Source organism: Platichthys flesus, chromosome 15, assembly GCF_949316205.1.
Source record: "Platichthys flesus chromosome 15, fPlaFle2.1, whole genome shotgun sequence".
NCBI lineage: Eukaryota > Metazoa > Chordata > Actinopteri > Pleuronectiformes > Pleuronectidae > Platichthys > Platichthys flesus.
In genome coordinates this window covers 6,104,461-6,156,177 of record NC_084959.1, presented here as the reverse complement: position 1 = coordinate 6,156,177, position 51,717 = coordinate 6,104,461, and the positions used below count along the sequence as shown (strand labels likewise).

The 51,717-nt window shown below is 40.7% G+C and overlaps 10 protein-coding genes across 11 annotated transcripts; 7 read left to right on the top strand and 3 right to left on the bottom strand.

Annotated features, from left to right (window-relative positions):
- The first annotated feature begins 8,380 nt into the window (after positions 1–8,380).
- LOC133970085 (olfactory receptor 1500-like) lies at positions 8,381–9,361 on the top strand. Its single transcript, XM_062406907.1, has one exon. It carries the CDS (start codon positions 8,381–8,383, stop codon positions 9,359–9,361), a length of 981 nt encoding a protein of 326 aa, XP_062262891.1.
- Positions 9,362–11,549: 2,188 nt separating this feature from the next.
- Positions 11,550–12,533, top strand: LOC133969992 (olfactory receptor 1E16-like). The gene has a single exon (XM_062406765.1). The coding sequence runs from the start codon at positions 11,550–11,552 to the stop codon at positions 12,531–12,533; it is 984 nt and encodes a 327-aa protein (XP_062262749.1).
- Positions 12,534–14,686: 2,153 nt separating this feature from the next.
- Positions 14,687–15,670, top strand: LOC133970076 (olfactory receptor 1496-like). The gene has a single exon (XM_062406895.1). It carries the CDS (start codon positions 14,687–14,689, stop codon positions 15,668–15,670), a length of 984 nt encoding a protein of 327 aa, XP_062262879.1.
- Positions 15,671–17,694: 2,024 nt separating this feature from the next.
- On the top strand, positions 17,695–18,678 carry LOC133970056 (olfactory receptor 1496-like). The gene has a single exon (XM_062406867.1). The coding sequence runs from the start codon at positions 17,695–17,697 to the stop codon at positions 18,676–18,678; it is 984 nt and encodes a 327-aa protein (XP_062262851.1).
- A 4,576-nt stretch (positions 18,679–23,254) lies between these two features.
- LOC133969833 (olfactory receptor 6C4-like) lies at positions 23,255–24,238 on the top strand. Its single transcript, XM_062406537.1, has one exon. The coding sequence runs from the start codon at positions 23,255–23,257 to the stop codon at positions 24,236–24,238; it is 984 nt and encodes a 327-aa protein (XP_062262521.1).
- Positions 24,239–31,008: 6,770 nt separating this feature from the next.
- Positions 31,009–31,986, top strand: LOC133969996 (olfactory receptor 1F1-like). Its single transcript, XM_062406771.1, has one exon. It carries the CDS (start codon positions 31,009–31,011, stop codon positions 31,978–31,980), a length of 972 nt encoding a protein of 323 aa, XP_062262755.1. The 3' UTR covers positions 31,981–31,986.
- A 1,611-nt stretch (positions 31,987–33,597) lies between these two features.
- LOC133969634 (olfactory receptor 8G1-like) lies at positions 33,598–43,009 on the top strand. Of its 2 annotated transcripts, XM_062406240.1 has the most exons (2): positions 33,598–34,636; positions 42,989–43,009. In XM_062406240.1, exons 1-2 carry the CDS (start codon positions 33,635–33,637, stop codon positions 43,007–43,009), a joined length of 1,023 nt encoding a protein of 340 aa, XP_062262224.1. In that variant the 5' UTR covers positions 33,598–33,634. The 2 variants fall into 2 exon arrangements, with proteins under 2 accessions (XP_062262224.1, XP_062262223.1); XM_062406239.1 differs by lacking the exon at positions 42,989–43,009 and having other exon boundaries at positions 33,598–34,796.
- Positions 39,728–40,729, bottom strand: LOC133969793 (olfactory receptor 1M1-like). Its single transcript, XM_062406492.1, has one exon. It carries the CDS (start codon positions 40,727–40,729, stop codon positions 39,728–39,730), a length of 1,002 nt encoding a protein of 333 aa, XP_062262476.1.
- A 468-nt stretch (positions 43,010–43,477) lies between the features above and the next one.
- Positions 43,478–44,494, bottom strand: LOC133969832 (olfactory receptor 2AT4-like). Its single transcript, XM_062406536.1, has one exon. It carries the CDS (start codon positions 44,489–44,491, stop codon positions 43,478–43,480), a length of 1,014 nt encoding a protein of 337 aa, XP_062262520.1. The 5' UTR covers positions 44,492–44,494.
- Positions 44,495–49,687: 5,193 nt separating this feature from the next.
- Positions 49,688–50,665, bottom strand: LOC133970042 (olfactory receptor 2AT4-like). Its single transcript, XM_062406839.1, has one exon. The coding sequence runs from the start codon at positions 50,660–50,662 to the stop codon at positions 49,688–49,690; it is 975 nt and encodes a 324-aa protein (XP_062262823.1). The 5' UTR covers positions 50,663–50,665.
- Between the last annotated feature and the right edge of the window lie 1,052 nt (positions 50,666–51,717).

Sequence of the window (51,717 nt, the reverse complement as noted above, 5' to 3'; positions counted from 1 at the left end):
TAATTGAACTCCAAGATTTATAAGATGATTGAGAAAAGATTCTTTAAAAGCTGTTCATCATCTTTGTCGTGAAACAAAGTCAGTTTCTGGGATATTTTAGCCGACAGTGTCTTCTTTAGCTGCAGGAGGATTTGATGCACATCTTCATGTCTGTAATCAGATGTGAACAGATCATATCTTTCATTAAACCTTTGTGTTCCATACTATAAATAAAAGCAGAGACTTCAGTATATCACAGAACCTGATTCTAGGCACATGTGCTTTGAGCTGCAGGTCTCTGGTTTGAATCCCTTGACCATTTTCCTGAATCACGCCTCTTCTCTCTCTCTCACCCATCAGTCCATTCATTTTTTGACAAGAGAATATATGTTAATATTGTTCATTTGGGTGAAAAAGTACATAAATGCAAAGCCTTGTTGTATTTGCAGTATTAAGTGTTGGGCCACAGTCCAGAGGCTGAACACCAGACACTGGAGCCGACGGTGAGGACAAAGGGTCGTAAAACTTTTGGAGGGAAAACATTCTCCAGCAGGCCTGAGAATCTCCCCCTGGTGGTTGGGAAATGTCCTGAAGAGCCTTCAGGACCCCCGCTGAGTTCCAAGCCCCGCCCACTGAGGTCCAACTCTGACACTCAATTGGCTTAAAGCCAGCATCATCCTATGACCAGCACCTCAAGGAGGAAGAACCTCTCAGGTAGAATAAAACCACTGAGACATCAATGCTCGCTGCCATTTTTACCCTGCTCTGAAGACATCATGAGGCCCCTTCGGGGCCTCCCAGCTGTTTTAGTTGCTAAAGGGGGTAACCTTAACTTCTAGTTTATCAGCCATTTTTACCCTGCTCTGAAGACATCATGAGGCCCCTTCGGGGCCTCCCAGCTGTTTTAGTTGCAAAAGGGGGTAACCTTAACTTCTAGTTTATCAGCCATTTTCCCTGCTCTGAAGACGTCAACAGACCCCTCCGGGTCTTTCCAGATGATTTAGTTGCTAAAGGGGGCAACCAGAGTTATTTTCTTTCATTTCTTTCATTTTCTTTTATCTTAAGTCTGATCTTACTTTGATAGAGACTATTTTTGTTTTTAACTTGAAAAGGCCGTGCACAGGAACTCACTCGCTCGCTGGCCGAGCTCAGAGACTTTCTTTCCAAATCCACAGCTGCGTCAACCGCTGCTCATCCCTGCAGAAGAGACGAAGCTGAATTCGTTCCAAGAGCAAGAGACTTCGCTCTTTTCGGTCCAGCGCTGACCTCCGTTGCAACCACGAGACCCACCGGAGCACCGCTTAAGAGGCCAGGACACTGATTTGTTTTCCAGGAATCCGCCCGTTCGCACGCATCCTGAAGTTTAACGACAGATTCACTGGACTTCCGGGAAATCCGCGCCCCACGCGCAAGCAACACCGCGGAGGTCACAGTAAGAGGCTTTATTGTCTGGGCAGAGACTAGTTTAAATACTTAGCGTGTCATTTGTTTGATTGTATGTTTGTTTGTAGATCGCTCTGTTTTTAGCCGTGCTACACGGCGGGCCGAGACGACACATCCGGTTCCTTTGTTTATTGTGTTTTTGAGAAGAGCGCGGTACAGAGCCGGCGCTTTCTTTTTGCGTGTTACCGTCAGAGATATTGTGCGGAGATTTACATCTGTTAAAAGATAAATCTCACGTAACTGGACTGCCTGCTTTGCTAGTAGTTGTCTCTGACGATGTTTCCTGATCTCTCTCTCTCTCTCTCTCTCTCTCTCTCTCTCTCTCTCTCTCTCTCTCTCTCTCTCCTCCTAAACCTGTTTTTACACACGTCCCGACCTACATTTATACATTTCATGTTACATGGAGAAATCTAGATTTAACGAGCATTTATACATCTCGACGCCATTCGGCGCCAAAACCACGAGATAAGAAATCTCTTTGTCTTAAAGATCCCCTTTGTTAAGGTCAGTGACCAGCAGCCATTTTGCTTTTCGCAACGTGGCGTCACTAAGGTAACCTCCATCTTGGAAGTACGTGAATGTAACATCACCTTGAATTCGGCCAGAGGACGTCACCACGTCATTACGCCATAGCCACTCCCCTTTCTCTTTCTTACACACACACACAGACAGGCAGACACACACGACCACACACACACACACATAGATACTCCGTATTACATGTGTGACAATTGTGATAAGTGCTGCTGCTGTTGTTACCATCTTTGAAATATTGGAGTTTGTTAAATGAAGAATCATTGAAATAACATTAACTTTATTTCCCCTTTTTAATAAATACTTTTGTAATTAAAGTATTTGTATTTCTGTGATTATTTGTGCATATGTATGTGTATACAGCTGGATTACTATAGCCTGTGTTCGAACTTAAAACCCTTCATTGTTTATTATATAATCATTAATACTAAATATTGAGATTATTAATATAACCTATATCATTGAGACTGATATTTAAAGATTGAATTGTTGGTCCCTGTAACCAGGGTGGTGCCCCGCGACAATAAGCAATGATTACAGATTTGTATTATTCTTAATTGATAATTTTATTGTTTTCATTGATTATTTTAACTATTATTAATGGATAACCGTATCATTTCTAATTAAATGTGTTACTATTCTTAATTAATAGCTTTATCATTTTTTGATTATTTTTAAGAAATAATTGTTATTTTAATAATCATATTTCATGATTATTAATAATTAGCCAACGTCAATTCTACTCCTACTATTGCACAACATAAATGGATCCCCGTGTGAGGGCGGAACGCTGCACCTAATTAACATAAATGGTGCCCCTGCGTGAGGCTATATAACTCCAGCTGTATCATAATACTGTGTACAATAATCCAGATTCATTGTCAAAGAAAGAATTTTTTTTTTTAATTTCTAAATTCCCCTGCACCTTTGCAACACAGGTATACTCGTGCCTTGCGTATCTGTGATTGGCTGCAGAGTGTAATCGGTGGTTGTGTATTCGCGATGCACAATAATTATAATTAATTTCTTAAGGAGAAACATAATTCGGAAATTTATTTCTCTTTGAATTTTTTTTATTTGTAATCCCTTTGCACCTGTTCCAAGCAGGTATACTATTGCCTTGTGTATCCGTTGTTGGATGCTTATTGCATATTAGTGGTTGTGTCATCTCAATGCACGATAATTATAATTAATTTTCTTAAGAGGAAAACAATTATGGAAATGTATTTCTCTTTGAATTTTCGTTATTCTTAATCCCCTTTGCTAAGCAGACGTTGTGTATCACTATGGTTGGTTGCTGACTACGTTTCAGTAGTTTAGTAATTTTTTTTTTTTTATTGGAAAATTTCTGCATGCTTTGAATTTCAAAGAGACTAACTAGATTTGAGAGACTAGTTACGAGTAGACTAGTTGTTAACCAACTAGGTCTAAAGGATTGAGCCATCCAGCTATCCTACATAGCGCTACTATATAGACACAGAGTGAGGCTCACCTGTGCATCTTGGGTAGTGTTTATTAAGTTTTATTCGCTTTAACCTAAGCAAGCTTGAGCAGCCCACCAGGTGCGATTCGCAATCAGAAGATGAGTAGCATGGACCACCCTGGGGCGAGGGCTCCCTCAAGGCCAGACGACCTGTCGGGGACAGTCGCCAGTCTGAAGAATTTTATAGTGATGCTATAATTAAGTTTTTATCTGCTTTTACCTAAGCAAGCTTGAGCAGCCCACCAGGTGCTTTCGCACTCAGAAGATGAGTAGCATGGACCACCCTGGGGCGAGGGCTCCCTCAAGGCCAGACGACCTGTCAGAGACAGTCGCCAGTCTGATCAATTTTTCTATGTGATGAAGTGAGTTAGTTGAGGGATTATGATTTAAGTTAATGCGATCCAAGGATTGAAGAACTGACCATACACCTCAACAACACCACTAGTCCGAAATTGAGTTTATCCTACGTTCTGGGTCACCTGGCACTCCTCTGCAAACAGAGGGCCACGCGACAAGCCCAAGAACATGTTGATGCGCTCAGAGTCATGCTAGCAGCATGCCTGGCGGAGCAAGAACAAAACTCCCACAATCGGGTTAGATCTCATTATATGAATACCTCTCAACAGAGAAGTTGTCTTTGACCCACGGAAACCATATCAGTACCAGGAGTATAGATATGGTGACCGAAACCCAAAACATGGGATGCATTCTGGGACAGGAGTTAATACGGAGAAGTGTGGCTGAAACAATGAGAGACATTGTGCCACCTGTTCCTCCAAGCTCTCCTAAAAGACCAGACACTGATCCCCATGTGAAAAACTAAACAAAACCCCTCTCCCCCCCACATCTGAAAAGGGGGGGAGAAATCCCAACTCCAAACAGAGAGACCACTCCAACCACTCACTCCATCAGTAGCTGCATGCTTTAGACCCTCTGTCAGTAAATTGTATAACATAGTTCAGGTAGTGAACCTCCTTAGACCTCGTTGAGGATTTTGAAGTCGTTACCACTACGGTTGTGCAGCCCTCACGGGTACACTTGGCAATTTACTCTTGGCAGTGCAATTTCCTATATCGGTAGATCTGCAGAACCTAGGAGTAGGATTCATCCTTAATTTACCGATTAGCGAACAACCGAACGTGATTCGCCGTTCTAAATGTGGTGGTTTGACAAGATAACACATGTTTACCTCAGACACCAGCACATACTCAGAATTTCCTTCTGTTTCCTTTTCTTTCATTTCACTCTTCACCGAAATTCATTTGGTATTGTAACAATAACTGCTGATAAGCATTATGTGAAATTGAAAATGTGTGCCGTGTTTTAGAATATATGTTATTTAGCCTGTCTGCCCAGACAATTACCTCTCTCTGTTTAGACTCATGCCTCAAAGACAATTATGCCTCTCTGCCTCATAATGAACTAACTTTCACTGCTTCAACTCCACTCAAGGATTACCTCTCATGGATTATAACTGGACTCTTGACCTACTTTGCCCTGGAAACCGGGGTCACAACCCAATCTCCAGACCAAAAGGGGGAATGTTGGGCCACAGTCCAGAGGCTGAACACCAGACACTGGAGCCGACGGTGAGGACAAAGGGTCGTAAAACTTTTGGAGGGAAAACATTCTCCAGCAGGCCTGAGAATCTCCCCCTGGTGGTTGGGAAATGTCCTGAAGAGCCTTCAGGACCCCCGCTGAGTTCCAAGCCCCGCCCACTGAGGTCCAACTCTGACACTCAATTGGCTTAAAGCCAGCATCATCCTATGACCAGCACCTCAAGGAGGAAGAACCTCTCAGGTAGAATAAAACCACTGAGACATCAATGCTCGCTGCCATTTTTACCCTGCTCTGAAGACATCATGAGGCCCCTTCGGGGCCTCCCAGCTGTTTTAGTTGCTAAAGGGGGTAACCTTAACTTCTAGTTTATCAGCCATTTTTACCCTGCTCTGAAGACATCATGAGGCCCCTTCGGGGCCTCCCAGCTGTTTTAGTTGCAAAAGGGGGTAACCTTAACTTCTAGTTTATCAGCCATTTTCCCTGCTCTGAAGACGTCAACAGACCCCTCCGGGTCTTTCCAGATGATTTAGTTGCTAAAGGGGGCAACCAGAGTTATTTTCTTTCATTTCTTTCATTTTCTTTTATCTTAAGTCTGATCTTACTTTGATAGAGACTATTTTTGTTTTTAACTTGAAAAGGCCGTGCACAGGAACTCACTCGCTCGCTGGCCGAGCTCAGAGACTTTCTTTCCAAATCCACAGCTGCGTCAACCGCTGCTCATCCCTGCAGAAGAGACGAAGCTGAATTCGTTCCAAGAGCAAGAGACTTCGCTCTTTTCGGTCCAGCGCTGACCTCCGTTGCAACCACGAGACCCACCGGAGCACCGCTTAAGAGGCCAGGACACTGATTTGTTTTCCAGGAATCCGCCCGTTCGCACGCATCCTGAAGTTTAACGACAGATTCACTGGACTTCCGGGAAATCCGCGCCCCACGCGCAAGCAACACCGCGGAGGTCACAGTAAGAGGCTTTATTGTCTGGGCAGAGACTAGTTTAAATACTTAGCGTGTCATTTGTTTGATTGTATGTTTGTTTGTAGATCGCTCTGTTTTTAGCCGTGCTACACGGCGGGCCGAGACGACACATCCGGTTCCTTTGTTTATTGTGTTTTTGAGAAGAGCGCGGTACAGAGCCGGCGCTTTCTTTTTGCGTGTTACCGTCAGAGATATTGTGCGGAGATTTACATCTGTTAAAAGATAAATCTCACGTAACTGGACTGCCTGCTTTGCTAGTAGTTGTCTCTGACGATGTTTCCTGATCTCTCTCTCTCTCTCTCTCTCTCTCTCTCTCTCTCTCTCTCTCTCTCTCTCCTCCTAAACCTGTTTTTACACACGTCCCGACCTACATTTATACATTTCATGTTACATGGAGAAATCTAGATTTAACGAGCATTTATACATCTCGACGCCATTCGGCGCCAAAACCACGAGATAAGAAATCTCTTTGTCTTAAAGATCCCCTTTGTTAAGGTCAGTGACCAGCAGCCATTTTGCTTTTCGCAACGTGGCGTCACTAAGGTAACCTCCATCTTGGAAGTACGTGAATGTAACATCACCTTGAATTCGGCCAGAGGACGTCACCACGTCATTACGCCATAGCCACTCCCCTTTCTCTTTCTTACACACACACACAGACAGGCAGACACACACGACCACACACACACACATAGATACTCCGTATTACATGTGTGACAATTGTGATAAGTGCTGCTGCTGTTGTTACCATCTTTGAAATATTGGAGTTTGTTAAATGAAGAATCATTGAAATAACATTAACTTTATTTCCCCTTTTTAATAAATACTTTTGTAATTAAAGTATTTGTATTTCTGTGATTATTTGTGCATATGTATGTGTATACAGCTGGATTACTATAGCCTGTGTTCGAACTTAAAACCCTTCATTGTTTATTATATAATCATTAATACTAAATATTGAGATTATTAATATAACCTATATCATTGAGACTGATATTTAAAGATTGAATTGTTGGTCCCTGTAACCAGGGTGGTGCCCCGCGACAATAAGCAATGATTACAGATTTGTATTATTCTTAATTGATAATTTTATTGTTTTCATTGATTATTTTAACTATTATTAATGGATAACCGTATCATTTCTAATTAAATGTGTTACTATTCTTAATTAATAGCTTTATCATTTTTTGATTATTTTTAAGAAATAATTGTTATTTTAATAATCATATTTCATGATTATTAATAATTAGCCAACGTCAATTCTACTCCTACTATTGCACAACATAAGGTTGTGAGTGGATCTTATAACATTTCAGTCTCTCAATCATTTATACATGTTTCCTCTTGACTGTGTAAATTGTGCCTTTAGGGTTTATTGCAGGGCTCTTCAAAGTTTTTCAGGCCAAGGCCCCCCAACTGGTGGAGAGATGGAGCAGGGACCCCCTATGTATTGCATAAAGTTGTGTTTTATATTAAACTGGGCCTAGTGCCATATTTAAACATACCTACCCTGTTACTGTGCATTCAATACTAAGCTATTCAAATATAACACAGGTTCATATATTCATGTTTTTAATTTAAACATGCGCTGGAGGATGGCCATGCCACTGCCATTGGTAAACATACATCTTGCATACAACACTGAGCTATTAAAGTAATTCAAAGATTCATGTTTTTATCTTAAACATACATGTAGAAAAGACAGTGAATCCTCAAGCCATCTATGGATGGCACACATACTCCCACATTAGTGAAATGTCGGACCCTGATGGGTAGCACACAACTTATCTAACCTTGGACGGATGGAGGTTGTGAGGCAAAGTTTCAAATCAGCCTCTCAATAGGTTGGTTGCATGTTAATGTGTATTTAAAGAACTTTTTAATTCGTGGGGGGAAAAAATTTGGTTGGAAAACAAATCAAAAATTATAAAAAATCTAAAGAATTGTCTAATCAACCACACATTTTGCGACCCCGCCTGAAGTACCTCTGCGGACCCCCTAGTGATCCTGGACCCCCAGTTGAGGACCTCTGGTTTATTGTATATCTGTGATTATCTAAATAGAAAAAAAACTGAATTAAACACAGCAAACGAACCAAACAGTAACAAATTAAAATACTGTGAAAATACATATAAAAGATGCTCCAATTACATTAAAGTAATATAATATAAAATGAATAAATACTGTACTATACTAAATGCAGTATAAGCATTGTATTGGATAAGGTTCTTCCTGCTTGCATACAGCAGACTCCAGGGACCAGACGCTGACCATCTATGATATAAACAGAGGATCAGTGAATAAAGCTTGTCGGAGCTCCTTCATCAGAACAGAGTGAGACAAACTCACCTCCATCCTCCACACAACAGAACCTGCTGCACTCTGCTTCACCTCACTCCATCTTTCACTATGGAGTTTTTCAACTCAGCTCTCGGGAAGAACATCACCTTTGTGCGTCCTGCATATTTCATAATAAGCGGATTTACCGGAATACCTCATGTTAAGTATTATTACATCTTTCTGTGTTTTATGTATATCTTTTCCGTGCTGGCAAACACTGCAGTCATGGCCGTTATATGTTTGGATCAAAATCTGAGAACTCCAAAGTATATCATAGTCTTTAACCTGGCCTTTACAGACCTGTTCAGTAACTCTGCTCTGGTGCCGAAGGTCCTGGACATCTTCCTGTTCAACCATCACCTCATCCCCTACAACGACTGCCTGACCTTCCTGTTCTTCTGCTACACCTGTCTCTCCATGCAGTCTCTCAACCTGGTGGCTCTCTCCTACGACAGACTCATAGCGATCGGTTACCCGCTGCAATACCATGTGAAGATCACTCACAGGTCCATGTTTTGTGTTATCGCCTCTTTTTGGCTCTCTATCGTCACTGTGGTACTGATCGTAGCCGGCCTTCTCACCAGACTCTCCTTCTGTCAGTCTGTAGTGATCAGGAGTTATTTCTGTGACCACGGTCAGTTGTATCGTCTGGCCTGCAACGACACCATACCCAGTTTTATCATGGCCTATCTGTTACCAGCTCTAATCCTCTGGTTCCCTCTGGTATTCATCGTGGGCACGTACCTGTACATCAGCTATGCTTTGAGCAAAGTGACCACGGTTCAGGGGCGGCTGAAGGCCTTAAAAACCTGCACAGCTCATCTGTCACTCGTGGCCATCTACTTCATCCCGATATTAGTTACATTTATGTTTGGGAAGAATATTCATCCCAACGCCAGAATCATTAACTTGTCTCTGACCTCTATCTTTCCTCCCACGTTGAACCCGATTATCTATGTTCTGCAGACGCAAGAAATCAAAGAATCTGTGAGAAAATTATTAAAGGTCAGAAAGAAATCTGGGATTAAAGTAAAGAAAGTTATCATGTAAAAACTTCTGATCTGTTAAGGACATTACGTCTATTACAGTAGAATCAATGAGTGAGTGAATACATATGTTAGAATCCCACAAATGTTGTGAAATGAATTTATAATAATTATTACATTTAATCCTCAAATCATGTAACGTTTTTAAAAGAAGAAGTGTGAAATAAACTAACTGATTTAAAGACAGAAGTTCTTTGCTAATTGCATTTATTTATACTTGTGTACTGTGTGACAACTGCAAGTTTATTTTTCAAACATAAAGTTTAGTATGGTTATCATCAGTTTCCTGTAATTATATATTTCACAGTGTTTTTCATTTTTCATATATTTCATGCAACACTTAAGATGAAAAAAGAGGAGATTTTCACATTTGTATTTTTTTAGATAAATGATAAAAGAACCAAGATAATTTCTGATCAAACGTTTGGCTTCTTTGTGATCATTGATTCTTCATGAAGTAAAACAGAACGAGAGCTTTTCTGTCTTCATGTGTTTTTCATTTCTGCTTCACTTCACTTTCTCCTGAAACACAAGTTCATATTAAACCTCTGCTGCCGTTCAAGGACATCATGACTTCTCCTTTATCGTGAACATTTTATTGTGAGGCATCTTCAGGAAGTGCAGATTCTGTATATTTGAACTCCAAGATTTATAAGATGATTGAGAAAAGATTCTTTAAAAGCTGTTCATCATCTTCGTCGTGAAACAAAGTCAGTTTCTGGGATATTTTAGCCGACAGTGTCTTCTTTAGCTGCAGGAGGATTTGATGCACATCTTCATGTCTGTAATCAGATGTGAACAGATCATATCTTTCATTAAACCTTTGTGTTCCATACTATAAATAAAAGCAGAGACTTCAGTATATCACAGAACCTGATTCTAGGCACATGTGCTTTGAGCTGCAGGTCTCTGGTTTGAATCCCTTGACCATTTTCCTGAATCACGCCTCTTCTCTCTCTCTCACCCATCAGTCCATTCATTTTTTGACAAGAGAATATATGTTAATATTGTTCATTTGGGTGAAAAAGTACATAAATGCAAAGCCTTGTTGTATTTGCAGTATTAAGGTTGTGAGTGGATCTTATAACATTTGAGTCTCTCAATCATTTATACATGTTTCCTCTTGACTGTGTAAATTGTGCCTTTAGGGTTTATTGCAGGGCTCTTCAAAGTTTTTCAGGCCAAGGCCCCCCAACTGGTGGAGAGATGGAGCAGGGACCCCCTATGTATTGCATAAATTTGTGTTTTATATTAAACTGGGCCTAGTGCCATATTTAAACATACCTACCCTGTCACTGTGCATTCAATACTAAGCTATTCACATATAACACAGGTTCATATATTCATGTTTTTAATTTAAACATGTGCTAGGTAGAGGATGGCCATGCCACTGCCATTGGTAAACATACATCTTGCATACAACACTGAGCTATTAAAGTAATTCAAAGATTCATGTTTTTATTTTAAACATACATGTAGAAAAGACAGTGAATCCTCAAGCCATCTATGGATGGCACACATACTCCCACATTAGTGAAATGTCGGACCCTGATGGGTAGCACACAACTTATCTAACCTTGGACGGATGGAGGTTGTGAGGCAAAGTTTCAAATCAGACTCTCAATAGGTTGGTTGCATGTTAATGTGTATTTAAAGAACTTTTTAATTCGTGGGGGGAAAAAATTTGGTTGGAAAACAAATCAAAAATTATAAAAAATCTAAAGAATTGTCTAATCAACCACACATTTTGCGACCCCGCCTGAAGTACCTCCGCGGACCCCATAGTGGTCCTGGACCCCCAGTTGAGGACCTCTGGTTTATTGTATATCTGTGATTATCTAAATAGAAAAAAAATTGAATTAAACACAGCAAACGAACCAAACAGTAACAAATTAAAATACTGTGAAAATACATATAAAAGATGCTCCAATTACATTAAAGTAATATAATATAAAATGAATAAATACTGTACTATACTAAATGCAGTATAAGCATTGTATTGGATAAGGTTCTTCCTGCTTGCATACAGCAGACTCCAGGGACCAGCCGCTGACCATCTATGATATAAATAGAGGATCAGTGAATAAAGCTTGTCGGAGCTCCTTCATCAGAACAGAGTGAGACAAGCTCACCTCCATCCTCCACACAACAGAACCTGCTGCACTCTGCTTCACCTCACTCCATCTTTCACTATGGAGTTTTTCAACTCGGATCTCGGGAAGAACATCACCTTTGTGCGTCCTGCGTATTTCATAATAAGCGGATTTATCGGAATACCTCATGTTAAGTATTATTACATCTTTCTGTGTTTTATGTATATCTTTTCCGTGCTGGCAAACACTGCAGTCATGGCCGTAATATGTTTGGATCCCAATCTGAGAACTCCAAAGTATATCATAGTTTTTAACCTGGCCTTTACGGACCTGTTCGGTAACTCTGCTCTGGTGCCGAAGGTCCTGGACGTCTTCCTGTTCAACCATCACCTCATCCCCTACAACGACTGCCTGACCTTCCTGTTCTTCTGCTACACCTGCCTCTCCATGCAGTCTCTCAACCTGGTGGCTCTCTCCTACGACAGACTCATAGCGATCGGTTACCCGCTGCAATACCATGTGAAGATCACTCACAGGTCCATGTTTTGTGTTATCGCCTCTTTTTGGCTCTCTATCGTCACTGTGGTACTGATCGTAGCCGGCCTTCTCACCAGACTCTCCTTCTGTCAGTCTGTAGTGATCAGGAGTTATTTTTGTGATCACGGTCAGTTGTTTCGTCTGGCCTGCAACGACACCACACCCAGTTTTATCATGGCCTATCTGTTACCAGCTCTCATCCTCTGGTTCCCTCTGATATTCATCGTGTGCACGTACCTGTACATCAGCTATGCTTTGAGCAAAGTGACCACGGTTCAGGGGCGGCTGAAGGCCTTAAAAACCTGCACAGCTCATCTGTCACTCGTGGCCATCTACTTCATCCCGATATTAGTCACATTTATGTTGCAGAAGAACATTCATCCCAACGCCAGAATCATTAACTTGTCTCTGAGCTCTGTCTTTCCTCCCACGTTGAACCCGATTATCTATGTTCTGCAGACGCAAGAAATCAAAGAATCTGTGAGAAAACTATTAATGATCAGAAAGAAATCTGGGATTAAAGTAAAGAAAGTTATTATCAAGTAACAATTGCTGTTCTGTTCATGACATTATGTATATTACAGTCAAATCAATGAGTTAGAATCACACAAATGTTTTGATATTAATTTATTCCAGAAGAATTCAAATATAATTATTATATTTCATCTTCACATCAAGTGCCATTTTTAAAAGCACAATTGTGAAATCAAAAAACTCATTTAAAGACAGAAGTTATTTGCCATTTGCCTTTATTTAAACTTGTGTACTGTGTGATAACTATGTGTTTATTCTACAAACATGTGTTTCTCATTTTCATTTTATTGTTTCATTCTAGTTCCTTCATCTGTTTTGTTTTATTGTATTGCTGACCCTGATCTCTTTTAATTTTTTCAACTTTGCACTTATATTTGATTTTGTGATGCACCTTGTAACTTTCTTTAAAGGTGCTATAGAAATAAAGTTTATTATTCTTTTCATCAGTTTCCTGTATATATATATATATATATATATATATATATATATATATATATATATATAAATATATATATATATGTATATCAGAGTCTTTTTTATTTTTTTATATATTTCATGCAACACTTAAGATGAAAAAAAGAGATTATATTAACATTTGTATTTTTTAAATCAATGATAAAAGAAGAAAGATAATTTCTGATCAAACGTTTGGCTTCTTTGTGATTATTGATTCTTCATAAGGTAAAACAGAACGAGAGCTTTTCTGTCTTCATGTGTTTTTCTCTTCTGCTTCACTTCACTCTCTCCTGAAACACAAGTTCATATTAAACCACTGCTGCCGTTCAAGGACATCATGACTTCTCTTATATTGTGAATATTTTTTATTGTGAGGCATCTCCAGGGAGTGCAGATTCTGTGTGTGTGAACTTCAAGATTCATAAGATGATTGAGAAAAGAGTCTTTAAAAGCTGTTCATCATCTTCGTCGTGGAACAAAGTCAGTTTCTGTGATATTTTAGCCAGCAGTTTTTTTTTACCTGCAGGAGGATTTGATGCACATCAAGGTCACCTCCATCCTCCACACCAGGCACGTGCACAGACATTTTGGGGGACAGGTGCTAAGACCAAAAACAAGGGCATCCATCGCCAAAATTATTCATGAAATTAAAAATAATAATACTGAATGAATAAATGATGGCTCCCCTGGACCAGGTAGGGTTACTGATTCTCCCTCACCTGTTTTACAAGTTGATGGCTTGATCCAAGATAAAAGAGAGCTGCTACCCTGAGCTGCTTGCTGCAGTTCCCTGTCCTTCTGCTTTTGGAGTCTCTCTTTTCTTGGCATTGTGCTACAAATTTTAGAAATGAGATAAATCAATGTCGTGCATAATAATCAAGAGTGACTTACATAATCTCTATAAAGCTGAAAACACAGTACACACACACTTTTACTGTTTTCTGACAGATTTTAAGCATATGCAGCATTACACTAGTAATATACCACAATATACCTCACAAGACTGTCATGTAGCTCAACTTAAGACCTACCTTTCATATCAATCATTACAATTTTAAATGAAACAAAACTAGTGAACTTGTCTAATTTGTAGAACAATATAAGTGCCTTTAAATTGTCTGTCTGTCTGTCTGCCTGTCCGCCTGTATCTCTCTCCCTCTCTCTCTTCATTAAACATGACAAACGTCAGTAAACAGCTGGACAAGGCTTTGAAATCACGGATTTCGTGAGATTTTGTTTGTTTATCTTTTAGGAAACGTCGGACCAGTTGCGACGTAATGTTTCCAGCGGCGCTATTGTTGTGGTTCATTTATCACCAAACAACGACGGGGGATTGCACAAACACCATCATTACCTGTTTGTTTAATGCTGCAGGTCAGAGAGGAAGTGGCTGCGGCCGTCTGAGGAGGAGGAGGAGGAGGAGCTTGTGAGCGCCGCGGAGCATGTCGGGGCGAAATTCTCACAAAAACTCAAATAAATGCCCATCAGATATCAAATCACATTTGGGAGGAATTGATGACAGAGAGAGTAATTTTCATTCTTAAATATTGATGAATGAAGATACAACTTGGCTCCAGCAAAAGGGCACTTTTCTCATCCAGGGCAAAAGGGCTAGTGCTTGAGCACTGCTAGGGGTCTATCTGTGCACGTGCCTGCCTCCACACAACAGAACCTGCTGCACTCTGCTTCACCTCACTCCATCTTTCACTATGGAGTTTTTCAACTCGGCTCTCGGGAAGAACATCACCTTTGTGCGTCCTGCGTATTTCATAATAAGCGGATTTATCGGAATACCTCATGTTAAGTATTATTACATCTTTCTGTGTTTTATGTATATCTTTTCCGTGCTGGCAAACACTGCAGTCATGGCCGTAATATGTTTGGATCCTAATCTGAGAACTCCAAAGTATATCATAGTTTTTAACCTGGCCTTTACGGACCTGTTCGGTAACTCTGCTCTGGTGCCAAAGGTCCTGGACGTCTTCCTGTTCAACCATCACCTCATCCCCTACAACGACTGCCTGACCTTCCTGTTCTTCTGCTACACCTGTCTCTCCATGCAGTCTCTCAACCTGGTGGCTCTCTCCTACGACAGACTCATAGCGATCGGTTACCCGCTGCAATACCATGTGAAGATCACTCACAGGTCCATGTTTTGTGTTATCGCCTCTTTTTGGCTCTCTATCGTCACTGTGGTACTGATCGCAGCCGGCCTTCTCACCAGACTCTCCTTCTGTCAGTCTGTAGTGATCAGGAGTTATTTCTGTGACCACGGTCAGTTGTATCGTCTGGCCTGCAACGACACCACACCCACTACTATCATGTCTTTTCTGTTATTAACTCTCATCCTCTGGTTCCCTCTGGTATTCATCGTGGGCACGTACCTGTACATCAGCTATGCTTTGAGCAAAGTGACCACGGTTCAGGGGCGGCTGAAGGCCTTAAAAACCTGCACAGCTCATCTGTCACTCGTGGCCATCTACTTCATCCCGATATTAGTCACATTTATGTTTGGGAAGAATATTCATCCCAACGCCAGAATCATTAACTTGTCTCTGACCTCTGTCTTTCCTCCCACGTTGAACCCGATTATCTATGTTCTGCAGACGCAAGAAATCAAAGAATCTCTGAGAAAACTATTAAAGATCAGAAAGAAATCCGTGATAAAAGTAAACAAAGTTATTATCAAGTAAATACTTTCGTTCTGTTAAGGACAATAAGTTTATTACAGTAGAATCAATGAGTGAGTGATTACATGTTAGAATCCCACAAATGTTGTGATATGAAATTATAATAACTATTACATTTAATCCTCAAATCATGTAGCGTTTTTAAAAGAAGTGTGAAATAAGATAACTAATTGAAAGACTGAAGTTCTTTGCTAATTGTATTTATTTATACTCGTGAACTGTGTGATAACGGCAATTTATTCTACAAACATGTAACTATATTTCATAGTTTCATTTTATTCTTTTAATGTTGTTCCTTATTTGTTTCATTCTAGTTATTACATCTGTTTTGTTTTATTGTAATGCTGAGTATGATCTTTTTTTCTTTTCTCAACTCTGCACTTATCTTTGATTTTGTGAGACACCTTGTAACTTTGGTTTTGTTAAAAGTGCTGTAGAAATAAAGTTTATTATTGTTATCATCAGTTTCTTGTTTATATATATATATATATATATCAGAGTATTTGTAATTTTTCACATATTTCAAGTGTGATGAAAACTCATCTTGAGATTTGAAATTATGAAATTCTCAGACTGGAGTTGCTTTTAGTTTTTATAATAATAAGCTCTGCAGAGTTTATACAACAAGCACGGGGGCTCAAAATGGAAGAACTGGTCGCAAGTTAAAAAAAGCCAGAACTTATACAAAGAGGTGCTTCATAAACTGAATATGAAAAAAGAAATGAAATCCTCCTCTGTGTCCGTCCGCTGTAGCAAACTCCCTGTGTGCCAAGGTCACAGCAGTGAGACTCCTAGTCAGGGGATTTCCACAACCTTGGTCTGTGGAATTATCCTCCACACATGCAACACTTAAGATGGGAAAAGAAGACGATTTTCACATTTGTATTTTTTTAATTAATGATAAAAGAAGAAAAATAATATCTGATCAAATGTTTGGCTTCTTCCTGATTATTGATTCCTCATAGAGTAAAAAAAACGAGAGCTTTTCTGTCTTCATGTGTTTTTCTCTTCTGCTTCACTTCACTCTCTCCTGAAACACAAGTTCATATTAAACCTCTGCTGCCGTTCAAGGAAATCACAAGGTCTCTTTTATTGTGGGTTTGATTGTGAGGCATCTTCAGGAAGTGCAGATTCTGTGTATGTGAACTTCAAGCTTTATAAGATGATTGAGATTTTTTTTTTCAAAAGCTGTTCATCAAGCTGGAACAAAGTCAGTTTCTGTGATATTTTGGCCGACAGTGTCTTTTTGATCTGCAGGTGGATTAGATGCACATCTTCATGTCTGTAATCAGATGTGAAAAGAACATATATTTCATTAAACCTTTGTGTTCCATATTATTAATAAAAGCAGAGACTTTAGTATATCACAGAACCTGATTCTAGGCACATGAGCTTTGAGCTGCAGGTCTCTAGTTTGAATCCCGGCCCGACCATTTTCCTGAATCACGCCTCTTCTCTCTCTGTCTCATCCATCTATTCATTTTTTTTACTAGAGAATATATGTTAATATTGTTCATTTGGGTGTTAAAGTAAATAAATACAGAGCCTCGTTGTATTTGCAGTATTAAGGTTGTGAGTAAATCTTATAACCTTTAAGATCCTTAATCAGTTATACATGTTTCCTCTTCACTGTGTAAATTGTGCCTTTAGGGTTTATTGTATATCTGTGATAATCTATATAGAAAACAAATGAATTAAACATACCATCTAACCAAACAGTGACAAATTAAAAAACAGTTTAAAAACATAAAAATAGATGCTCCAATTACATTAATGTAATATAATATAAAATGAATAAATACTGTACTATACTAAATGCAGTATAAGCATTGTATTGGATAAGGTTCTTCCTGCTTGCATACAGCAGACTCCAGGGACCAGACGCTGACCATCTATGATATAAACAGAGGATCAGTGAATAAAGCTTGTCAGAGCTTCTTCATCAGAACAGAGTGAGACAAGCTCACCTCCATCCTCCACACAACAGAACCTGCTGCACTCTGCTTCACCTCACTCCATCTTTCACTATGGAGTTTTTCAACTCGGATCTCGGGAAGAACATCACCTTTGTGCGTCCTGCGTATTTCATGATAAGCGGATTTATTGGAATACCTCATGTCAAGTATTATTACATCTTTCTGTGTTTTATGTATATCTTTTCCTTGTTGGCAAACACTGCAGTCATGGCCGTAATATGTTTGGATCCCAATCTGAGAACTCCAAAGTATATCATAGTTTTTAACCTGGCCTTTACAGACCTGTTCGGTAACTCTGCTCTGGTGCCGAAGGTCCTGGACGTCTTCCTGTTCAACCATCACCTCATCCCCTACAACGACTGCCTGACCTTCCTGTTCTTCTGCTACACCTGTCTCTCCATGCAGTCTCTCAACCTGGTGGCTCTCTCCTACGACAGACTCATAGCGATCGGTTACCCGCTGCAATACCATGTGAAGATCACTCACAGGTCCATGTTTTGTGTTATCGCCTCTTTTTGGCTCTCTATCGTCACTGTGGTACTGATCGTAGCCGGCCTTCTCACCAGACTCTCCTTCTGTCAGTCTGTAGTGATCAGGAGTTATTTCTGTGACCACGGTCAATTGTATCGTCTGGCCTGCAACGACAACACACCCAGTTTTATCATGGCCAAACTGTTACCAGCTCTCATCCTCTGGTTCCCTCTGGTATTCATTGTGTGCACGTACCTGTACATCAGCTATGCTTTGAGCAAAGTGACCACGGTTCAGGGGCGGCTGAAGGCCTTAAAAACCTGCACAGCTCATCTGTCACTCGTGGCCATCTACTTCATCCCGATATTAGTCACATTTATGTTTGCTAAGAATATTCATCCCAACGCCAGAATCATTAACTTGTCTCTGAGCTCTGTCTTTCCTCCCACGTTGAACCCGATTATCTATGTTCTGCAGACGCAAGAAATCAAAGAATCTGTGAGAAAACTATTAAAGATCAGAAAGAAATCTGGGATTAAAGTAAAGAAAGTTATTATCAAGTAACAATTGCTGTTCTTTTCAGGACATTATGTTTTTTGCAGTCAAATAAATGAGTGAGAATCCCACAAATGTTTTAATATGAATTTATTCCAGAAGAATTCAAACATAATTATTATATTTCTTCTTCATATTAAGTGACATTTTTAAAAGCAAAAGTCTGAAATAAAATAACAAATGTAAAGACAGAATTGTTATACCAATTGCATTTATTTATACTCATGTACTGTGTGATAACTGCAAGTTCATCTACAAACAGGTAACTATATTTCTTATTTTCATTGTGTTGTTTCATTCTAGTTCTTTGACCTGTTATGTTTTATTGGTTTGCTGACTATGATCTTTTTCATTTTCTCAACTTTGCACTTATATTTGATTTTGTGACGCACCTTGTACCTTTTTTTTATGTGCTATAAAATAAAGTTTAGTATTGTTATCGTCAGTTTCATGTATATGTATATATATATATTTCAGAGTATTTCAAATTTTTCATATATTTCATGCAACACTTAAGATGGGAGAAGAAGATGATTTTAACGTTTGTATTTTTTAAATCAATGATTAAAGGAGAAAGATAATTAATTTTAAACCTCTGCTGCTGTTCAAGGACATCATGACTTCTCCTTTATTGTGAATTTAGTTTGAGGCATCTTCAGGAAGTGCAGATTCTGTGTATGTGAACTTCAAGATTTATAAGATGATTGAGAAAAGATTCTTTAAAAGCTGTTCATCATCTTCGTCGTGGAACAAAGTCAGTTTTTGGGATATTTTAGCCGACAGTATCTTTTTATCTGAAGGAGGATTTGATGCACATCTTCATGTCTGTAATCAGATTTGAACAGATCATATCTTTCATTAAACCTTTGTGTTGCATATTATTAATAAAAGCAGAGACTTCAGTATATCACAGAACCGGATTCTAGGCACATGTGCTTTGAGCTGCAGGTCCCTGGTTTGAATCCCGGCTCAACCATTTTCTTTAATCACTCCTCTTCTCTCTCTCTCGCCCATCAGTCCATTCATTTTTTGACAAGAGAACATTTGTTAATATTGTTCATTTGGGTGAAAAGTACATAAATGCAAAGCCTTGTTGTATTTGCAGTATTAAGGTTGTGAGTGGATCTCATAACCTTTAAGAACCTCAATCATTTATACATGTTTCCTCTTGACTGTGTAAATGGTGCCTTTAGGGTTTATTGCAGGGCTCTTCAAAGTTTTTCAGGCCAAGGCCCCCCAACTGGTGGAGAGATGGAGCAGGGACCCCCTACTATATGTATTGCATAAAATTGTATTTTATATTAAACTGGGCCTAGTGCCATATATAAACATAGCTACCCTGTTATTGTGCATTCAATACTAAGCTATTCAAATATATAACAGGTTCATATATTCATGTTTTTAATTTAAACATGTGCTAGGTAGAGGATGGCCATGCCACTGCCATTTATAAACATACATCTTGCATACAACACTGAGCTTTTAAAGTAATTCACAGATTCATGTTTTTATTTTAAACATACATGTAGAAGAGACAGTGAATCCTCAAGCCATCTGTGGATTCAGGGTCCGACATTTCCCACATTAGTGAAATGTCGGACCCTAATGGGTAGCTACGAAAGCGTATTGCATTTACTTGCAAAAAAAAAGAAGAAGCTCTCGGTAAAAAATAAATAAAAATAAATAAAAAAAACCTCTTTTCCAAACTTTTTTCCCCCTGTTTTTCCGAAATAAAGATCCTGTTTTGGGCTCAAATTTTTTTTTTCAAGCTTTTATTTTGAAAGAGACATATAGCGTCCATAGACGTAGCTTTGCTTTAAACGGTCAGACTCTCCTTCTGTATAAGTAACAGTGAACTACAAAAGACTGATGTAACCGGGAGGTTAAATCTCTTATAATGTCAGGAGGCCTCAGTCGAGAGAGGACACGAGAGATGGTTATTTAATCGTGACATCACACTCGTTTATTTTCCATCACACTTTTCTCTATCGATAGAACCCATTTCCGTTATAACCCCTTTCAAAACAAGAGTCCCACCCACCAACCTGCTTATAACAGGAACTAAACATCAATTGTCAATCAAGTTTCAAATAAACCTGAAAACATCAACTCAAAGTCTCGACCATCTTTCGGAGTATATGCTACAGATAGGTAGTGGATAGTTTAATTTTTGTCCCGTTGTAAGTGACTTTATTATGAAAGATTGATGTGTAGTTCCTATTATAAGCAGGTTGGTGGTTTGGAGTCTTGTTTTGAAAAGGGTTCTAACGGAACCGTTTTAAGCGTCGCTATACGTCACTATCTCAGAAAAACAGGAAAAACTTAGTTAGAAAAACTATTTTTTTTTCTTTCTTTCTTTTTTACCTAGAGCAGTGGTTCCCAAACTTTTTGTGCCCAAGGCACACCAAAGGACAAATAAAAATTTCAAGGCACACCTATTGTGCAAAATAGCCTTGTAACACGTGTTATCACTAATATCATCTGTTTATCTGTTAAGTTTATAATTATTTACTAATGCCAAATAAGATGTGACCAAGACAACTATTCTACTCATGAAATATTTATTAACAAAATACTTCACAAAAATATTTAAACTTTATCAAATTGGGCTTAATCAAACACACCCATTTCAACCAGACAGGTGAGGCAAAGGAAACAGAAATTCAGCAGAGAACTGTCTATGAGAAAGCTGCATGGTCCTGAATCTGACCCACAAATTATAACTGTAGCATTTAGAATCAGGCTTTTTTTGTAAATATTCTGCCTACTAACAAATCAGTGGGACACATGTGCCTGTCGGGGCGCACAGATTTTTTTAATCCTTGGTGGCACGGAGGAGAGGGCCACTCGCATGTTCTGCTCAACAGAGAGCCGTGACCTGGTCTTGTTCTTCATGTGAACAAGAGTGGAGAACGCCAACTCACACAGGTAGGTGGTGGGGAAATGAAGAAGTTGGTCGATAGCGTGGTGGGAGATGGTTGGATATTCTGATGCACAAACCAACCAAAACTGATCGAGTGTGAGCTCACTAAATTTCAGTTTCAGCGTGCGGTCCGCACGGAGCTCTGCGCTCTCCTCTCTCTCCTTCATAGTGAGCTTCTCGGTTGAGGACTCGGACTCCTGGTTGAATGGGTCTCGGATCCAGTCATTGTCCTCGATGTCCGCCACACGTGGAAAATAGCGCTCAAACCTCTCTTTTAAGGTCTGAAGGTGTTCGGCATATATAGCGCGCTCACTGGCTGCCTGTGGCGCAGCTGATGCCAGCGGGAACATGTTCATGGAGCCCTGTTCCAAAGCCTCGCGCCACAGGGTCAGTTTGCCCATAAAGCCCAGAATCTTGTCTGTGGATGATAAAATGTTTTCATTCCTGCCCTGAAGCTTGGCGTTTAACTCGTTGAGATGCCCAAATATGTCTGCAAGGTAAGCCAGCCTGGCGCACCAGCTCTCATCCGCGAGCCTGTCCTTATGAGGGACAGCGTGTTCACGTGAAAATTCCAAAAGCCATAAGACAGGTAACTTTCATGATACTGTCGGCTGACAGTTTTTTTCCTCTTTTCTTTCGGTGGGTTGTCGGACTCGGCAGTCTCTGCACTGGTGGTTGGTGGTTTGCTCCGCACGAGAAAGCGCTCCATTTTCCCTCTTGTTTATGTTTTAATGTTGTGTTCACCTGCGCCACTGCGCGAACAGCGAAATGTGGGATCCTCTTTGAGGATTTTTGAAATAGTTTTTAGATAAAGAGTTTGCCTCTGTATTATGGAATGAGTGCATTCAAAGTAGTATATAGTAAATTAAAATAATTATTTTTGTATAGTTGTATACTATATTGCAGTAGGCTATGGTTGTCACAAAATCCCACGGCACACTTGGACTTGCCTCACGGCACACCAGTGTGCCGCAGCACACAGTTTGGGAACCACTGACCTAGAGCATTTTCTCAAGTGAATGCAATACGCTTCCACAGGTAGCACACAACTTAAATAACCTTGGACGGATGGAGGTTGTCAGGCAGAGGGTCAAATCAGCCTCTCATTATGTCGGATGCATGTTAATGTGTTTTTGAAGACATTTAAATTAGTTGAAAAAAAAATTGTGTTACAAAATAAATCAAAAACTATAAAAAATTGTCTAATCAACCAAACATTTAGCGACACCCGCTGTAGTACCTCTGCAGACCCCTCTAGGGTCGCTGACCCCCTGTTGAAGACCTCTGAATTTGTATATCTGTGATTATCTATATAGAAAACAAATGAATTAAACACAGCAAACTAACCAAACAGTAACAAAGTAAAATACAATGAAAAAACATAAAAATAGATGCTCCAATTACATTAATGTAATATAATATAAAATGAATTAATAATGTACTATAATAAATGCAGTATAAGCATTGTATTGGATAAGGTTCTTCCTGCTTGCATACAGCAGACTCCAGGGACCAGACGCTGACCATCTATGATATAAACAGAGGATCAGTGAATAAAGCTTGTCAGAGCTTCTTCATCAGAACAGAGTGAGACAAGCTCACCTCCATCCTCCATACAACAGAACCTGCTGCACTCTGGTTCACCTCACTCCATCTTTCACTATGGAGTTTTTCAACTCAGCTCTCGGGAAGAACATCACCTTTGTGCGTCCTGCGTATTTCATTATAAGCGGATTTATTGGAATACCTCATGTTAAGTATTATTACATCTTTCTGTGTTTTCTGTATATCTTTTCCGTGCTGGCAAACACTGCAGTCATGGCCATAATATGTTTGGATCCCAATCTGAGAACTCCAAAGTATATCATAGTTTTTAACCTGGCCTTTACGGACGTGTTCGGTAACTCTGCTCTGGTGCCGAAGGTCCTGGACGTCTTCCTGTTCAACCATCACCTCATCCCCTACAACGACTGCCTGACCTTCCTGTTCTTCTGCTACACCTGCCTCTCCATGCAGTCTCTCAACCTGGTGGCTCTCTCCTACGACAGACTCATAGCGATCGGTTACCCGCTGCAATACCATGTGAAGATCACTCACAGGTCCATGTTTTGTGTTATCGCCTCTTTTTGGCTCTCTATCGTCACTGTGGTACTGATCGCAGCCGGCCTTCTCACCAGACTCTCCTTCTGTCAGTCTGTAGTGATCAGGAGTTATTTCTGTGACCACGGTCAGTTGTTTCGTCTGGCCTGCAACGACACCTCACCCACTGCTATCATGGCCGTTCTGTTATTAACTCTCATCCTCTGGTTCCCTCTGGTATTCATCGTGTGCACGTACCTGTACATCAGCTATGCTTTGAGCAAAGTGACCACGGTTCAGGGGCGGCTGAAGGCCTTAAAAACCTGCACAGCTCATCTGTCACTCGTGGCCATCTACTTCATCCCGATATTAGTCACATTTATGTTGCAGAAGAATATTCATCCCAACGCCAGAATCATTAACTTGTCTCTGACCTCTGTCTTTCCTCCCACGTTGAACCCGATTATCTATGTTCTGCAGACACAAGAAATCAAAGAATCTGTGAGAAAATTATTAAAGATCAGAAAGAAATCTGGGATTAAAGTTAAGAAAGTTATTATCACGTGAATACTTTCATTCTGTTAAGGACATTACGTCTATTACAGTAGAATAAATGAGTGAGTGAATACATATGTTAGAATCCCACAAATGTTTTGATATTAAATTTTAATAATTATTACATTTTATCCTCAAATCATGTAGCGTTTTTAAAAGAAGTGTGAAATAAGATAACTAATTTAAAGACTGAAGTTCTTTGCTAATTGTATTTATTTATACTCGTGAACTGTGTGATAACGGCAAGTTGATTCTACAACCATGTAACTATATTTCATAGTTTCATTTTATTCTTTTAATGTTGTTCCTTTATTGTTTCATTCTAGTTATTTCATCTGTTTTGTTTTATTGTAATGCTGAGTATGATCTTTTTTTCTTTTCTCAACTCTGCACTTATCTTTGATTTTGTGAGACACCTTGTAACTTTGGTTTTGTTAAAAGTGCTGTAGAAATAAAGTTTATTATTGTTATCATCAGTTTCCTGTATACCTGTTTACCTGTATATATGTATATATATCAGAGTATTTGCAATTTTCACATATTTCATGTGTGATGAAAACTCATCTTGAGATCTGAAATAATGAAATTCTCAGACTGGAGTTGCTTTTAGTTTTTATAATAATAAGCTCTGCAGAGTTTATACAACAAGCACAGGGGCTCAAAATGGAAGAACTGGCTGCAAGGTCAAAAAAGCCAGAACTTATACAAAGAGGTGCTTCATAAAACGTAATATGAAAAAAGATAATGAAATCCTCCTCTGTGACCGTCCGCTGTAGCAAACTCCCTGTCTGCCAAGGTCACAGCAGTGAGACTCCTAGTCAGGGGATTTCCACAACCTTAGACACTGGTCAGTGGATTTATCCTCCACACATGCAACACTTGAGATGGGAAAAGAAGATGATTTCACATTTGTATTTTTTGAATTAATGATTAAAGAAGAAAGATAATATCTGATCAAACGTTTGGCTTCTTCGTGATTATTGATTCCTCATAGAGTAAAACAGAACGAGAGCTTTTCTGTCTTCATGTGTTTTTCTTTTCTGCAGCAGTTCACTCTCTCCTGAAACACAATTTCATATTGAACACCTGCTCCTTTATTGTGGATTTGATTGTGAAGCATCTTCAAGAAGTGCAGATTCTGTATATGGGAAATTCAAGATTTGTAAGATGATTGAAAAAAGATTCTTTAAAAGCTGTTCATCATCGTTGTCGTGGAACAAAGTCAGTTTCTAGGATATTTCAGACGACAGTGTCTGATAGATAGAAAGATAGATAGATAGATAGTTCTGTCAGACAACTCACGTTTGATCATGTAATATATTTATACAGAAATATATTAAATATATTATAAAAATATATTATATTAATATATTTATTTGGCGTCTAGGCTCCAACTTAATCACTCCCCCATATGATTACACATGAATGATGGGAGTGATGAGCAAATACTTGTAACCCCCGTTGGAGCCTACAGGTGGATGCTGGGGTGGTGGAGGGACTGAGGCAACAGGTAGCAATACTGCAGCAGCAGTGCGAGCAAGAGGGGTTGATGGGAAATGTCTCTCTGGTTAAATAACCCACCTGATAAGGTGGGTGTGTAGTATAGATGGTTGTGGAGATTGAGGTATGTCACATGACGTATGTCACGTGATTGGCGCAGAGCAGCTCGAGTTGCCTGCCAGAACTAGCTCGCAGGCGTCGCCATATTTCTGTCAGACAACTCACGTTTGATCATGTAATATATTTATTACAACAGATTTAGTGTTTGGCGTCTAGGCTCCAACTTAATCACTCCCCCATATGATTACACAGGAATGAGTGATGAGCAAATACTTGTAACCCCCCAAAACTGCACATAGTCGGAGCCTGACGTAAGGATCAGTATCTGCTATGTGTGCGCCAATCACCGCCGCGGTGTGGCCATTCTCCGTAGGGGCATTAGCCTGCAGGAGTATATGCTAACTAGTGAACCTGTTATGTGAGCCATTCACCGCCGTGGTGTGGCCATTCTCCCTAGGCGCATTGCCTGCAGGAGAATATGCTACCTAGTGAACTGTTATGTGTGCCATTCACTGCCGCGGTGTGGTCATTCGCTGTAGCCGAAATTGTCTGCGGGGGAATATACTACCTGGTGAGGTTCCCTATACGGGAATATTCTGAACTTGGCAGATGGCAACATATGCACCGGAATTTCACCTTTAAGCCCAGCAAACCACCTGAAATGCATAAAATAATCAGTCTGCAAAACACATACAAATTATTCATTCACATGTTTTGTTTGTATCGCCAATATTCAAAACATGATTTGTTTCATCGGGCTTAACAAATGCGACATCCTGTCCTTAACCCTCGACAAGAGTAAGGAAAAACTACCAAAAAAAACCCCATAAACAGGGGAAAAAGTAGAAACCTCAGAGAGCCACATGTGAGGGATCCCTCTCCCAGGATGGACAGGAACAGATGTATGCCACGGCAAGGGTGCAATGAATCCCTTGGCATCGTCCGCATTGTATCGTCACCATTTGAGGGGATGAAGGCGCGCCGAAACATGCCTGTGACTACCCCGGACGCGGAGACGTGATGGATCCCGAGATCTGACATGCAACAAAGGATTTATGCAGCGGAGATTACATATTAAAACATCAAGGCTGCAGATGATGTTTGAGAGTCAATATTCCTTCTTGTGGTGTCCAACAGTAGCATTGATGATGGAGTGTTGCAGTCATAGCGGTGCAACATCTTAGTGAGTGCGGGGACAGCATCCAGGTGTCAGCTCTGGCAGGGATGGCGAAGCTTTGAGGAGATCTCGTCATGCATTTTCGACCATTGTTGGTAGGCAAGGGTGTCGTCAGATGGGTTGAAGAGGGATGCAAGCGTTTGATCATAGAGGAGAAAGAACAGGAAGCAGTATTATTCTTAGCAATGATAATTCAGAAGTCTCGACAAGATCTATCAGACTTGTTGTGAACATGTGTTCTTCTAAGACTAGAGAGGATAAGGTCATGTAGAGGATTAAATAAGCGTCCTTGTCAGATTTCCTATTAGACTGCTTCCGTTATCGTATACTCCGACTCACCTTGACAACAATTCCGTAATAGGGAAATATAAAGCCAAGGTAAATGTTAGGTAAGACTGTCCTCATTGAGGATTCATAGCTTTTCTATTGTAGCAGCATTGACACATGATAAGGTTATTGGTTCTTGATCTATTCACTGCTCTGTAGGAATTGGATGAATACCATGGGGTCCAGACGCTCGGGTATGGTTGGACAGATGGGATTTCCCTCTGCTTAAATAGACCGCCTAATGCGGTCGATGAGTGCTGTGGCTGATTGTGGCAAGTGAACTATGTCACCTGATATATGTCACATGATTTATGTCACCTGATGTATGGCACAAGACTGAAGCAGCGTAGCTCGAGTTGCCTGCCAGAACTAGCTCGCTGGCTTCGCTCCATTTCAGTCAGACAACTCACGTTTGATTATTTATCTTATTTATTACGATATTTATTATTCATAGTAGAACAGGTTTGTGTTTGGCTTCTAGGCTCCAACTTAATCACTCCCCATATGCTAACACAGGAATGATGAGCTAATACTGTAACCCCCCAACACTGCACAGATTTGGAGCCTGACAGATGAATCGGTATCTGTTATGTGTGCGCCATTCAACGCCGCGGTGTGGCCATTCTCCATAGGCGCATGCCTGCTGGTAAATATGCTACCCAGTGAGCCTGTTATGTGTTCCACGCCACTGCGGTGTGGTTATTCTCCATAGGCGTATGCCTGCTGGAGAATATGCTACCTAGTGAGCCTGTTCTGTGTTCCAGGCCACTGCGGTGTGGCTATTCTCCATAGGCGCATGCCTGTTTTGTGTTCCACGCCACTGCGGTGTGGCTATTCTCCATAGGCGCAAGCCTGCTGGAGAATATGCTACCTAGTGAGCCTGTTATTTGTTTCAAGCCACTGCGGTGTGACTATTCTCCATAGGCGCATGCCTGCTGGAGAATATGCTACCTAGTGAGCCTGTTATGTGTTCCACGCCACTGCGGTGTGGCTATTCTCCATAGGCGCATGCCTGCTGGAGAATATGCTACCTATTGAGCCTGTTATGTGTTCCACGCCACTGCGATGTGGCTATTCTCCATAGGCGCATGCCTGCTGGAGAATATGCTACCTAGTGAGCCTATTATGTGTTCCACGCCACTGCGGTGTGGCTATTCTCCATAGGCGCATGCCTGCTGGAGAATATGCTACCTAATGAGCCTGTTATGTGTTCCACGCCACTGCGGTGTGGCTATTCTCCATAGGCTTATGCCTGCTGGAGAATATGCTACATAATGAGCCTGTTATGTGTCCCACGCCACTGCGGTGTGGCTATTCTCCATAGGCTTATGCCTGCTGGAGAATATGCAACCTAGTGAGCCTGTTATGTGTTCCACGCCACTGCGATGTGGCTATTCTCCATAGGCGCATGCCTGCTGGAGAATATGCTACCTAGTGAGCCTGTTATGTGTTCCACGCCACTGCGGTGTGGCTATTCTCCATAGGCGCATGCCTGCTGGAGAATATGCTACCTAGTGAGCCTGTTATGTGTTCCACACCACTGCGGTGTGGCTATTCTCCATAGGCGCATGCCTGCTGGAGAATATGCTACCTAGTGAGCTTGTTATGTGTGCCATGCCACTGCTATTCACCATGGCGCATGCCTGCAGGAGAATATGCTACCTGTGAAACTGTGATGCGCACCATGCACCCCTGTGGTGTGGTCATTCGCGGTAGGCACATTGTCGCGGGAGACTTTATACTGCCTGGTGAGGTTCCCCCCAACTGCCCTGGCTGTAGGAGAATATATTGTGAACTTGGCACATGGCAACCTATACCCCAGAATTGAACACTCTAAGTCCAGCAAACCACCTGAAATGCAACAATTTATTTTTTCCCTCTGCTTCAACTTCTACAGACCTCAGAGTGACAATGGGAGCCACAACAACTAGGGCTGCACAATTTATCGAATTGCATGATCGTCAGCGATATTGACATTTAAAATGCGTGCTTTGCTTTATATCCAATCAAGCGCTCTTTCAACTAACATTCGCTAAACACCAGAGGGAGAACAAGATGGGAGTTGTCATGCACGCACCCTGCAGCGGTAGCCAGAACAAACGTTTTGTCTGCAGCAAGTTCCGGTATTTCTTAGAAGAGCAGAGACAGAGAGTAGCCAGTCGCAGTTTTGTGTGAAAGGTAAATCAATTATCAGGAGCAGAATGCGAGGAGCTAGTCCTTCGAAAAGGATCATCATCCATTGTTGGGTAGTTTTGGAATTTAGCGCAAGTGATGATAACCAAGAACAAATCATGCCAGAGTGTGTTTAGAGTTGTGATTGCGCCGCATAGCAATACAACTACCTATTTGATTCCTTTGGGAAAGGTACTGTTGTCAGGAGACAGGAGCTTCAAACCCATGGCTGGAGATTGGACTACGACTCCCATAATCCTGCTGGAGTGACGTACCAGGAAGTACGATAGCACGAGCGGGACCGTCGTTTTGTTTACATCACGTGCAGGGAAGATGGCGTGTGATTCGAGTCCGAATTGTTTCATTCATAACGTTCAGTGCAGACTTCATTCAGCAGAGGAGACAGGATGAAAGCCCCAGCGGATCCAGCCGCGCTTCCTCTGCCTCCGAGGGACAACATCCCGCGGTGAGGGAGAAGTTGGTAGAGCAGAGATGTCCCTGGAAGAATCCGTCAGCGAAGCTGCCGACAGTGACTCTGCCACCAGCGTTTGTTCGGCCTCGCGGAGCCGCCTTCAGTCAAGAAGTAGTTGAAACTAACTCGTGGCTCAGACCGGATGAATTAAACGCTGCGCAGTTCCTCCAGGATGTGGTGCGCGCTGAGAGGCCCGCGGGAGTCCTTGCGCAGACACTTGACGTCCGATTCACACGTTGTGAATCTTGAAGGACCGAGCCGAAATTTCCGAAATAAAGCAAACTTTTTCAGAGGAGAAATCACTCGGATTGAGAGAGACAACGACCCACGGAGGAACAACGGTCACTTGGTCAACGGCTGAGACACTGAAGCAACAGGTAGCAATACTGCAGCAGCAGTGCGAGCAAGAGGGGTTGATGGGAAATGTCTCTATGGTTAAATAGACCACCTGATAAGGTGGGTGTGTATTATAGATGGTTGTGGAGATTGAGGTATGTCACATGATGTATGTCACGTGATTGGCGCAGCGCAGCTCGAGTTGCCTGCCAGAACTAGCTCGCAGGCGTCGCCATAGATAGATAGATAGATAGATAGAGCGATAGAGAGATAGAGAGATAGAGAGATAGATAGAGAGATAGAGAGATAGATAGATAGAGAGATAGAGAGATAGAGAGAGGGATAGAGAGATAGAGAGATAGATAGATAAATAGAGAGATAGATAGATAGATAGAGAGAGAGAGATAGAGAGATAGATAGATAGATAGATAGATAGATAGATAGATAGATAGATAGGTAGATAGATAATTCTAACACCTCTCCACTGCACGACCTTGTCTGATGATGAGGGGTGACCATTTAATAGACTCAGGGGATCAGACATCGAACTAATGTGATGGAGAAGAGGAGGTGTACGATGGGTTCTTCAGTTTCCACCTCTGTCAAACCATATAAAAGCTTCTGTCATAAGAGCGCCGGGGAGAAGGAGAGGAGGAGAAGAGAGGAGGAGAGGAGCTCACCTCCATCTCTATGCAGACACTTCTCCACATCCCTCGCTGCTCTCACACAGATTTTAATATGAACCTATTCAACTCAGCTCCGGGGAAAAACATCACCTTCGTCCACCCGGCGTATTTCATAATCGGTGGGTTCTCCGGCATCCCAAATATAAAACATTACTACGTCTTTCTGTTTTTTGTGTACATCATTTCAGTGCTGGGGAACACCGCCGTCATGGCCGTAATATGCCTGGATCACAACCTGAGAACTCCGAAGTACATCGCGGTGTTCAACCTGGCCTTCGTGGACCTGTTCGGTAACTCTGCTCTGGTGCCCAAGGTCCTGGACGTCTTCCTGTTCAACCATCACCTCATCCCCTACAACGAGTGCCTGACCTTCATGTTCTTCTGCTACACCTGCCTCTCCATGCAGTCCTTCAACCTGGTGGCTCTCTCCTACGACAGACTCATCGCGATCATATATCCGCTGCAGTACCATGTGAAAGTGACCCACAGGTTCATGCTTTGTTTGATCGCCTCTTTCTGGGCCTTTGTCATCGTCGCTGTGCTCATATGCGTCGGCCTCATCACGAGACTCTCCTTCTGTGAGTCCGTGGTGGTTAACAGTTATTTCTGTGACCACGGGCAGATCTACCGGCTGTCCTGCAACGACCATTACCCCAATTATGTGCTCAGTTGTTTGTACCCGGTTCTTATTTTCTGGCTGCCGCTCGTTTTCATCTTGATGGGTTACATGTACATTGGCTGCACTTTGGCTAAAGTGGCCACCGCTCATCAAGGTCTCAAGGCCTTTAAGACGTGCATCGGTCATCTGTCGCTGGTGGCAGTTTACTTCATCCCTCTATTGATCACATTCACCCTGATGGAGAATATCCATCCGAATGCCAGGATCATAAACCTGTCCCTGACCTCCGTCTTCCCCCCCATGTTGAACCCCATCGTTTACGTTCTGCAGACGCAGGAAATCAAAGAATCTTTGAAGAAGTTGTTAAACATCAGAGGGAAATTCAAAAGAATAACAGCAATGTGAGCATTTAGTCCTTGTTTATATTATATTGTGTCTCTTAGTGCTTTGTTTGCTGTATATGGAATATTTGGAAAATATTCACATGATCATAAAAAATCTAGACAAGAAGTAGATGTTTTATGTAGATATGTCTGTGATTTCAAAGTAAAGCTGCTGTTAACGCTGTCATAGGAATATTTAAATATCAAAACTATATGAAGTTTATTTTAATCTAGTTTACTTTGTATTAATTTAATGTAAACTGTGTATTGAAGCTGAATTTAGTTTTTATAAACCTGCGATGAGTTAGTTATTGTTGTTTTAGATATTTCTGTGCATTATAACTGAGTTAAATTTCTACATGTAGAAAACAATGTTTGATTTTAAAGTAAATAATCTAAGAGTCTATAGTGATGTGTGTGCAGAGTACGGAGGCATTTTGAGTTGAATGCTATAAAATAAATAATCTGTGTTTTCATAATTCATAGCTACAAGCAGAAGACACTAACTAACACTAACGACTATATCAAATGTAAAGAATTGCAGATCAGTTTATAGCTTTGTAATGTGGAACTTTGATTTTAGATTATTTTACTACACAATTAACTGAATGTAAGAAATTAAACAATATGTGATTCAATAAAGCACTAAAGTTCTCTGTCTCGTTCATATTCTTTTAGATTTTGTCGATATCTACCTTTATTTTTTTATTTCTAAATAAAATATTTAATCGTCCCGAGCAGGTTTTTCCTGATCTAGATTCCAAACCAACTCTTCACTCTTTTTCAAGGGAATAATTTATGGATCTTCACAAAAGAAATATGGCATATTGTGGAAAGAGATAATTATGAGTGTGTGTATTTTGGTGAGGATGGATTGGATTTAAGACGAGTGTTTCGGCTTCAGAGGAGGAACGTGCACTTGATAGAATGTCATTCTATTTTTTCAGTGTGAAACCAGGTGAATCAGGACTGATTGAACCAAATTAAATGAAATATTGGTTCCGTCTTATTAAATCTGAGCAGATTCATAGAGGAGCCGTAAAATTACACTTTAATATGACACTCACTAAAAAAAGAAAATATAATCCATGTAGGTTTCATTCGTTTTAAAAAAGAAAAAAGAAAACATGGAAGACCCATGATTATGTGAGTCTTGCGCCATCTAGTGTTCTAACTGTGTTTTACTGAAGAAGGTCAACTTGACATTTCTGTTTCTTCATCTCTTTTATTAAACATCCACAGGAAAAAAAAATGTAATCTTAAAGACTTTCTGTTTTTAAAGTTAGTTTATTCAAAATCTTCATCACCAATTACTTAATATTATTCGTAAAGTTTTTGTCTTAATTTACTTTACAACACTTTGATTGTTTTAAATAAATGAACTTGACTTTGTGCTCTATTTGTTATATTGTGATTTCGTCCTGTTTCTACACCGTGACTTTGTTAACTCAACGAACCCGTTGGTGAAAAGTGAACTAAGTGGATTGCATCATCACACCAGAGGTAAACACACCAGAAACTTTGGTGTGTAGTTTGTGAGCACGTGACTCGGCCTCCTGCCTCCCCACAGTGATGGAGAGGAGGACATATAACTGTCCCTTCTCCCACACACCCCCCAGCCTGAGGTGAGCCCGGTCACAACACGTCCCTGTGTCTTCTTGTATTATGATGTTCTGATGTCTTCTCTCATGTTCTCCTCTCACCATCTGAACAGATTTCTCGTGATGGGCTCAGAGGAGACCACTGCTGCCTTGCTCAATGCCACGTTTGTTCGCCCTGCGAGCTTCTACCTCAGTGGCTTCTCTAACATGCCCCACGTGAAGTATTACTTCGTGTTCCTGTGCTTCGTGTACGTGTTCACAGTGCTGGGGAACGGCCTCCTGCTCTCCGTGATCTGCCTGGTGAAGAGCCTCCACACGCCCAGGTACATGATCGTGTTCAACCTGGCCGTGACGGACCTGTGCGGCAGCACCGCGCTCATCCCCAAGTTGCTGGCCACGTTCCTGTGGGACCGGAGGCTCGTCTCCTACGAGGCCTGTCTGAGCGACATGTTCTTTATCTTGCTCTTCCTGGGAGTGCAGTCGTGGACGCTGCTCGCGATGGCCTACGACAGGTTAGTGGCCATCTGCTTCCCCCTGAGGTACCACCGCGTGGTGACCCGGCCCTCCATCGGGGCCGTGCTGCTGTCGGTGTGGGCGTTTCTCCTGGGCATGGTGGCCTTCACCACGGGCTCCATCGATCGCCTCTCCTTCTGCGGGTCCGTGGTGGTGAAGAGCTTCTTCTGTGACCATGCTCCGGTGTACAAGCTGGCCTGCAACGACAAGTCTATAAACGCCGCCATGGCCTACGTGGGCTTCGCTCTGGTGCTCCTCATGCCTCCGATTCTGATCGTGATCACGTACGTGTGGATCTCCGTGGCCCTGAGCAGGATCGCGTCGGTGGAGGAGCGACTCAAAGCGCTTAAGACTTGCACCTCGCACCTCATCATCGTGGCAATTTTCTTTCTACCGATTCTGGGCACGAACATCGCGTCCGTGGCGACGTCCCTCCACCCGAACGCCCGGATCATGAACTCCTCCCTGACACACACCATACCCGCTTTACTCAATCCCATAGTTTACTCCCTGAAGACGGAGGAGGTGCTGGTCTCCATCAAGAAGCTTTACAGAAGACACAGAGTTAGCAACTTCACCTCGTCCAAAACCTGTCGACACTAGCTGGATGACGATGTGATGTGTTGTTTCTGCACATTGACAGTTATTCCGGAAAATAACTGATTTCACGAGCAACTGTTGCTTTACGAGATTCCAGTTTGAATACGTGTGTTTGAAATGTGATAAGAGCATTCATGCAAATATTATATAAGAAATTACAATTATTAAGAAAACTGGAAAAGCAGGACAAAAATCTGTACATCCCAATGGTTGGATCTTTTAGCGCAACAGATATCAGGGCTGCAGAAAAACAGTTTGAAGAGTTTAATCAAGTTTACTGAACAGTCCTCAAATCTATTCTGTTGCCGGTGAGTTGATGCCATGACGTATACGTGTAAAGTAAAGTAAAGTAAACAGAAAAAAGAACGGAAAGGAAATGTGGAAAAGTGGAAATGTGTTGAACTAAATAACAGCTGAACAGATTCCGTTTATTTTTACCACTTTGTTTGTTTGTCTTTATGTTATTTGTTTTGTTGAATGTTTAATTATTATCCTTATTTTTACTATCATAATTTATTTGTGGTGTTTGTATGTCTTTCTCCACACACTGTGTCCACTTCATGTCTGTATCCCTATCTATGTGTGTGTGTATATGCACTGATCGGTAAATAAAGTTTGATATTACATGTGTGTTTAAATTGAAACTTAAGTCATAACCTTAAGAAGACTCTGGAAACTGCAGATTGATGTGTTAATATGTCAGAGATCCCAGAGATATTCAACTTCATTGCAGACACAAAAGGTTTATGTCTAAATCTCTATGTATAAAAATGAAAATAAAGTACAAAACGCAACATATAAATATAATCACAGCAGGTCACAAGTGCAAAATGTTGTTATCATAAAACATAAAGTGTTTCCAAAAACAAGAGGATAAACGTATCACTCTGTCGAGGCTCAGCTAAGTAAATAAACATGATGATTTATTGACTAGTTCATTTTAAACAACATTTATTTGCTGTTTACTTTTCCTTTTACAGGGATCATCGTGAAAGTAACTCTGAAACCTGCAGCAGCAATAATGATAAAAATGTTTATTTACACAGCACCTTTAAAAACACAGTTACAAGGAACTTTACCAGGTGAAAATGAAGAGATTGAAGTCAACAGTAGGAAAACAATGAAAGATGGTTTGAAGAACAGTAACATTCGGGTGAAAGGGCAGAAATATAAGCTGAACAATGTTACTTATGAGAAATGAATAAAATAAAACAAAATGAAAGTATAATTGAGCCTCAACAACACCGGAAGAGCTTGTGACTCTTCGCAGAGACATTAAACTTTTCTTTTGTGAAGTTACAGATTCATAAAATTAAGTCCGCGTCTAAACAGGAACTTTACTTTCAAAATAAAATGTAAAAAAACTTTGTTTTTCTGAGATGATAATCTCAGAAAAACAGAACTTTTTTTTTTAATCAGGTAAATGCAATAGGCTTCCGTATCATATCACCGTGGAACACGTCAGAAACACGGCATTTTCTATTGTTTTGCTGACCGGAAAGAAAAGGAAGAAGGAAACAACTTTAACAACACAGTTGACCTTACTGTACACACATTATCTCACAATGACACACGACAGAAACACAACAATTTTCTGTCGTTTTAGATCCAAATCCTAGCCCTGACCCCAACCTCTTCCCCAGTGCTGCTGCTTCTAACTAGAAACACACAAGGATGACACGCAAATCCGTGAAGCGTTCTTTGTTTTTTCCTCCGTTTGTCCTCTTTGTTCTAATTTTGCTCAGAATTTCATTGAAACAAGAAGAAGGGAACTGCAGGTGTCGGGCTCCCTCTTGTGGTGGACCTACAGCATTACAGCCACCGAACTGGCCCGAAGCAGACGCTAGATGGCGCCATAACTCAAGAGAAAACCCTGGTGCAAGCTCCGTTTCTAGGATAAATAACTAAAAGAGGAACATGTAAGAAGCTGTTTATCAGGATTACGAACATTGAAGAATAGAATTATGATTCAAACAATATGAAGATTAATAAAAAAATCATGAAGCTGAGTAAAGGCACACAAATAAAGGACAACACATTTAAAATGATATTCAATCATATATCATTCACACACACACACACACACACACACACCCACACACACACACACACACACACACACACACACACACACACACACACACGGTCATTTGTTTCAATCGATCCGTCAGAATTTCCTGATTTCTGAAAGTCTTCATGGACACAGGTCTGAGTTTTAATATTTTAGCGAGAGACCTCACACACTAATCAAAGTTCCGTTTTTTATGCTGCCTTCAGTTGCTGTCGAAAAAAAACGAGACACTACTAAGAGGACGACAGAGTTTTTTTTACCCTTATTTTAATCTTTTTGAATTCTAATTCAAATGTCAGACTGTATATTCTTGAGAATGAATAGTTAATTGCTCTTTGTTAGTGTTATTGTTATCAATATATTGATAATGTTATTGTTATCAATAACACTAACATTATCGTTATACTAGTGGTATTAAATGGTTTCAAAATGATAACAATACAATAATTTATCACAATCATTTCCAAGAGAAATACATCATCACAGGCCTATCTTAATATTTTTAATAATGCACCAAGTTAGAGGTTTCTTTGCACAGTTCACAGCTTCAGTTCTCTGAGAATGTATTTCATATCAAAGCTAAGTTGGTTTTGTAGACTGACATATAAACCCACTTTTGACATAGGGTCAAGCAGTCGCCCTCTCCATTATCACATTTATCTCACTTCAGGTGAGGAATGACAGATAAAATACACTATTGTCACCTAGAATGATATTAACCACATTTGTTTTCAGACAGATATTCTTTGTGCCTCTCACCTGCACATCCTTCGAGGTCCAGGATCTGGCTGTTCGTGCTGGTCGGCTTTGCAGTTCAGGCTGCTCTCTGTGGCTGGCTTGTTCAGGGGTGGCCCTGGTTATTTGACCATGTGGCAAACAAAGAAAATACACTTTGTAAGAGCCTTCCTGTCATGCAATGTGTCACCTTTGACTGGATTTGCCTTAAGATCAGAGCCAGGATAAAGACTTTGTCCGATAAAATATCAGATGTTCTAAAAAAGTGACACACCCGAAGTCCAGAGAAATCACTCCTAGGATTTAAAAGAGGATAAGTACTAAAGATACACAAACAACTTGTCGTGCTAAATTTTGTGCGTTGAACCAGAAAATGAGAGACATTTAATATAAACCACAATATCTATTATAGCTATTGTGATTTTTCTTTATTCATTATTTTAATATCAATTTAACTCTCTTGGTTGCGCTTAATGAATGTTGTCTCTCTATTTTTTTATTTTAAAACTTGAATTGTATTGTCTGTCACTTTAAGTTTCTTTTTATTTTCCTGTTCCTGATATTTTCCTTGTGCGGCCTGTGTTTTGGATTTCCTCACTGTTGTTCCCTGTGTGCCTGGATATTCAAATGATTCCACTCGTCAGCCTGTAAGATGAGTTCTAGTTAAATAAAGACAAACATCTCCAGCTGCTCTGCTGCATCTGACTCTAGCTGGTCTGTGTAACTACAACCTGCCTCCCTGCTTGTCAACCTGTCGGCCTGTTTCTTACCATTAAACCTTCTTCACTCCAGCAGCCTGTCTGTTGAGTCTGTATTTATTCCTCTGCGTCTGTGCTGCGATCAGCAACATGACATATTCTCCTGTTTCTATCTGGGCACAAACATCCTGATGCCTGGCATCATAAACTCAATAGAAAGACTTTTTCTTCCTGATATTCACATCGATACCTAAACTCAAAATATTGACCAGTTTGCATCACTTGTGGGTAAAAACATATTCATATACCAATAATTATATCGTTACAGCTTTGTGTTTTTAGTCTCATATGTTTGTATTTTATGATGATTTAGATTAGACAAGCTTTCATTTCATCCGGCTTTATGCTCAAATTATTTTATCCCTGATAACATTAATTTTATTCTATATCTTTAGGTACTACCGATCAAAATAATCATCCATACCTCGTTCTAAGCAGCAACATGTAAGTTTGAGAGTGAAGAGGGAACATTCATTATTCAGGGCCCGAGCACTGACAGGCACTGACAGACAGTGGAAATGTAAGGATTATTATTATGAGGCTTTATGAGGGCTTTAACATGCTCAAATTCTTACCAAAATTTTCAGAAAATTAGAAAGTGGTCAAAATGTACGTATTCTGGAGTTTTCAATGGGCGTGGCAAAATGGCTCAACAGTGCTTCCTGCACAGAAGTGGAATGGACCATCTAGACTCGATTAAACCATTTAACAATAACTGTCAAAGTAAAAGTACTTTAAAACCTGCTTGTATTAAACAAGTACTTATACAGACAAGATAAATATGCTTATACATATACTTTAGAGTCCATTAATTAATTGAAAATTTTATATAATTATTATATTGACATATAATTCTATTTATATATAATTATATAGAATTTCCAATTAATGAATGGGCTCTAAAGTTTATACAATTATTCATCAAATACATTTAACGTTTTAGTGGGAATTTCTGTTCATCAAGTGACCGAAAGTTTACATGAGGCTTTCTTTTAAACACTTTATTTATCACAATGCTTATTAAAATACATACATTCTATATCCCCCTTAAAAACATGTTAATAAAACAAATTAATCTCATTTCCCAGTGGCCATTGCAATCTGTAATATTAAAAAAATGTAGAATTAAAGAATGACCTCGACTGCCCCTCACTCATACAGCACTATGCACATATACCCACTAGAGGGCAGCCCCTCATCATAATATCATTCTCCATACGCTGAGAAAGAATGATAAGATGAGAACATGTACAGGGATGAAAAGCAACAAAGCACACAGATGTTAAAAGTACATTAACAGCATTAAATCTTCAAGAGACAACAAACTGTAAAGAACCTTTTTTAACTATTATTATATTTGGTCTCCTCTGAAAGCCATTCAGCGCATTTTATCCAAATACTGTTAATGACGTAAACCATAGAAAGGCAGAGTGTAAATAATGAATTAATTCAAATCTAAATTCAACCATTTTTCTGTTCATCCGATTTCACTCACTTTCTTTTCACTGGAAGAACCCTCCTCTTAAAACGGTCTGCCCCAAACTTATATTTTCTCACCAGCGCCAGGGCTCTGGTTTTGATCTCTTTGGTTTTCAGGGAATACACAATGGGATTCACGCAGGGTGGAAGACAAGAGGCCAGTGACAGGCTCAGCACTCGCTGGTCAGCGTCGATGATTCGCAGGTAAAACCCTGCGGTGAAAATGGTGATGAGAGGAATATAAAACACAGCAACGAGGATCAGGTGCTCGACACACGTGGCCAAAGCTTTGACCCGACTGTCCAGTGATTTCATCCTCAAAACTGTCACCAGGATGCTGAGATAAGACAGAAGGATAAAAGTGAAGGGTCCAACGAGGAGCAGGGACGTGAACAGAGAGGCCACGGACCAGTGCAAGGTGTAGTCATTACAGGCGAGTCGGAACACAGGTGCATAGTCACAGAAGTAGCTGAGAACCCTGACAGAGTTGCAGAAAGACAGTCGATTCATTATAGCCACGGAAAACGCAGAGATTCCCAAAGCAAAGCACCACACCAGTCCCACAATACAAGACATGCTCTGCAGGGTGTTGATGGAATTGTGACGCAGGGGGAAACATATCGCGATCAACCGGTCATAGGCAAGTATAGCAAGAGCACACGACTCTAGAGTCCCAAAAGCATAGTAGAAAAACATTTGAACCAAGCACGAGTTGAAGGGAATGAAATTGTCCTTCACCAGAAATATCTTTAGCATGCTGGGAATCGTGCACGTGTTCAGGATCACGTCGATCACTGCCAGGTTGACCACGGCCAGAAACTTTGGCGTGTGCAAACAGTGGTTAAAGACAATGACGTAGATCACCAGACTGTTGAATACAACCGTGACCACGTAGACAAACGCCAGGAAGATGAAGTAGACGCTGATAGAGGGATACAACTGAAAGCCAATGATGTAGAAGCCCGGAGGGTGAACAATGACAGAGTCGTTTAAAACAGTCCTGGGAAAATACATAGTTGAGCTCACACAGCCTCTTCAGCCTGAGAAAGAGAAACAATCACAACATGGTACGAACATGGATCACTGAAGGTTTTACATCATATTTAGTCCAGTTCAAAAAACTCAGTCACAGAATCTAACCTGATTTCCAGGTTGACTTCAACCCTGCCTGAATCCAACTCCTGCAGCAGAAGTGTCTTCAGCAGCTGTTGGACTCTTTGACGGCAGAAAATATACTTCCCTCATCAACCCCCAGAGATTTCTAGGTCCGACTAGTGCAGAGGAAGTCAAAGCCGTTTAATTGAATCCATAGAGAGCAGCACCAGAGGTCAGATTTGGATTTAACTGGATACACACTCATAACAAACTCCTACATGTTCTAATCTAAATGATTTGATGAGTTCGATCATCTCACTGTTCTTTGATAGAAATGTTTAACTGAGTGTTTTATAAAGTGCTATACAACATGATAGTTGTTAGTGTTGATTGAGTTGATTGGTTCCTTTTCCCTTCACCACCACCTTACAACCTCAGGTCATTTAATATCCCTGAACTGCATAATTGACAAAAACTACAAATGTGCAGGTTTGATTCACTTGTTTTTGATTCATGTGATAAACCCATAATCAAGTCTGAATCCTTCCTGATCAAGCAGATGAGATTCAGCCCACTTTGACCATAAGCAACGAAAACTGGCCGACCTGCTGAGGACGACCTCTGACCTTCTGTGAAGAGGTGAAGAAGTCAGGACTGTCCACAGTTTCTCTCTTGTGCTTGGTCACATTGAACTCAGAGGAGAAATGATGTCGCTTATTTAGATACAAATAGATTTACTCTTCCAACACGTTCATGAGAACCTTTGAGAACTTTTTGAGAACTTGGTTTTCACAGTGCAACAGACTCGTCTATTGCATCAAGTTCCCTGAGGATGAATTTCTCATTGAACAGACGATTGTGAGCAAACAAAACGACTCTAATGAGAGAAACGTCACCAGAGAGTCATAGTTAACGACCTTGTCTGAAACAACTGAAGCTTTTTGTGTTTAAACTTTACGCTAATTAATCTCAGTTGCACCTATTAAGAATAAAAACAATTAAAAACTTCAGTGGAACAAGTTGATGTGCACAATAAAGTTTTTATGGAGCTTTCATTATATGCCAAGTACATTTGTTGTTCACCACTGACTTTTGCATTCATCATGACAACTAGTAAAGAAGATTTAAATTTAAGATTCCTATTTACTTTTATAATTACTCACCAACTTGTTTGTGTTTCATGTTCACGGGGAAGCACTGATCTGTAGATGGCATCGTGACTAATAGATTCTTTAAAGTCATTCAATAAATAACATAGATAATAGTAATAATAATAATAATAATAACATCAATAATAATAATAAGATCACCCTTTACAAACTTTTCAGTGTGTAAAGGGTGATTCTTATGATTCTTTAAACCTGCTTTTTGTTGAGGTTTCATGTTCTCCCCCTGCCTGTGGGGGTTTTCCTCAGTTACTCTGAACTCTGTCCTCAGCTTAAACAGGTTGAGTGGAGACCCTTAAAGTGTCTGTAGGTGTGAATGTGTGGTTGTTTGTCTCTGTATGTCGGCCCTGAGATGAACAGATGAGCTGTCCAGGATGTGTCCTGCCTCTAATGCCCCGACCTCCTGCGCTCACATGCCCCTTCATCAGTGTTGCCATAGTTACTTTGAAAAAGTAACTTAGTTACTTTACAAGTTACTTGCTTTTAAAAGTAACTTAGTTAGATTAAAAGTTACTTAATTTTAAAAGTAACTAAGTTAGATAACAAGTTACTTTATTAGTTACATTCAGCAGCTGCCGACAACACCCCCGCCGCCTAAACATAAAAATGACAACCGGTTTAGCCAACACTCACTTAATTAGAGGATACTGAAATTAAGTTTGTGAATCATAAACGGTCACATTTCTTTAATTACAGGAAATACATTGGAGAGCATTTACTGATTTTACTTGAGTCTTGACTCTCTTGTATTTAATTTTTTTCATCATTGTTTTACAGCACTGGTATTAATACACTAACTTATTTGACCCGTTTCTTCTTAACCTGATGTTTTATGAACAGTCTGTTTCTAACTTGCTGAATATTGGAACATTTGCATTGAAAAGTGCTCTATTAATAAAGATTATTATTATTGTTATTATTATTATTATTATTATTATTATTATCTAACCCCCAATGTCTGACCTAATGAAACTCTCCCCTGTTCAGTTTTATCAGTAAAATGTTTCATCAGTTAAACTCTGCAGTGGTTTGAAATGTGACAAACCTGCAAAATGAATGAAAGATTTTATAATGACATGAGGGGGGTTTCCCTGCAGGGTGAGTCTGCCACAAACCATCTTCAGAGTGTGTGTGTGTGTGTGTGTGTGTATGTGTGTGTGTGTGTGTGTGCGTGTGTGTGTGTGTGTGTGTGTGTGTGTGTTCGGTGAAGTACAGATCCTGAGCCAGACACTTTGGCAGGCAGAGGGGTATCTGGAATCAAACCGCTGACCGCTTTACCCCTTCAGCCACAGAGTATATGCGGTGCAATCAGAGTGTGAAAATTACTGATGAACACAATAATTATTTTTGATAAAATTATGTTTTATCAACAGTTACATCACATCTAGACAGTAATATGTCAGATATGTGGGGAAACAAAAGACAGATTAAATTGAATTCAGCCTGATGTTACATGACAGGGTTCAAATTAAACAATTAAACAACTGAAGTGATTAAGCACTTAATCCTGATTATTGATGTGTTTTGTTGACCCTCCAAGATTAGTTTTTTGTAGTGTGCTGATTTGATGTTTTCTGATCAGTGCCAGGGCTCTGACTTTTATCTCTTTAGTTTTCAATGAATATACAATAGGATTCACACAGGGGGGGATGCAGGAGGCCAGGGACAGACTGAGCACACGCTGGTCCGGCTCAACGACTTTCAGAAAAAACCCAATCAGGAAAATGACCAGTAGAGGAATGTAAAATATAGTAACAAGGATTAAATGTTCAACACATGTGGCCAAAGCTTTGAATCGACTTCCTAAAGATTTCATCCTGAACACTGTCACCAGGATGCTGAGGTAAGACAGAAAAATAAAGATCAATGGAAGTCCGAGGCTCATAAAAGTCATGCCAGAAGCTGCAGACCAGTGCATGGTGTAGTCATTACAGGCAAGTCTGAACACAGGTGCATAGTCACAGAAGTAGCTGAACACACGGACAGATCTGCAGAAAGACAGTCGGGTCATTATAATGGTTATGAATGCTGTCGCGGCCAGACAAACACACCACTTCAGGCCGACAATACAAGTCATGCTTCGTAGTGTGTTGATCGAGTTCTGACGCAGAGGGAAACATATTGCAATCAACCGGTCATAAGCAAGTATAGCAAGAGCGTACGACTCCAATGAGACACAGCTGTAATACACAAACATTTGTACAAAACATAGGTTGAATGGAATGAAGTTATCCTTCATGAGAAATATCTTTATCATGCTGGGAATCGTGCACGTGTTCAGGACCAAATCGATCACTGCCAGGTTGACCACAGCCAGAAACTTTGGAGTGTGTAAGCAACGATTAGAGACAACTACATAGATCAACAAACTGTTGAAGAGAACCGTGACCACGTAGACAAAACCCAGAAAGATAAAGTAGACGCTGACGGAGGGAATATTCAAAAATCCAATGATGTAGAAGCCTGGAGGATGAACGATGACAGAGTCGTTTAAAACAGTCCTGGGAAAAGACATATTTGAGCTCCGGAGGCTGAGTGTTGGAGGTCGGCCTCTGTGTGAAGCCTCTTCAGTCTAAAGAACAAGGACATTAACATCTTATTCTACATTAGACATCAATACACCCATGGACAGATTTGAATATAATCAAAAAATACATGCAAAAGCAGAAAAATAGAACTCTGACTACTCCATACCTGCTGCTGTAAATTAAAGGATTGTGCAGCAGCAGCTCTGTCTGATGCTTCATCCACACACGAATACGTCTGACCAGGGAACAGTGGAAGATATATTATGTCCTCATTGATCTCCTGAGATAAAACTCTTATTATTGAGGTTACTTTGATCCATGGAGAGCAGGTTGTTGTTTGCTCCTGAACTTCTCTGGTGCTCAAAATAAACATCCAATTATTGCTCTGAATGATAAAAAGTGAGTTTGAGCATCTCATGACGCCACTTTCAAAAACATGCAAACTTATCGAAGCCTATGCTGAAGTGCAAATCACAACATGGTATAAACATGGATCACTGAAGGTTTTACATCATATTTAGTCCAGTTCAAAAAACTCAGTCACAGAATCTTACCTGATTTCCAGGTTGACTTCAACCCTGCCTGAATTTCCAAGTCCGACTGATGCAAAGGAAGTCAAAGCCGTTTAATTGAATCCATAAAGAGCAACGCCAGAGGTCAGATCTGAGTTTAACTGGATACACACTCATAACAAACTCCTACATGTGCTAATCTAAATGATTTGATGAGTTCGATCATCTCACTGTTCTTTGATAGAAACGTTTAACTGAGTGTTTTATAAAGTGCTATACAACATGATAGTTGTTAGTGTTGATTGAGTTGATTGGTTCATTTTCTCTTCCCCACACCTTATAACCTCAAGTCATTTAATTTCCCCGAACTGAATAATTGGCAAAAACTACAAATGTGCAGGTTTGATTCACTTGTTTTTGATTCATGTGATGAATTCAGTATTAACTCTGAGTCCTTCCTGAGCAAGCAGATGAGATTCAGCCCACTTTGACCATAAGCAACGAAAACTGGCCGACCTGCTGAGGACGACCTCTGACCTTCTGTGAAGAGGTGAAGAAGTCAGGACTGTCCACAGTTTCTCTCTTGTGCTTGGTCACATTGAACTCAGAGGAGAAATAATGTCGCTTATTTAGATACAAATAGATTTACTCTTCCAACACGTTCATGAGACATTTTATAAAACTTTGAGAACTTTTTGAGAACTTGGTTTTCACAATGCAACAGACTCGTCTATTGCGTCAAGTGTCCTGAGGATGAATTTCTCATTGAACAGATGATTGTGAGCAAACAAAACGACTCTAATGAGAGAAACGTCACCAGAGAGTCATAGTTAACGACCTTGTCTGAAACAACTGAAGCTTTTTGTGTTTAAACTTTATGCTAATTAATCTCAGTTGCATATATAAAGAATAAAAACAATTAAAAACTTGAGTGGAACAAGTTATTGCACAATAATGTTTTGATGGAGCTTTCATTATATGCCAAGTACATTTGTTGTTCACCACTGACTTTTTCATTCATCACAACAAGTAGAAAAGATTTTAGATTAAAGGGGACATATTATGAAAAATTCACATTTGTAGTGCTTCTACGCGTTAATGTGGGTACCTGGCATGTCAACCGTCCCCAAAACTCTGGAAAAAAACAACTCCCGCGATTTGTTGTGGTTCCTCTATGTAAGAAACTAGAAGATAGAGTGCGTCGAATGGGAATACGACCAGAATTGACTTCATAGTCGGTCTACATGGCATAGCCCCCCCCCCCCCTCTGGAGGCGGAAATCTGGTGGAGGAGGAAACAGCGCGGGTGTTACTTGGGAAGCTAGCCGAGGGGGGACGCTAACCAGCCGGTGAGCGGGGTGAGAGACGGAGATCTGGCTGAGAAGCAGAGCCTGCGGTCAGGGTAAGTCACAAGCCCAAGCTCCCTCCTCAGCTCGGGCTCCCTATGTGATGTCGTCAGGATACTGGCTCCATGTCAGCAACTCGCTTCCGGGGGACCTGTCGGTGTTTGTTTACGGTTAGCAGGAGGGAGCTAACACAAGCTTGCTATTAGTTTGTGTTTAAAGTTGCAGCACTTTCTGGAATGGCTGCTTGTGCACGTTTTTACAGCAGTATTGCATGTGGCAGCCCACCCGGGAAGCAGCGGAGATCTGGACGAGAAGCAGAGCCTGCGGTCGGGGTAAGTCACATGCCCAAGCCCCCTCCTCAGCTCGGGCTCGCTATGTGATGTCGGGGGTTGCTGGCTCCATGTCAGCAGCTCACTTCTGGTGGATCTGTCGATGTTTGTTTACGGTTAGCAGCAACCGCCTGACTGATCTCCCCACGGACAGGGGAGCGTTGTCAGTGCGTGTCTCGTGCTGCATTGAGTGTCTTCAACTAGAAAAGCTGTTGTTTTGTTTCGATAATTGACGGTGACATGTAAGCTAGCTGGCGTTAGCCTCATAGCAATCAGTGCCCGGCTTGCCGGCTGGCGTCGTCGGCTGCCGGCTGCTCGGTGACGGGTTGGTCCCTGGGCGGCTCACTGGGAGGCTGGCGATGCTACAGCTGACTTCACACACCTAAGAGCCGGACACGTCTCACCGGCTCAGGGTTCCCCATGTCTGCAGGGTATGTCTTATTTTCATCTTTGATCATTATCGATCTGTGACAAATCTCCAGCCTGTGTGTCCCCTGTGTGTGTCCCGCTACGGTTAGCAGCAGCGGGCTAACGCTAGTTTGCTGTTAGTTTGTGATTAAAGTTGTAGCACTTTCTGGAATGGCTGCTTGTGAACGTTTTTACAGCAGTATTGCATGTGGAACCCCGGCCGGGAAGCATCGGACTGGGAGGTGGGGGGAGAGATCCTATTTCGGGTCTGGAGTGGAGGAACAATGCTCTCGGAGTCGTTACTTCTGTGTGTGTCGCCCGGTCGAAACAGCAGGTATAACTTAAAACAGCTGTTTGTGGAGCTTTGTTAGAAAATAGCACCGGAACGTGTACCAGGACCCCCCAAGCTGTAGCCTCTCCACGATCCCTTTGTGTGTGTGTGTGTGTGTGTGTGTGTGTGTGTGTGTGTGTCTGTTTGTCTGTCTGTATGTTCATCGATGAAGACTATTGCATGTTCGCTATGTGGCAGGAGGTCGGGATATCCGAGTTACCCTGAACGCAGCACAGCGATGTTGTTAGCAGCTGAACGAAGCAGCCCGCAGCTAAGCCTCCACTGCTCGGGCTTCATGTCTGCACATAGACAATCAGTCCCCGCTGAGGGGAACCTGGACAGACCCGGGTCTGGGTGAGGGGTTCCGGGAGTGAGGGCGTGACAACAACCGGACTGAGACGTCGAGAACCGTCAAATCGAACTAGCTCTCAGCGGCTAACTGGTCTCTCATTGGGGCTTGAGAGTACAGCAGCGCACATTCTAATGCATGTATTTAAATAATGTGTATCTTTATCCGAAGATGTAGTAGTTTGAAAATTGTAGCTTCAATGAAGAAACACAACAAACAGATACAGAAATATATGTGTAGGACAGTGACTTAAAATTATTTTAACAAACTTAAATATGCTAAGGGGAGATTTAACATGTTTGTGCGTGTCTGTGTGTCTGTGTCTGTGTGTTTGTGAGTATGTGTGTGTGTGGGGTAGGCGGGCGGTGAGAGGGGGGTGGGTTGTTGGTGAGAGGGGGGGCGGGGCGGTGAGGGGGGGGGGGGGGGTCGTTCAAAACAGGTAAATCAGAGGAGGGCTGTTTTTGACAGGGTAAAAAGGTCTTGTTTTAAATGATCCTTGTGGTATTTTGACTGAAAAATGTTACAGACATTTCATTAAGACCCCAAGGAGCCATATCAACTGTGGTGAAATGGGCATAATATGTCCCCTTTAAGATTCCTATTTTCTTTTATAATTACTCGTCCACTTGTTTGTGTTTCATGTTCACGGGGAAGCATTGATCTGTAGTTGGCATCGTGACTTACAGACTCTTTAAAGTCATTCAATAAATAACACAGATAATAATAATAATAATAATAATAATAATAATAATAATAACAATAATAATAATAACTTAAATGATAAGAATAAGAATACGATTAAACTTTACACACTTTTCAGTGTTATGATTCTCTAAACCTGTATTTTGTTGAGGTTTCATGTTCTCCCTGTGCCTGTGGGGGTTTTCCTCAGTTACTCTGAACTCTGCCCTCAGCTTAAACACAGTAGCAGGTTGAGTGGAGACCCTTAAAGTGTCTGTAGGTGTGAATGTGTGGTTGATTGTCCGTGTATGTAGGCCCCGAGATGAACAGATGAGCTGTCCAGGATGTGTCCTGCCTCTAATGCCCGACCTCCTGCTCTCACATGACCCTCAATGGATAATGATGAGGAATGAATCAGTTATACACTAGGTTACCTTCACCAGAAAATGATACTGAAATTAAGTTTTTGAATCATAAACGGTCACATGTGTCTTTTCTTGAATTACAGGAAAAAACTTTCCTTATGTCTCTCTTTTCATTCTTTTTATTTTACATTTTTACACCACACTTGTATTCATAAACTAATTTATTAGACCTGTTTCTTCTGAATCTGATGTTCTATGACCAGTCTGTATTTAACTTGGTGACTTTGCATTGAAAACTGCTCTATAAATAAAGATGAATATTATTATTAATATTATTATTATTTTTATCTAACAACGAATGTCTGACCTAATGATACTTCAACCGTGTTCAGATTTATCAGTTAAACTCTGCAATGGTTTGAAATGTGACAAACCTGCAGATTTTATAATGACATGAGGGGGGGTTTCCCTGCAGGGGGAGTCTGCTCCAAACCATCCTCAATGTGTGTTTGTGTGTGTGTATGTATGTGTGTGTGTGTGTGTGTTCGGTGAAGTACAGATCCTGAGCCTGACACTTTGGCAGGTAGAGGGGAATCTGGAATCTTACCCCCTCAGCCACAGAGTATATGCGGTGCAATCAGAATGTGAAAAATAACTGATGAACACAATAATTATTTTGATAAAATGATGTTTTATCAACAGTTACATCACATCTTGGCACTAATACGTCAGATATGTGGGAGAAAATGGACAGCTTAAATATTATTCAGCCTGATGTTACACGACAGGGGTAAAATTAAACAATTAAACAGTGATTAAACACTTAATCCTGATTATTGATGTGTTTTGTTGACCCTCCAAGATTAGTTTTTTTGTAGTGTGCTGATTTGATGTTTTCTGATCAGTGCCAGGGCTCTGACTTTTATCTCTTTAGTTTTCAATGAATATACAATAGGATTCACGCAGGGGGGGATGCAGGAGGCCAGGGACAGACTGAGCACACGCTGGTCCGGCTCAATGACTCTCAAAAAAAACCCAATCAGGAAAATGACCAGTAGAGGAATGTAAAATATAGTAACAAGGATTAAATGTTCAACACACGTGGCCAAAGCTTTGAATCGACTTCCTAAAGATTTCATCCTGAACACTGTCACCAGGATGCTGACGTAAGACAGAAAAATAAAGATCAAGGGAAGTCCGAGGCTCATAAAAGTCATGCCAGAAGCTGCAGACCAGTGCATGGTGTAGTCATTACAGGCAAGTCTGAACACAGGTGCATAGTCACAGAAGTAACTGAACACACGGACAGATCTGCAGAAAGACAGTCGGGTCATTATAATGGTTGTAAATGCCGTCACTCCCAGAGCAACACACCACGTCAGGCTGACAATAAAAGTCATGCTTCGTAGTGTGTTGATCGAGTTCTGACGCAGAGGGAAACATATTGCAATCAACCGGTCATAAGCAAGTATAGCAAGAGCGTACGACTCCAATGAGACACAGCTGTAATACACAAACATTTGTACAAAACATAGGTTGAATGGAATGAAGTTATCCTTCATGAGAAATATCTTTATCATGCTGGGAATCGTGCAGGTGTTCAGAACCAAATCGATCACTGCCAGGTTGACCACAGCCAGAAACTTTGGAGTGTGTAAGCAACGATTAGAGACAACTACATAGATCAACAAACTGTTGAAGAGAACCGTGACCACGAAGACAAAAGTCAGAAAGATGAAGTAGACGTTGACGGAGGGAATCTCCAAAAATCCAATGATGTAGAAGCCTGGAGGATGAACGATGACAGAGTCGTTTAAAACAGTCCTGGGAAAAGACATATTTGAGCTCCAGAGGCTGAGTGCTGGAGGTCGGCCTCCGTGTGAAGCCTCTTCAGTCTAAAGAACAAGGACATTAACATCTTATTCTACATTAGACATCAATACACCCATGGATGCATGTATAATCTCATTATCACCACATTGAATATAATCAAAACATACATACAAATCAGAAAAATACAAATCTTACTACTCCGTACCTGATGCTGTAAATTAAAGGATTGTGCAGCAGCAGCTCTGTCTGATGCTTCATCCAAACACGAACACGTCTGATCAGGGAACAGTGGAAGATATATTATGTCCTCATTGATCTCCTGAGATAAAACTTTTATTATTGAGGTTACTTTGATCCATGGAGAGCAGGTTTTTGTTCGCTCCTGAACTTCTCTGGTGCTCAAAATAAACATCCAATTATTGCTCTGAATGATAAAAAGTGAGTTTGAGCATCTCATGACGCCACTTTCAAAAACGTTTAAACTTATCGAAGCCTATGCGGAGGTGCAAATCACAACATGGTATAAACATGGATCACTGAAGGTTTTACATCATATTTAGTCCAGTTCAAAAAACTCAGTCACAGAATCTCACCTGATTTCCACGTTGACTTCAACCCTGCATGAATCAAACTCCTGCAGCAGAAGTATCTTCAGCAGCTGTTGGACTCTTTGACGGCAGAAAATATACTTCCCTCATCAACCCCCAGAGATTTCTACGTCCGACTGATGCAGAGGAAGTCAAAGCCGTTTAATTGAAGCCATAGAGAGCAGCACCAGAGGTCAGATTTGGATTTAACTGGATACACACTCATAACAAACTCTTACATGTTTTAATCTAAATGATTTGATGAGTTCAATCATCTCACTGTTCTTTGATAGAAATGTTTAACTGAGTGTTTTATAAAGTGCTATACAACATGATAGTTGTTAGTATTGATTGAGTTGATTGGTTCCTTTTCCCTTCACCACCACCTTATAACCTCAAGTCATTTAATTTCCCCGAACTGAATAATTGACAAAATCTACAAATGTGCAGGTTTGATTCACTTGTTTTTGATT

What these genes read in the sequence shown, in the direction of transcription:
- LOC133970085 (XM_062406907.1), top strand. Translation starts at nt 8,381, where the DNA reads ATGGAGTTTTTCAACTCAGCTCTCGGGAAGAACATCACCTTTGTGCGT.
- LOC133969992 (XM_062406765.1), top strand. Translation starts at nt 11,550, where the DNA reads ATGGAGTTTTTCAACTCGGATCTCGGGAAGAACATCACCTTTGTGCGT.
- LOC133970076 (XM_062406895.1), top strand. Translation starts at nt 14,687, where the DNA reads ATGGAGTTTTTCAACTCGGCTCTCGGGAAGAACATCACCTTTGTGCGT.
- LOC133970056 (XM_062406867.1), top strand. Translation starts at nt 17,695, where the DNA reads ATGGAGTTTTTCAACTCGGATCTCGGGAAGAACATCACCTTTGTGCGT.
- LOC133969833 (XM_062406537.1), top strand. Translation starts at nt 23,255, where the DNA reads ATGGAGTTTTTCAACTCAGCTCTCGGGAAGAACATCACCTTTGTGCGT.
- LOC133969996 (XM_062406771.1), top strand. Translation starts at nt 31,009, where the DNA reads ATGAACCTATTCAACTCAGCTCCGGGGAAAAACATCACCTTCGTCCAC.
- LOC133969634 (XM_062406239.1), top strand. Translation starts at nt 33,635, where the DNA reads ATGTCTTCTCTCATGTTCTCCTCTCACCATCTGAACAGATTTCTCGTG.
- LOC133969793 (XM_062406492.1), bottom strand. Translation starts at nt 40,729, where the DNA reads ATGTATTTTCCCAGGACTGTTTTAAACGACTCTGTCATTGTTCACCCT.
- LOC133969832 (XM_062406536.1), bottom strand. Translation starts at nt 44,491, where the DNA reads ATGTCTTTTCCCAGGACTGTTTTAAACGACTCTGTCATCGTTCATCCT.
- LOC133970042 (XM_062406839.1), bottom strand. Translation starts at nt 50,662, where the DNA reads ATGTCTTTTCCCAGGACTGTTTTAAACGACTCTGTCATCGTTCATCCT.